Genomic DNA, 72089 nt, shown 5'->3' on the forward strand with positions numbered 1-72089 from the left:
CGGAACCATGCCTAAGTCAAAGGATAGAGAGAGTATGTGTCTGACATATGGGGCTAAGAAGCTCATAGAACTAGCCAATATTCTGGCCGGTGCAGGATCCCTGGGGGGAGCCTGATTTAAGTACTCCCGCTACTGTCATCAGAAGTTCCTCCTCTGGAACATGGAACAGGCTGATGCAGCCTTCCTTCTCTTCCCCCCATCTGACTTCCTCATGGGGGGGAGTCTATTGGAGCCTGTTCTGGCGCCACATGGAAAGGTGGAATAAATGTCCAACACCTTTTTTTGGAAGAACTCAGCAATTTCGTTGCAGGCTTGCGCAGAGGCGCCCGCCTGTTCATCCGTGGAAGCTAGTGTCGAGATCTCTTTGTAGATCGTGAATAGCTCCTTGGTTGAGCAGTTGGCCCTGTCAATGCGATCGGCATAGAACGCTGCCTTGGTTTTCCTGATCAAGGCATGGTAGTTCTTGAGGCTGACTTTGTACAGCGTTCCTGCCTCTGATAGGTAGGCCCTTCTCCAGGCTCGCTCTACCCGTTTGCAGGCAGCCTTGGCTTCTTTTAGTTCCGCATTGAACCAAGGTGCTGATTTAGTTTGTCGCTCCGGGCCCTTATTAGACCAAGGAGCTGCTAAATTCAGTGCATGCGTAATGTGTGCGTCCAGGGTTACGCAAGCCTCGTTGAGAGTGGTGCCCAGCCCAGTGGGGGGACCTTCCTGGATAAAACTATCCCTGAAAGTGTCTTGTGAAAACTTAGCCCATTTCCTTTGGCTTCTTCTGGTGCCAGTGGTTTGGCCCTGGTTATTATGAACCCTCACATGGAACCAAAATGGGACCAGAAAGTGATCCGTCCATATCAGTGGTATGGGGGAGTCCTGCTTAATGTTATCCCAATTGCTGAAAATGGGATCCAGCTGATGCCCTAGACAATGTGTGGGGAGGGTAGAGCACAGTTCAAGCTGCATGGTATGCAGCTCTTGCCGCATTTCTTGTGCTGCTGTATTATTGGCGTCTTCAAAGTGTAGATTGAGGTCGCCCAGCAGGAGGAATTTATTGAAGCGCATGGCTGAGGAGATGGTGTTATGTAAAAAGCTGTCAGTAAAGGCCCTACTGCCACCGGGAGGTCTATACACTAATAGACCCTTCATAACCGTGTTGGTATGAATCATGATGGAGAAGGCTCCTGTTTCGCTGTCCACGACATTAGCGGGCTCTATGGTGCATTTGAGACTCTCCCTTTAAATTATTGCGATGCCCCCCCCTCTCCCGCTGGGTCTGTCCTGCCTACAGATTTTATATCCTTGGGGAAGAGCCTCCCTGAGTTCAGGATCCGAGTCCTCGTCAAGCCAGGTCTCTGTTAAAAACAGCATATCCCATCTGTTATCAGTCAGGAGATCATGTATCTCTAGCCTATGTTTCTTTAAAGACCTGCAGTTGAGGAGGGCGCAGTTAATCTTCCTGCTGTTACCTAGCGGATTGGGAGAACCAGAAAGGCTCCCTGTGGCGTGTCCGCTCAGTATATATCCACAGTGCCTGCAGGGCAGTTTCTGGTCTTGCTTACTAAGATCCATGCCATGCTCACACTCCTTAGAGATCTTCGTACGGAGAATGGTGAGCTCCTCCTTAGTGTATGTGTGAGACTGCCAGGGGGAGTGGCCCCGTGCCCCGGTCGGCCACGGACGGGCGCAGATGGGCTTGCCCTAGGAGCGCCTTCGGCGCGCATCCGGCGCACCCGCTGCGCTCGTCCGCTGCGCGTATGACACATGTGTGGTTAAGTACCTTCCCTTCCGGCGGACGACTAGACCGCGTCCTGCCGGAAGTGGGTACTGGGTGATTGCGGTGTTTTCTCCCGCCGCTCAAACGGCAATGCAGCCGCGGCGGATCGGGCAGGGACACCGAAAGTACGAGCACACAGTCAAAAAGTGATGGCAGGTATTAAAAGCGTAACAGATTAAGATATATACAATGCTAAAAGAATAGAGGACAGCTAAGTCCCCAGGCGCTTAGTGGTGAGGAGTGGCGCCGGAAATCCCTAGAAGTGCTGCTCACCAGCCAGTCTGCAACAACTGGCGCTTTTGATGCTGGTGACACAGAAGACACGACCAGCAGGAGCAGCATAACCCCCCCTGTCCCAGACACACGTCGGAGCAGCAGGCGGCAAGGTGGTGAACTGGTACCCCAGCCAGTGAGGACGCTCACTCAATGCCATCCCGCACTGGTGCGCGTGGGCGCAAACATTAATGCGTCAGGAATAACAATGACACTATTGGGTGAAGTAACCCTTAACTGACATAAGTTTATTTCTCAATGTTGATGGAATAGGTTTCCCTTTGTGTCGTGGCGTAGTGCTGCCTGATTAAACTACGTTATGGCATCCGACTACTGGCTGTGTCCCCTTACTCATTCAGAAATAGTTGCATGTGATCTCTGCCCGTCTCACTCTCCCATCTGTTGCTGTTGGCACTCCTGCTGCGTTGGCCTCTGGCTGTGCAGACTCATCATCATTGTCCTCAATATATGTCATTTCGACCTCTGTACCTCTCTTCGTGGCAAGGTTGTGTAGCATTGCACAAGTGGCAATTATCTTGCAGCAGAGGATGGGTGTGTACTGGCGTGCACCTCCGCTTTTATGGAGGCAGCGGAACCTGCTCTTCAATAGTCCGAACGTGCGCTCCACCACATTGCGTGTAGATTTGTGTGCCACATTATATCGTCTCTCACTCTGGGTTGATGGGTGTAGGTAGGGAGTGAGGATGAATGACCGCACGGCATATGCACTGTCGCCTAGGTGAGTAAAAGGGAAACATCAGTCACATGCCTCAATACACTATGATTTGCACTGAGTACTATGGAGCGTCACTGTTACTTACCTAGCAGGTATCCTTCTCCAAATTCTCCCGCTAGCAGTGGTGTGTAGATCCCACTGTTCTGGAAGATGTAGGAGTCATGGGTGCTCCCAGGGAACTTCGCAACAATATCAGTGATGATGTTCCCTGCATCGCAGATTACCTGCACATTGATGGAGTGGGTGGACTTTCTGTTCCTGTAGATGTGCTCAGTGGCAGCTGGTGGGCAGATTGGGATGTGTGTGCCATCAATACAGCCAATGACATGGGGGAACTGTGCCATGTGATAAAAGTCAGTTTTAGTTTTCTGCAGTTCAGCCTGTGTGTTTGGGAAGCTGATGTAGTGGTGCATTCTCTGCATCATGGCATCCAGGAACTTCCTGAAGAAACGGGACAGGCAACTCTGGGATACACCGCCCACCGCAGCTGTCACCCCCTGGTAACTGCCAGATGCGAGTAGGTGTAGGCTGCAGAGAACCTGCACATGTGGTGGTATGGCATGCGCCCTTCTTGTTGGCTGCTCCAGGAGTGGGTGCAGGTCCCTTATCAGGTCCATGATGGTTTGGGGGTGTAGCCTGTACCTTTCATGTATCTCAGCGTCAGTCAGTTGAAAGAGTGTGATTCGCTGTCTGTAAATGCGTTCCTCCCGTCTCCAAATCCTCAGTCCTGCTGCCTGTAGACGTAGGCGCCTTGCAATGACATGCAGAGCGGCCATGTTGTCCACGCTGTTGCATTTTGGGATTGCTTATATGCACTGTTGATGCTTACCACCTGCTTTCAATCTGTGTTAATTACCGACTCTTAATTAACGAATTTCATGGATTTCTTAATTACCGAATTTACCTACATATCTTTTCCCGTTTTACCACTTCATATTTACCACTTCATATTTACCGATTCATATTTACCGAAAATGGTTTTTGGCCTCCTACATCTCACTTGACAAAATACCGGTCGGTAACGGGATATTTACCGAATTTCGACCGTTACCGACCGGTATTTAGCTACCTACATGAGGCCCACAGTGTGCAAAGTTCATCAAAAAAGCAAATTATAGCAAAGCTACAGAATGTTTAAATTCTGCATAAGTGTTTCTGAGGTTATATGAAATGCTACAGGCACTGTACATCAGTTTTCTTTGTAATACAAGTGTGCTCACATCACATTCCCTCAATGTGAATTATTACCTTAGGTAAAGAGCATCATGATGCAGAAACGAACCCTACATCTACAGATGTACTTCATCCACATATCTGTTAGTAAATAAAGGTTGAGGAATTCTGAATTGCCCAACATTCACAGAATTCAGACTTGGTTGAACCCACTAAGCCTTTTTCAAATGCGGGCTTGAGGTTTGTGGGTGTGTGACATGGGGAGTAGGCAGTCTGGCATTTATTTTAATATTTACTACACTACTCTAACATGTAAGAGAAATTGGTAGTATTCAGAAGAACCACACACTATTGATTGCACTAACTTCCTCTTTCGTAGACTGCCTAATGTCAAATATTCTTACTTCCTGTCATCAAGAATGGTACAACCAGATGAGCAGCGTAACAAGGCCTAAATTATAATCAAATGCATGCTTTAAAAAAAAAGTATTTATCATTCACATGGGAGGTAATAATTTCCATCTCCTCCTACGTTATTTACCAGAAAACTCACGAGAAATAAGTTTAATGAACTTTGGTACTCCTGCAGGGAGTAGCAGAATGTAAATAATGTTAGCCCAGCATAGTGTCTTAGTATCCAGAGGTCAAGTGGATGGTAATGATGGAACACAACACTGCCTGGCTTCCTTAAATTTGGAATACACTACAGGTATTTTTCTCAGCAGTTGCCATTATTGATGACAATCGTTTCCGCAGAGCTGCTGTGACAGTTTCAAATTATTGTCCATCAATTTAAATTCCAATTCAGACCCTAGATAATTGTTCTTTGTTGTTCAGCGATAGGCAGTCCCTGAGACAACAGGACCACTCCGTGGCATTGTTCTAATTGCTGTCTCAGTTAAATAATCTGCTCTTGACAATGTCACAAATGGCGTAGATTTATATGTTAAGAGTGTTTCCCACTTTCTCATTAGAGCTTTGAGCCAGACAATATAGAGGCATTTCATTAAATGTTGGAGGTTTCAATTCAAATATACCAGATTTTTGGGCGGAGGGGGCAAAGTGGTAGGTAGTGGGCCGGGCGGCCAGGGGGGCCCCCTCCATGCACTTTGCAGGGGGGACCCTCAAGTTTCGTTACACCACTGGCAGACACCTTCATGGGCCATGACTTCAGACTTCATCCACTCATAGTTTTCCCTTCTTTGTTGTCAAGAGTCTCAAACCTCCTGCCGGAGTCGAGGCTCACATCAAGGTCCTGCACTTCACCTGGCTGCCATCAACAAGACCATCTTTGGATCCAGCAGGCACTGTGACCTACCGACAACCTTATTGAAGTGGTGCTCCCTCCAGAATAAAAACTAAATCAGAAAGTAAACTTTCCAGAGGGAAAAATCTGGTCCCTATGTCTGGCTCATGCTCCATCGCTTTCTGTTTCAACCTTTGACTTTGACCCAGTGTAGCACGACCAGATGCTCATGGTTGGGGCTTTGTGCTTTTTGGCACCAGAAACATCTAACACCTTGAAAAATCCTATTGCCTGTTCTCTATTTCAGATTTTTGTTGTTTTGGTGTCTATTTGTTAATTAACATTTTCTTTATTTTTTATAAATTAGAGTGGGATTTTTATTGAGCTGTGTTGGTACTGATAAAAGCTTTACAAGCTTCTGCTAAGTTAAGCTTGTGTGCTCTGTGCTACTGCTACCAAGGGTTGAGCTCAGGTTTAAATTATTGAGACCAAAGGGGACCTATTTTGGAACAGGACTGGCTATTTATCACTCAAAGTAGACTATATCCACTTCAACTAATAATCCACTTTCTCACATAGCACTATTATGATATTCTAAAACCAAATAGTGGACTGTCTTCTTATCATTACCTAGGATACTATCCCAACCGATAGAGACTTTTTTGCTGGTGTCATATTTTCTTAAAGTTTCTTGAGCAACTGCTACCCATATACAAAGCTGTTTCTGTCCTTAGGCTCCAGTCCCTATTGGAATTCAAAGTTTCATTCCTTTGTAGTTCAAGACAGCCACAGAGCTTGGCCACATCTTACCATGCAACTGCCATCCCCAGCTGGTTTGAGGTACATCATTCCAGTCTTCCAGTATCGTAAGCGTATCTGGTTTTCTACTGGAATAATGTTTTATTTTTATTAGTCCTCATTCGTAAATAAGTCATTGTCTCTTGGAGGGTACAGGCTCCTTAACGTCTCCTATGGAGGGAGGTCTCATCTTCTGAATGTTGCCTTGCCACCTCCAAGAATCCTGAAGGGCCAACCCCAAGATGCCTAGGCGAAAAGAAGAGAAACGTAGTGATCTTACCAAAGATCGACCCCCTTGCCATAGTTTTACTTATTTCATAATCATAGCACCAGTTTAGGGAATTATATTAACTTATTGGCCCTGTCCTCCCAAGCCGCCCAAAATCTAGTTCTTTTTTTAGAGAGACAACCATGATCCAGCTTATTAACTCTATTAACTTAAGAAACCCACTCCATAAGTACTGGGAGCAGAGGCGATACCCATTTTAAACAAATTTCACTTCTTGCCAGGAGGATTCAAATGAATTATAAATGTAGATTTGTAAATTTACAATTATGACACTCTCCTGGTAAAATTCCAAAAATAACTAGGGCAGACCTTACCTCAATTTCTTTCCCCAGAACATCTGAGATGGTCTTACCAACGTCTTACCAGAAGCTCCAGATCTGGGGACACTGCCCAAACATTTGCAATTCATTTGCATTCACCGAAGCACACTTCAAGCAGGCCTTAGCACTTTCGCCTCCCAACTTTGATAGCCTGTTAGGGGTCCAATATGCTCTGTGCAGTGTAAACAGATGATTCCTTCTGAGAGGAGCAGCTTTAGCAACAACCCATAAAGTGTGCATCAATACTTGCCATAAGAGTGGTATATCGGCCGATGGCAGGTCTCTCCTCCAGGGATCCTCCATAGACATTGGTGATGGGTCCCCTTTTACCAGCATCTAGTACCATTTGGAAACTTCTTTACATTGGTAGAGGGGCCGTGGCAGAATGTTTTTACAGTCTTCATTTCCTTCCCCATTTTTACCGAAACTGGCGGCCCAACTTGATAATTGATCAAATTTAAACCTAGAAAGCCTCTGGTTCATGATATTACTTAAAAATTCCCAAGGGAGAAGCTTGTTATTTTGAAAAAGTTGTCCCCATTTGTCAACCCCTTCTTCCTTCACCGGAACAGTCAGACTGTCCTTAAGGCACATGGGAGCGCCTGGGGAATTCCAATTCTGGGCACCCGAACTGTAACATGGAATCTTCAGAATCCTTTTGACCTGATACCAGAGCTCGCTGGCAGATCTCAAGACCTTCAGTTTGACTATCTTAAAAAATGTAGCGTGGCCAAACTTGAAAAGAAAGCCATCACCAACCAAGGGAAGATTATTCGTCATAGCTTGGAGGAAGGGAGGAAAGCATGATGAGTCAAATAGAAGAGATCTTACATTTATTAACTGGTAGGCCCAGCAAAAAAAACGGAAGTCGGAGTTTCCGATACCATCTTCTAACTTTAGACTTCGCAATTTTTTTCATGCGATCCTCACTCCCTTACAGGACCAGGCAAAACTGGATATTTATCCTTGCAGTGCTTTTATTGTTTTAAGAGTAGAGGACAGAGGGATTGCACTGAAGAAAAATGTAAATTTTGTCAAAATGTGCATTTTTATCAAATTGGAGCAGCCCAAAATAGAAAGAGGAAGACTCCCCCAGGATCTTAATAATTATTTTGACTCTTTCATTTTTAGCTCAAGATTTACCTGAGCTTGCTTGGTAATTTCCTGAGTAACCTGCACCCCTAAATATCTAGGGGCATATCAACAACAACCGGCAAAAATTATCGCTAAGCGCACTTAGCGCTAGGATAATTATCGCCGGCTAGCGTGGATTTTTATCACTGAGATAGCGTGCTATTAGCAACGCTTATCTCAAAAGCGATAAAAATCCTAGCGCTAACTGCCTAACGTGAGATTATCGCTGGAAACCCAGCGATAATCTCACAAAATGTGGCGTTAGCTTGTTGATAGGGACTCACAAACTTAGCCATTATATCCTCCTTCCATAGGATATCATGGCTAAGTCAGTCCTGAAGCAGGCGTAAGGAAAGTAGCGATAACAGGGGTTTTCGCTACTTTCCCTGCCGCTATGCTTCATAGCGTGGGGCTTGATGATAGGAGAAATGTCGCTTAGCGACATTTTCTCCTGTCATGTCGGGTCAGGAACGCCCACTTTGCATCTCATTAGAGATGCAAAGCAGGGCGTTAAGATTTTGTACGCAAAAGAAAGGTTTCACGCGTTAGCGTGACCTTGCTATTTAGGCAATACAATTATTGCCGAAAACGGCCGCAAAAGCGGCAATAATTTTCTATCGCCTCGTTGTTGATATGCCCCCTCATTTTTTGTTTGATTAGTGAATTGTTAGAGTGAGTATTCCAGGACATGATTTCTGTTTTTTTTGGTTAATTTGATAACTGGAGATCTTCCCAAAATATGTTAAGAGTTGCTCCAGCATGGGTAAAATATTGGTGCCCTCCTTTGTGAGGATCATCAAGTCGTCCGCATATAAGGCTACTTTTTTCACCCCCCGATTCAATTTGAACGGTGCAAAATTGTGTCTGGCCCTGATGCTGCATTCTAGGGGCCCGATATATAGGTCAATGAGCAATGGAGAGAGGGGGCGGCACTGTCTTGCTCCTCGCTCATGCTTAATTGAGTTAGTGAGGTTCCCATTACCCACAATCCTCACTGTAGGGGTCTTATAAATAGTGCTATTAGCCCTAACAACTTTTCCCCTAGCCCAAAAGAATAGATTACCCTATCAAAGGCCTTGGCAGTGTCGAACGTAAAGATGGTGAGAGGAAGATTGTTCGCTGATGCTATATCAATTGCGCCTATCAACTCATGTGATAGATCGTGTAGTTAGCGACCTTTGATAAATCCCTTCTGATTGGCATGGACCAATGAGCCCATCACAGGCTCCAATCTCCTAGTTAAAATGTGTGCATAGAGTTTATAATCACAGGTCAGCAAGGAGATTGGTCTGTATGACCCTTTAGGGATTTTTTTTAGGTTTAAAAATTAGACTAACATCTGCTTCATTCCGTGACTTTGGGATAGATAGGTCATCAGAAAGCATGTTGTGAGTACCATCAACCCCCGCAGCACTACCTCTTTTTAAATTCTTCACTACTGCCTTAACTTCCTCTAAGGAGATATTTTAGTTCAATTGTTGGGCTAGGTCTTCGGCAAGTAAGGCAACGCTATACTATTAATATAATCTTTAAGCTGGGACTCGGTGGCTAACTGATCCTCAGTGTACAGATGTTAAAAAAAGGACTCAAATTCTTGTTCTATCTGAGTACTCTCTGTACAGACATTCTCCGACTGAAAGCAGAAAATTTCCTTAGTTATATTTTTTGTTTGGTTAATACGAGATTTCCAAACAAGAAGCTTCCCACACCCTTCTCCATATTCCTAGTTAGCTAATTTACTATCCTCCCACTTTTTCCTTATAACACTATCCAAATAGTCTGCCAGAGCCTGCCTTTTTGTTATTATTTAGTTGTTGACCTTGATCTTCTCCTGACCGTCTTGCTGTATAGTTCTCCCTCTCAGAGCCCTAGAAATGTAATTGTCCAATCTTTTTACCATAACTCTGGTTTCCTTATGCTTTTTTGAGGCAAGACTGATGGCTCTGCCTCTTATAAATGGTTTATAAGCATCCCAGAGTACATGCAATGGGGCGGAGGAGTCATTAATTTCAAAGAAGGTCAGGGTATCTCTCTTCAGTTGTGTTATTACTAATGCACTGGAGAGTAGGGATCAAAGGTTCATCTTCCCTTAGTGAGTCCTCTTTCTATTTGTAGCTACAAAAGTATTGCAGAATGGTCTGAGAGATGCTCGGGGATATGTGCCACCTTTTTAACTCTGTCAACCAGCCTAGTGTCTACCAAAAAGAAATCAATTCTGGAGGCATGCCCATGCTTTTTATTATTAAAGGTAAAACTTTGAGGGCCACTTAGATCTTTATTTTTGATTCTCCAAATATCTATAAGGCCTAAATCTTCCATCAATAATCTAATAAACCTTCTCATTTTTGTGAGGCCTGCACCCACCCCTTTATTGAATTTATTGAGATTGGGATTCAAAAGTATGTTAAAATCCCCTCCCATAATAACAGGGGAATTGAATTATAGCAGATGGTGATAAGGGAGTTTAGAGGAGATTCATCATCTATATTAGGCCCCTAGTACCCCACTAATACATACCATTTATTCTGAATTTTAACATTCACAATGATCCATCGCCCCTTAGCATCAACTTTAAAAGCCCCTAACATAGTTTTCGCAGATTCTTTAATAAGTAGAGCCACTCCTTTCGTACAACAAGATTGGGTTGTGTGGACAAATGCTTCAATCCACTTCTGCTTAGATCAAGTAGCCTCCCACTTGTCGTGTGTTAAATGTGTTTTTTGTAAAATTATAATATCATAGTCAGCTTGGCTCAAGTATTGAAATATTATCCTTCTTCTGCTTGCTACTCTGAATCCATTAACATTTCATGTTAAGATTTCTACTGGAGTGCAAACAGGCATTAAGCTTTTATCCCCTCCATAATATTAGCTCCGACTTGGCGGTAATTCCTCCACCTATACAAAGCCATTTCTGCCCTTAGGCTCCAGTCCATATTGGAATTCAAAGTTTCATTTATTTGTAGTTCAAGACAGCCCCAGAGCTGGGCCACATCTTGCCATGCTACTGCCATCCACGGGTGTGTTGAGGTACATCACTCCAGTCGTCCAGTATCGTAAGCGTATCTTGTTTTCTACTGGAATATTGTGACATTAATATCAACCTGCCTACATTTCATGGCCAAAATATTAACTACTACAATTTTGTAAAGGAGAGTATATAACAATATGTAGAGGTTTACTGCTCATAACTGTGAATGTATGTACATTGTCTTGGCAGTAGGCATAAGAAGATAAGAAGACCTAAAGAAACATTGCAACAAGGTCATCCAGGAGATTTCACATTTAAGCCCTTGGACTTTGGGTCATTCTGAAAAAATACTTCTATGTAGTGTTTCCATTCTGGTTTCTAACCTTAATAGCCTTCTTCAGGCTATATCAGGATATAGTTGTTAAAGCAGATATCAGAGCAACATTAATAAGCATAAACTTGGGGGCCCATTACGATGGCAGGTGTACTTTGTCCGCCCGCCACTGTAACGGTAAACGGGACTGACCGCCATAGGTGCGATGGTCCCGCTATGCTAATTAGGATGCGACCGCCACCCTGGCGGTCGTATCCAGCACATTTTACATTGTGGCGGGCGGTGCTGTCAGCAGCACCCGCCGCAATGCAAAAAATGCATGTTGTGCATTGGCTTGCACAACTTGACAGGCACCGCACAGTGCCTGCCACCTTGTGCATGCCAATGAAGGGGGGTACCATGGGTACCCCCCAAGTGCAGGCATCCACCACCCCACCCCACCGGGGGCCCACAACGGGCCCCTGGAGGCATTCTCCTCATGCCTTTCTCCGCCATGGAAAGGCATGTTACCGCAGGCATGCTAATATGGATGGAGATGCCTGCAAGGCACCGCCACCATGTTATGGGCCTTTTCCGCCCGGCAGGCAATCGTGATGATTGCCTGCTGGTGGAAAAGCAGCAGACGGTTTTTCCATTCACCATGCTAATGTGGCGGGGGGTAAATGGCCATCGGGCGGTGAGTTTTGGTGGGCAGATCGCCATCGCCGGTCGGGTGGTGGCGATCTGCCTGCCATTCTAATAGACCCCTTGGACTTACATAGAAAGTGAAAAAACTAATTAAGACAAATATAACTATTTTAAAGAAAGATGTCTGGTGTCATGAAATTGAATCATCCAGCTAATTAAGCAATACAATACTGTGTTACAACATCATAGTTTGAAGCAAAATCACAATAACCTTATCCAAACTTAAATATTCATTAAATTAGTCAACATGAGATGGCCGTCTCGAGGTGAATTTTGCGAGGAGGGAGGAGAATAGTTAATCAAGAATAAATAGCAAAAAACACAGCTTTGCTTATTATGCATGCAGGTGTTTTAGTTTTTGTAAAATGTGGCCAGAGAATAAAACCCACCAGAAAAATCTATGTTCTCAAATGTATTTATTTAATTACATTTCAAAGGATTTTAAAAGGATACACTGTGTATGGGTGCATATCTCTATTTATACTGATAATATGAAGTAGAGATATGCTACTCATCACAATGGGAAAAAAATCGAAGTTCAACCACTAAAGACAATAAAGATTATTAAAAAGGAAATTAATTATACATTTTCTCTAAACTATGATTACATTCCATAAAAGATATCTTCATGAAAATAAGTAAAAATCACTGAATCCAGATCCTAACACGACTAATCTGGGAAAATGAAGGAATCCAACAGTTATATCTCTCAGTTGTACACATTGTTGGTATCATGAGACAGAAACACAGTTCCTATTGCAAAAATAAATCAGTCCCTTTCCTGGCATAACAGATGAGCCATAGTGCATAATTGTGGGTCGTCAGTTTCTTTTGTAGGAACTCTGCGCCTTTAAGCAGTTGGTCACAGTGGAACAAATGTAACTCAAGCCAAAACTAGCAGAATGAAAGACAGGTTATTAAGATTTAGGAATAATATCTGTCAAAGTGTATAATAGAATTTTAATTATGTGGGATTGGTGTAAAGTTGCACACATCATTGTCCATTATCATATGTTTTCCAAATGTCAGATATTCTGTGCTTTATCTCATGGTCCCATATTTGAAATCTAGCAGGTTTACTAAGTCTTTTATCCAATTGATATTAATAAATACATTGAACAATGATGAGTAGGATAACAATGAGAATCTGTTATTGAGCAACAAGACACTTAAGACATATGCTTTACAAGTACGCAGGTTATGTTGTTTTGAGAATTTTGCTTTTGCTTTTTTTGGAAGGGGGAGCTTTGTTGTTACTGGTTACTAACACTGAAAATAACTGAAATATAATCACAGAAATTGAGACAGTAATGTAGCAATGATTTACCACCAAAATTCACAAACCACCACTTGTAAACCTTTGATGAGTTACTGATCCCTGAGTTAGAATTGTAACTGAATCGCAAAGGGGAAAGTGTCCTCAGAGGTTACCTTCCCCTTTGCGAGTCAGTCACTAGGGGAAGGAGGTAGTTGTCCAGAGAACCACTGCCTGCTTCCCTCTATGTTTTCCGCACCGTTTCTTTAATCCCTTCGGTGCTCATGACGGGATGGTTCCATCATGAGCACCAGTGCTCCTGTGCTCATGACGGAACCATTCCGTCATGAGGACGGGGGCACGAAATCCCTCTGCTGCAAACAGCAGAGGGATTTCAATTTTTTGGGGGGCCTCGGGAGGGCTTCCCCAACCTCCCGAGGCCCTTCACTCATTTTAAATTAATGACGATCACGGGCATGGCGGTGCTGTCGTCATTACATTGAAAACGAAACTGAAACTTGGTTTCAGTTTCAATGTTTCAGTGCTTGTGGGGCTATCTCAGCCCCCCGAGCACCAAAACACTTGGGAGAGGTATCATTGGAAAGGGGAGAATCTCACCTTACCAATGGCACCCTTACCTAGTGGATCCCTGCTTGGGGATCACCCCAGGAGGGCGATCCCCAAGCAGGGATCCACCCAACGGGGGAGCAGCCTCTTGGGCAAGGGTCTTTGCTCCCCTCATTTAATTTTGCCAGACAGCCTTTCTGCCCCCCTGGGGGGCAGAAAGCACCCTAGATGCCAGGGTTTTTTTTATACGCCAGGGATTTTTTTTAATATACCATGGGTGGGGGCTGCCCAGAATGGGCATGCCAAAGCCCCCACCGACACCCCCAGCCATACCACGCTGAACTCCCCCGGGTGTCTAGCTTTCAGAAATATGTGAGTTTGGTAGGTTTCCTAAGCTGGCTGCCGACCCTGGGGCCAAAAACCCAGGTGACTTCCCTTGTAAAACCAGGTTGTTTTGTGATAGGTCATTTTGATGTCTCCTCAATAAGTTTTGGGCCCTTGCCAATTGCGGGTACTTTGGGCACCCACATGAGTGAGGTACCATTTTTATTGGGAGACCTGGGGTAATGCTGGGTGGTAGGAAATGTGTTAATCTATGCAAATTCTAGAACTTTCCACCACACAAATGTTTTTTTACAGAGTTTGAAGTTTGCAAGGGATTATGGGTAACAGAACCTGTTGAGAGCCGAACAAGTTACCCCATCCTAGATTACGCTGACTGTCTAGTTTTCAAAAATGTATAGGTTTGCTAGATTTCTCTATGTGCCAGCTAAGCTAGGGTTCAAAATCTGCAGCTAGGCACTTTGCAAAAAATGGGTCAGTTTTCACTGTGAAAATGTGGTGTGTCCACGTTGCGTTTTGGACCGTTTCCTGTCACGGGCACTAGGCCTACCCACACAAGTGAGGTATCATTTTTCTTAGATGACTTTGGGGAAACCGGCGTGGGTGGAAATTTTGGGATCCACACAGATCCCAGGGCTTTCTACCACAGAAATGTGGGGAAAATGTTTTTTTTTTTCAAAGTTTGAGGTTTGCAAGGTATTCTGGGTAACAGAACCTGGTGAAAGCCAGTCAAGTCACCCCATCCTGGATTTCCCTGGGTGTCTAGTTTTAAAAAATGTATAGGGTTCCTAGGTTTTCCTTAGTGCCGGCAGAGCTAGGGTTCAAAACCTACAGCTAGACACTTTGCAAAAAAATGGTCCATTTTCACTGGAAAAATAAAGGGCCCGATTCACAGAATTAACTTAAGACAAAATCCTAAACTTACTACTTCTGGTATTCACAGAATGCACTTACCACTTTTGTATTCACAGAATGCACTTACTACTTTTGGTATTCACAGAATGGATTTACGACTACTAACTTTACGTCCGCACTCGGGCTGGAAATTCCGGCCCCGGGGTGGAGCTTCCGGCCCGGGGGCGGAGCTTTCGGCCCGGGGGCGGGGCTTCCGGCCCGGAGGTGGAGATTTTGGCCATGGCTAAATCTCCGCCACTGGCCAGAATCCCCACCTCCAGGCCGGAAGCTCCGCCTCCAGGCCGGAAGCTCCCAGCCTGGAAGCTCCGCCTCCGGGCCAGAAGCTCCGCCTTCAGGCTGGTAGCTCCGCCCCCGGTCCGGAAGCTCCGCCTCCGGGCCGGAAGCTCCGGCCCGAGTGCGGACGTAAAGTTAGTAGTCGTAAATCCATTCTGTGAATACCAAAAGTAGTAAGTGCATTTTGTGAATACCAAAAGTAGTAAGTGCATTCTGTGAATACCAAAAGTAGTAAGTTTAGGATTTTGTCTTAAGTTAGTTCTGTGAATCGGGCCCAAAGTGTGTCCACGTTGCGTTTTGAGCCGTTTGCTGTCGTGGGCACTAGGTCTACCCACACAAGTGAGGTACCATTTTTATCGGGAGACTTAGGGAAACCCAGAATTGTAGAGCAACTGTTATTACCTATTGACTTTCGATGCATTTCTACAAATGAAAGACAATGTGTAAAAAAGAAGTCACTTTGAAAAGTGTCCCATCATTTTCATGCTAATATGGGTACTCACAATTTCGGAAATGTGCAAATAGCTGCCGTTTCTAAACTCTATATTTTGTTTCAAATTCAGAAATGCATAGGTGTCTTTCATACCAATTTTCCCCTGTATATATTTTCCCAAATTAATTGCTATATACCAGGTACATAATAAAAAAACATTGCAAGACGCTGCTCAGTTATTGGCTCTGTGTTCTTCGGGTTCTTGGTGATCCTACAGGTCTATATATCCCCACAACCAGAAAGGACCAGCGGATGTAACGGTATATTGCTTTCAAACACCTATCATATTTAGAAGAAGTTACAGGTGAAAACATTGGCACAAATGGCTGTCTTTTTCAAATAATTTCCAATTTTTCCTATATCCAACTGTTAGTTTCTATAAAGATCCTTGAAGGATCTACACAAATGACCCCTTGCTGAATTCAGAATGTTGTCTACTTTTCTAAAATATAAAGCTTTTCCGGGTCCGTTAATGCTTTCATACCCAATTCTACCATTAACTGGAAGAAGTTTGAAAGCACAAAAATAGCAAAAAAAGGGCTATGCCCCAGTAAAATGCCAAAACTGTGTAAAAGAATGTTGGTTTTCGGACAAAAGTCTGTCAGTACCTTAAAGCTGGCAAACTTTTGATTTCAGCCCCACAAACACTTTGTTGATACCATTTGTAGGGAAAAAGCCAGACGCTTTCATTTGCAGCACTTTTTACTTATTTTTCCCCAAAAAAACAAAATGCAGCTGTATTTTGGCTAATTTCTGGGTCCCCTCCAGGGGAATCCACAAATCCTGGGTACCTTTAGAATCCCCATGATGTTGAAAGAAAAGGACGTAAATTTGTCGTGATTATCTTATGTGGTCAACATGTTACAGGGGCCTAAGCACGAACTACCCCAAATAGCCAAAAAAAGGCTTAGCACAGGGGGAAAGGCCTAGCAGCGAAGTGGTTAAAGAAATACAGGTCCCTATATGCACTTGACTGCTAAGCATTTTTCCCCTAGAATGTGAAGCTCCTTGTTGGCTAATTTCTGACTACTAATATTTTTTCCCCATAAGGTTTCTACTCCAAATCTACATCCTTGTTTCCAATATTCTCTTGGGATTTTAATGGTAACCAGGGTTTGTGAAGTCCACCGGAGAGAAACACGACAATAGATTAAAAAAATAGCTACATTTTGGGAGTGGGAAGTTTGCAAAAAAAATAAGAAAAAATTGCAGCACATGAAAATATATTTTATTTGAGAAATTGCATCAACAGAGGTTTTGCTTTGCTTGGACACCATGTTCTCATCTTTCAAGATTAGGCACAGTTGTATCAAAAAGCAATTTGTTACCCCAGTTTTTGCATTGTTCAATGAGGTAGTCCATTTTCTCCTAACTTTTGTGGTTTCAACCTACTTGCAGTTTGTGGTGAAAACAGGTGAAAAAACCATGGGTGATTACAGAAAACTATACATTTTTGAAAAATAAGTAAATTTCTGAATTCAGCAAGAGATCATTTGTGCAGATCCCTCAAGAATTTTCAAAAGAAATTAACTTCTACAAAAAAATATTTAAAATGAGTAAGAAAAAACAGCCAATGTGAAGACATTTTCATCTTTAATTTCTTGTTGCAATTGCACATTTAGAAAAGCAATATACTATTAAATAGAACAGATCCTTCTGGTTATGATGATATATAGGGTTTCAGGTACCCCAAAAACATGCATTACCTAGAGCCATTAAATTAGCTGCACCTTACAATGATTTTTCATTTGTACAGACTATACTGCAATTCATATGGTAGAATATAAAGAACATAAACGATGAATGTAGGAAACCTATGTATGTCTGAAGCATACAAAAGATATTGTGTCTAGGAACAGTGGCTCTTGGTATATCTCTGAATTTGAGGTTACTAATACTATCATGTGATTGAAGAGGCATTTTGCTAAATGTCTTCTTTTTTGCACAGTGGCTTACATTTGGAAGCTACAAATACAGAGACATCCAATAGGTAATAACAAATATTTTACTATTCTGTGTTCCAAAATGTCTACTGATATAAATTGCACCCCGCTTTTGTGGCTGTGCCTAGCTCCTGTGACACAAAATTCTCATAACACTACCTGGAGACCTCGTACTTCACCCGACAGAATCCACACTTTTTTTACAATGTGGACAGCTGTGGATTTTGTGCCCAGCTCAGCTATCACCCAGGAAACCTACCAACCCCACACAAATATGAAAAAAAGAGAACGAGGGAGTCCAGGGTGGCATGCGATTTTCTCAATCAGAAGCCCTTGCAATCCTCAACCTTTTGCTAAAATACATTTTCTTCATATTTATTTGAGGGGAGGTTCTGTAATCTGTGGAAAGCCACCAAAACCACACATTTCGGAAAACTAGAGACCTGGGAAGTCCTGGGTGGCATGCCTTACATGGCTCTCACAAGGTTTTCTTACCCAGAAGCCTTTCCAAACCTCAAACTCTTCCTTAAACACACATTGTCCTCATACTTTTATGACAGGAAAGTTATAGAATAGGTGGGGAGCCACAAGTATCCTACCACCCAGCATTTCCCCATGTCTCTTGATAAAAATGGTAGCTCACTTGTGTAGGTGGGCACAGTACACAGAACAGAAAAGTGCCTAAAATACAACATGAGCAACTTCTATTTTTTCACTGAAAGACGCCATTTTTTACAATTAGGGTAGCTGTAGATTTTGGGCCTTTGCTCAGCCAGCATCCAGGGAAACCTAACAAACCTGCATTTTCTGAAAATAGACAAATGGAAGAGTCCATGTGGCATGACTTGTGTGGTTGTAACTAGGTTTTGTAAACCAGGAGCCCTTGTAAACCTGAAGATTTGGCTAGAAATAAACATTTTCCTCACATTTTGGTGAGGGAAAGTTTATCTGATAAAAATGGTACCTCTCTTGTGAGGGTTGATCTTGTGCCCGTGACAGGAAAGGCTCAAAATGCAACATGGACAAATCATTTTTTTCCACCCAAAAGCAACCCTATTTTGCAATGTGGGAAGCTATGGACTTTGTGCTTCTGCTCAGCTGGCACCCGGGGAATCCTAATAAAAAAATTTAAACTAGACACCCTTCGGCTTCAAAGATGGCATGACTTGTGTGGTTCTCACCAGGTGTTCCTCCTGAGGAGTCTTTGCAAACCTCAAATTTTGGCTAAAAACACACATTTTCCTCTACCACCCAGCGTTCCTCCTCTTTTCCCGATAAATATGCTACCACACTTGTGTGCCTGTGACTCCCATTGACCTTGGTTTAATCCGTTCCTGTCCCAGGTACTAGGCCAAGCCAGATGTATGACTTTCAAGCAAGATTGTAATACTCCAACCCTTGATCTACCCTATCTACACCTTCCACGTGCTTGTTGTACTTTTGCACTACCTTTGTGCTTTTACTACCTGACCCTTGACAGTCACAGGTGATGTGCTTTCATTGTGAATAGCTGTGAGCATGTGAACATCTCTTCTGTCTGAACATTTCAAAGTGGCTGATTGTTGTGCAAGACACTTCGAAGTTTTTTACACATAATCTCTTCAGGTTTATCCTTACATTAGAGGGTATTGTGCCACATGCCAGAGTGCCAAATTTGACCAATTCTTTAAATAGTTGCACTCCTGTCTAGAAATTGTCCATGTATAAATGGTGCCCTTTGTATAAAAAGTGATGTGCCATGTTCCCACACATTTGTTTAACTGACTCCAAAATTAGAAGTACAACCAGTGGAGACAATTAAAGAATTCCTACTGGTGTGCACTCTGAAACTGTATGCCCATCTAGTGGCACGTTCACACAGCATATACAGCTTAATGCCATAACGTACACTCTTGCTGGGTAGTACTGTCTGAAAACCAAATGATCCTTGAGCTGAACCACTGAACCACATATATATCTTGACCTGAGAAATGATCAACTAAATTGTCAAGGACAGGCTGAATCTTGAAGAGGTGGTCACACTCAGAGTGGTCTTGTGGCAATGCTGTAGTATTATCACAAAATGCAGCAACCCCTGCATAAGCAAAAGCAGGTCTCTACTAATGGTTGTTCAAAAAATAGCAGTGCCATCAAGGGACTAATTGAACAATATAAAGACAAAGAAGGCTGTCTTAGCAGTTCCATCACAAAAGATTTTTGGGGGCTCACTGGGTAGCACTAGAGTGGTTCATAATTTTGGTACTGTAATGCTCAAAACATATTATGCATACAAATTGGTCTGCTCAACAATATCATCCAAAACACATCATCAGTAAAGAGCTGGAAGAAACGGATAGGCAAAAATGTCTCTGTATTAAATCTACACCCTGCTACACCTCTAAAGGCAGATAAAACAGGCTCTATCATGTTGGGGGCAACCTGCGGCTCAGCACTTCCAATGCAAAGCCTTCTAGCCTTAGCTTGCATAATGCTGCACAACAGGCATTGCAATGTGCTATTCTGAATGATGCGCTTCAGTTGTGCTCATAGTGGATTCCCCATTAGATGGTTCCTCTTGTACAGGAAATTCATGGCCAGAATCTTGCACAGGACCTTTTGGAGGCTGATTCAAAAAGCAAAGCAACAAACTGCTGGTCAGTCAGCCTGTTGGCCGCCATGATGCTCAGTAATAAAACTGTCCCAAAAACCCAGGATCAATAGAAAAAAATTAAAATGCAACAGACTGTAGCTGTATCATACAGTAAATATGACTATTAGGTAAAGATCTGGAAAGAATCCCACACCATACAATGCACTTTCTAATACAAAAAGATAACTAGATACCTATCAATTGCCACATACAGCTAGACTGAGGATCAACTGCACCTACTATGCAAAGACACAGCAAGCACCAAAGATATCCCACTATAAAGGAAACAAATGCACAAAAGGCGACACATAAACAAATCTTGCACAAATTCAAATAAGGATTTGAAACACAATGAAACATAAGCTAAATATGCTACAATTATTATAACAGAAAAAAGCAGTACAATGATACTGGTTTGAAGTTAGCATTACAAAAAAGGTTTCTTACCAAACACATGCAACTACGCAAACTGCTTATCTACCAGCGTCAAAATTGCAAACAGGATTGCCTATCAAGGAAATCAAAAGCTATGCACTACAATGAAAAGAAAAAAAAAACATTACGTTCATAAATGGAAAGCACAAGAATTAAAACAGTTAACATGATAAAACACAATGAAGTTTGCCTCAGTGGTATTTCGGCATCAAAAACGGACAATCTAACCAGGATGGAGCACAACCCAAAGGCAAGAAAATTGACACCCTAAGGGTAGCGACCCTTCCCTCGGGGGCAACTCTCCCTACATAGAGAATTATATCTCTTGGTGTCTAGTAGTTTACCACTTTCCCCCGTGGAAGAACTCCCTAAAAAACTGTTGATCGGCTCCCAGAGGGATAGAAAACATGCATGGAGATACAATTCCATGGTGTCTAGTGAGTTTCATCCCCAGGGGGGCAAATCGGCCATAAATCAACTGACCTGTCCCCGGGGGCAAAAACAAAACAACAAATTCCCCTTCATGGGGACCAGCCCTTGCCCAAAGGGCCACCCCCCCCCCCCCCACAATCCCTGGTGTCTAGTGGGTTTCTAACCCCCCAGGGGGGCAGATTTGCTGGGAAACATTTGATCAGCCCCTCGGTGGCAAAACTAGAACATCAAAAGCCCCCTTTAGGGGGACAGCCCTGCCTTACATGAGCATCAACAAATCTTACTGGACTCTAATGGGTTTCCATTGCCAGGGGGCAGATCAACCTAAAAAAGACCGATAAGCCCCTGGTGGGGCCATAAATCAAATCATAAATTAGGCAATTTTGGGGATTGACCTTTGTATAAGGGGCCACTCCCTCCAACAACACAACATACCTGGTAAATGCACAAGCGGGGCTCACCAGCTACCCCGCAGCACAAATGAAACAAATAGAGGCACAAGGAAAAAGGAGAAACTTTTTCCTTTTCCCCAATGTGCCTCTTCCAACCCTAATTTCAAGCGCACCTACCTTTTTATGGTCCTTGCTCAAGACCCACAGGAAGTAAAATGGCTTCAAGCACATCCCCAAGCATTACCAGGATGTTGACACTAGGGGTGGGCACAACTTGTGTGATTCTGTGTAGCTGAATCATGAGTATTTGCTCAAAGATTTTGCAAGATTCAGGGAATTACGTAAAAGAGTTATTCTGCATTTAGTGGTATTTTCTTAGTGCAAACATCCCCCCTCACCTCCAAAATGGATGCAAGGATACTGTAGTGCTCTATAGCTATGTAATGGAGTGTTGAGCATGGACTCCAGTTACACTGGATTCCAGGTTCAAGGAAGGAATCTTGGGGGACGACAGTTGGAGTTGGCTCTTGCCTGAGACAGTCTCTGGGGGCTCGTCCTACACAGTAACCGATGAATAAACAACACATACATGGAAACTTACCTTGTCTATGACCATCAGTTACGACTTATTTTGGGCGATGATTGAGTGAGCCACCAACACAAACCCTACCACAGAGGCCATTGGTTTCAAGAACATTGTCTACATGTTGAGACAGACATGGCTATATCACGTAGCTTTCAGTGAGTCTCTTTTCACTGGTATTCTTGCCTCACTCCAAATCGGAGACAGGGCAGAAGATTTGGGCAGAAGATTTTGTTGTGCCATTTCTGTAGTGTGACGTCGGAGAAGACCTTAGTCTGTTGGGTGGTGGCCGAAATGAATGGTCTATGTTGTATTCCAGTGGCAGGGCCTGATGTAATCATGCAGCAGCAAGTGGAATCTCTTCACGGAGCTCCGGGGAGTGTGAAAGCCATCAATTATGTAGCGACAGCATTCCAGCTTCTGATCTGTGCAATACACCCAGCAGGAAGTCGAGTGACCGTGTCTTGCTGAGTTAACAGTCTAGATGTCTGCGTTGTCTGTGTTCTGACGTTGGAGGGGAAGATACGGAGTTTGCTGTTCCTGAGGGAGACAAAGTGGCAGGTCATTTCTATGCTGATCTACACAGTGTGAGTCTTCTTCATTGTTCTGGTGGCAGGTTCATTTAGCACTGATCTGCACAGCGTGAAGGCACCAGAGTGCAGTGGCAGGTCAGCAGTATTAGCAGATCATCTCAATGCTGATCTGCACAGCATGTGTTTCAGCACTGATCTGCACAGCGCTGATATTTTTGGTTCTCTTGATACAGTTCTGCAAAGATACTCATGCGCTGTCTATCTTGGCAAGTGGAATCATTTTCATTTGAGGGCATTATTAGTTGTGTGTTCATTTGTGGTCTTGTTTGACAAGTGTTCTCATTTTCCAATCCTTACCTGTTATATTTTTTTGGGGGAGGGGGAGTACGTTGCCAGTGTTTTTTACAGTGCAGAATATAGGGAAATAACACTATTGTCACCATTTGGTCACTCCAAGCTTTGTAAGTAGAGATATGCAGGTGGTAACTCCAACGCCACCATTTTTGGAAACACAAGGAGACAATCCCATACAATGGAGGCAGTGGTTTGATGCATTTGAAAGTTATTTGGGAGCCATTGGGGTGCTTCGTTTCCAACCAGAGAGATGAAAACATATCTTCTTCTTCATGCTTTAAGGTTTGAAGGTAGAGCTATACTAAAACATTTGCCTAAACCTGTTCTTGATGGGGTGGAGGAATTGGATGAGTAACAAGAAACTATAAAAGAAATTCAGTGCTAGATTTGATACCCAACCAAGTCTGGTAGTGTTGCGTCATAAAAAAGTTGTACAAACTCAGAATCCAAGAGAAGATGTCAACACATACATTACAGCATTACGAAGGTTGGTTGCTGAGTGTCAAGTTGAGAACTTTGCTGATCAGTTAGTAAGGGGTCAAATTGTTTGCCATTGTAATGATAAGATTATTTAACAAAAGTTGCAGTGAATGGGAAATCCAACATTGGCAGAAATGATTATGGTGGCCAAGAGTGTGAAAACTTCACAAGTGGCAGCTAAGGAACTGGAGGGGAAAGGTAATGAACCGGTAGCCGTAGTTAAAGTATAAGGTGGAAAGGATGTAAGAGACACCAAGTAAAGGGAAAAAATCATGGCCGGTATTTACTGACAAATCCAACTCATTTTTTTTGCAGCAGAATATTTGCTTCCGTTGTGGATACAGTAAACATGTGAAAGGGAGCGGACAATGTCCAGCAAAATTTGTCACCTGTAGGTTGTGCAAAATGCAGGGGCATTTTGCTAAGGTATGTCAATCGTTCAAGACAAAACAATAGTCATCTGTCAAATATGTGTTGGACAGTGAGATTACAGGAGAAGATGAAATGAGAATAGCAAGAGATCTAAGGGATATGGTCATTGTGGTACAAAACGAAGAGGTAAAAATGAGTAATCCAGAGTTGTGTGTTGATCCGTATGTGGAGATCATGGTAGGTGATTAAAAAATTGAAGCTTTTGGTGGATTCGGTATCACGGATCACCATGATCAGCCAAAAGGTGTTTGACAATATGCAGCCTGCTAGGCAGCTTTTACCACCAGATCGGAGAGCAGTATCTTATGAGGGTCGTGATATTAATTTGTGTGGCTACATTAAAGATATACTGCAGTTCAAGGGGTGGAAAATAGCCAGGAAGGTGTATGTGACTCATAAAGGATTAAATATTTTTGGGTGGTTTCCCCAGGGCTTGTTTGGGATGATTCTCAGACCAGGGGAAAGAGAGCAGGTGTTGACTGTGAGGGGTAGCCTTGAATTAGAGGAAGTCAACAATAAGTATCCCCATGTGTTCTCGGGCGAACTAGGATAAGTTTAAGATTACAAACAAACAATAATAGTGAAGGTGCACAGCCAGTGAAACCTAAACTCAGAAATTAGCCTTTCAGTCTATGGAAAAATCTAGAGAAAGAATTGGACACTTTGGTGAAAAATGGGATAATTGAGGCCATTGACTCAGTCATCTATTGTGGTTGTCACCCTTGGTGGTGGCCCTCAAACAGAGTGGGGAACTGAGGATTTGTGTGGATTTGCACTGCATTAATAAAGAAAATTGGGTAGATTCTCATCCCTTACCCACCATAAGCGAGCAGTTGGCCAGCCTAAAGAGGGATAGGCTGTTCACCAAGCTTGACATGGCCTCCGTCTACCACCAAATTGAGCTGGAGCCAGAATCAAGACATTTAACTGCTTTTGTCCCCCCTTTTGGTCACATTCAGTACTACCACATCCTTTTTGGGCTTGCTTCTGTGACCTCAGTTTTTTAGCGAATAATGGCTGACATGCTGAAATATGTCAAAGGGTTATCTGTTTTCCAGGATGATGTGTTGAATTTTGCACCAGATAGGCAGACACATGATTATATATTTGAAGAGGTGTTGGAAAGATTCAAGAAGAAGGGTGTATTGCTAAGGAGAGATAAGTGCTTTTTTCTAATTGATAAGGTTGAGTATCTGGTGCATTTGTTTTCCAGCCATGGCATCACCCCAAAATCTAGTCTGTTTGACAATATTATCCAGACTAAGCCACCTGTGGACAAGGCTGGCCTTAAATCATGTTTAGGATTGGGTGAATTTTATTCAAGGTTTATTAAGAACTTTGCCACTAAGTTGAGACCATTGTAACTTATGCTCATGAAGGGAGTTACCATTGTTTGGGAAGCGGAATGCCAAGAAGTGTTTGATTGGATGAAGTGCCAACTTGCTTCACCTCATGTTTTGATGCATTATGATCCTGATGTGCAGTGTGTCCTTACGTTTGATGCCAGCAATAATGGAGGGGGCGGTGCTGTCGCAACCGTGTTCAGGAGCACACGGCGGGGTGCCACTAACCTGGCTAGAAGGCAGCAGGAACGACGGTTGATGCAGAGTCCCTCTCTCCCGAAAGCGCGTCGTGCCCTAGAGAGAACCACCCTTCTCTATGGACAGACGTCCCCCCGGGAAAGGAGGGTGGAACAAGGAATCCTGTGGGGTAGTGTCGAGGTAGATAGGAGTTAGGTATTGGCAGGTCCAGCACACGAGCGTTGGTAGACCAACTGAAAGGACAAAACAAATGGTGAGTAGGTTTCCCAACGTTTCTCCGGCAGACACACACCCGTATGGTATCAGTGAAATGAGTCCCCCTTCCTACCTGATGGAAGGTGGAGGAACTCCGAGAATCCTCTCGTAGAGGCGGGTCCCACGAGATAACAGTCTCTAGCGAGAATGTGTGTTAGCGCTAGCCTTTCACTGTTGACTTCACAGTGAAAACGCGCTGCCCAAGATCACCGCTATCGGTGCTTCCATCTAATTACCTAACAAAACAAGAATCCCCTAGTAAGTTTTAGGGGAAGGAAAGGACGAGGGTTGCGTTGAAGACACCCGACCTCCGGCGGGGACAACCTTCCGCCTGGCGTCTTACCTTCGCGCGGCGAAGCTGGGACCGGGAACCGAACCAAACGCTCGGGAACAGCTGGGAGTGAAGCACGCCCGACCTCCGGCGGGGACAACCTTCCGCCTGGCGTCTTACCTTCGCGCGGCGAAGCAGTGACCGGGAATCGAACCAAAGGCTAGGAACAGCTGGGATTGAAGCACGCCCGACCTCCGGCGGGGAACACCGTCCGCCTGGCGTGTTCGGAGCTTGAAGAACGGGAATGATTGTCAAGCCCCGTTTCTCGGCATGGGCGGGGCTATATAGCCTCCCAATCAGGATGCTGGCTGGTCCTAGTGCTCCGTGACGGCCGAGAAAGGTGTTCTGGGAGGTGTAGTTTTAGCTGTGGTCGTTGTGCGATGCAGGTCATGACAGAACCCCCCCTTGAGGACCGCCGTCTCGGCGGTTGGCCAGGTTTCCCTGGATGCTTCGTATGGAATTTCCGGATTAGTCTTGGGCAGTTCAAGTTCGAAAGAGGCTCCCAGGTTCGATCTTCCGCCCCATATCCCTTCCAATCCACTAGATACTGTACCCTTCCCTTCACTGTTCTAGAGTCCAGGAGTTCTCGGACTTCATATTCCGCTCGTCCTTCGATTTCCACAGGTGGGGGATGTACGGGTAGTCGCACGTCGTCTGGACATGGCTTTAGTAAGGATACATGGAAAACCGGGTGGATGTTCCAGGAAGGGGGAAGGGTCAGACGTATGGCCACTGGATTGATCACACGTTCAATGCAATACGGGCCTATGTATTTTGGGCCTAGCTTACCCACCCCCTTGAGGCGTAGGTGTTTTGTTGCTAGCCATACCTTATCTCCGATCTGATAGCTAGGTTCTTGGTTTCTATGTTGATCGGCATATAGCTTGTGCGTAGTTTGAGCGTCTTTCAGTTGGCGTTTCGCTTCCTTAAGGATTTGTCGGAGATGAGCGTGGTGTTCTTGTATGGTGGGGTGCTTGGTCTCTGCAGGCCAGTCGAACGGAAGCATGTTAGGATGGTACCCATGTAAGCAATAAAACGGGGAACAACCGAGGGTAGAATGATCAGCGTTGTTGTAAGAAAACTCAGCTATCCAGAGTAACGGGAACCAATCCATGGCGTTTTGTAAGGAAAAGCAGCGTAGATACTGTTCAAGGGTTTGGTTGAGACGTTCAGTCTTCCCGTCTGTTTGGGGATGATAGCTGGTTGAGAGCCTTGTGTCCACTCCCATGGTGGTGCATAAGGCCTTCCAAAATCGGGATGTAAATTGCGAGCCCCTGTCGGTGATGAGTACCTTGGGTAGTCCATGTGCCCTCACTACATGTTGAAGAAAGGCGAGTGCTAGTTCGGCAGAGGTAGGTAAGCGTTTTAGGGGTATGAAGTGCCCCATCTTGGTGAGATGATCAACTACCACTAATATGGTGGTGTAGCCTTGGCATGAGGGCATCTCCACTATAAAATCCATTGATACCGTGTGCCATGGATGTGCTGGGATTGGGATGGGACGAAGCAATCCTGTCGGTTTCTTATGGCTGGTCTTGCTTTGGGCGCAAATTGAGCATTTCCTGATGTAGTCCTTGATGTCGTTTTTCATGGTGGGCCACCAAAATGATCTCTCTATGTATGCGATGGTTTTATTTTCTCCGAGGTGTCCTCCTATGGTGGTGTCGTGGGTCCAGGACAGTATTTGTTCTTGATGGGCTTTTTCTGGAAGGAATAATCTCTGGTCATGGTATAGAAGGCCGTTGATGTCGGTTCGAATCTCTGGGTGTTCGGCGATCCATTCTTGCTGATCAAGATGTATGTGGGTTTCCTGTAGTTCTTTCAGAAAGGATTCTGAGAAGGTAGTGGCTAGAGACTGTGGTTGAAAAACTTCCACCGAAAGGATAGGAGGACTGTCACTGACTCCTTCAGGGGAGTCTTCCTGTGGACATGGTAGGCGTGACAGGGCATCAGCTTTTCCGTTTTGGGCTCCTGGCCTGTATTTTATCACAAAGTCATAATCCGAAAAAAACAAGGACCATCGGAGCTGTCTGGGTGTAAGTGCTTTAGCCGACTTTAGGAACAGCAGGTTCCGATGATCAGTGTAGATTTCCACGGTGTGCCTGGCCCCTTGAAGATAGTGTCGCCATTCTTCAAATGCTCGTTTGATGGCTAGGAGTTCTTTGTCGGTGATGGAATAATTAATCTCACTGGGACTCAGTTTTTTAGAATAATAGGCCACCGGATGTATTTGGCCCGTGTCGGGGTGTCTTTGAGAGAGGATGCCTCCTAGGGCATATTGTGATGCATCCGTCTCTAGTTGATACGGCAAACTGGGATCGGGGTGCCGTAAGATGGGTGCGTGGGTGAAACGGTTCTTTAGTTCCTGAAACGCTTGTTCTGCTTCGGAATCCCACACAAAGGAGATGTTCTTTCGGAGTAGACGCGTGATGGGATGGATTATTCGTGAAAAGTCCTTGATAAAGCGTCTATAATAGTTGGCAAATCCAAGGAAGCTTTGAATGGTCTTGACATTACTGGGAGCTTTCCAAAGCGTGATGGCTTCTACTTTTCCTGCGTCCATCTGAAATCCCTGGGCATTAATGATATATCCCAGAAACGCTATTTCGGTCACATGGAAAAGACACTTCTCCAATTTAGCGTATAGGGAATGTACTCGGAGTCTGTCTAGTACGGTTTTAACATGTACCTCATGTTCCTGGAGGTTTTCTGAGTATATGAGGATATCGTCTATATAGACTATGCAGATGGTATCTAACAACCCCCGCAGCACTTCGTCCATGAAGAATTGGAAAGCGGCGGGGGCGTTGCATAGTCCAAAAGGCATAACCTGGTACTCATATAGCCCAAATTTGGTCCTGAAAGCTGTCTTCCACTCGTCCCCAGTTCGTACTCTAACCAGGTGGTATGCCCCTCGTAGGTCTAATTTCGTGAAAACACGAGCTCCTTTCAACTGGTCCAAGAGGACGGGAATGAGGGGCAGAGGATAGCGATTTTTTATTGTTATTTTGTTTAATGCTCTGTAGTCAATGCAAGTCCGTAATTCGTCACAGTCCTTCTTCGATATAAAAAAAAGGGGTGACGACGCAGGAGAGGAGGAATGCCGGATAAATCCAGAGGCAAGGTTTTCGTCCAGATAAGTTTTCAAGTATCGGGTTTCTGGCTCTGTTAGGGCATACACCCTACTACATGGTATGTTGGCTCCGGGAAGCAGGTCTATCCGGCAATCGTACGACCGATGGGGGGGTAAACGTGTGGCTTTTTCCTTGTCAAAGACGGAGAGGTATTCCTGGTATGGTATCGGCAATACTGTAGTGCAACAGTAGATTTCCTCCTCACATCCTTCTGCCAACATCCCAGCCAACGTACTATTCTCCTCTCCCATGGGTTGAGATTCCACAAGGCAGTGTTCCCTGCAGTACTCGGACGTAAGGGAAACGGATCTTTCAGCCCATCGGATAATGGGGTCATGCAGGGTAAGCCAAGGCATCCCCAGGATTAGGCGGAAGTGAGGGGCATCAATGAGATCAAATTGCAAGGTTTCGTGGTGATTCCTTCCCACTTGCATGGGGAGAGGAACCGTGCGATATCGGATGGGTCCGGAAGTAAGGGGTTTCCCATCCACTGCCTTGACCACTTCGGAAGTTTCTTTTCTGACGTACGACACGCCGATGGAACGTGCGTATTGTTGGTCAATAAAATTCCCGGTGGCTCCTGAATCCAGGAGTGCAGCCACCTCCACGGTAGCAGTGGGTCCCGTCCACAGCTTAACGCACACGTTCATGTGTGCTACAGAAGGTTGGATGGTGTTAGCAAGGGAAGCTGAGACCTGTTCTAGCTCCTTACCCAAGGCAGTGGTCTCCTGCGGTCTTGGGCGCTCTAGTTTTCCGGAACTGGGAGGAGAGCTGCAGCTTGTTTCAGAGACGGGTTGGGTCTCTCTGCAGCGTTAGCTCTGGCCCGGCACTCTCGAATGAAGTGCCCGTTCTTCCCACAGTATAAACAGAGCTTTTGCTGCCGACGTTTTTCTTTTTCTTCTGGCGTCAGTGGACCTCGCAGTCCTCCAAGTTGCATTGGTTCCGTTCCGTCGGTGGTTTTCACCGGAAGATCCAACAAGGCCTTTGTGCGGATGGGAGGTAAACGGACTTCGTTTCTCCCTTTCTCGTTTTTTCGTTCTAACAAACGATGGTCCAATTGGACCGTGAGTTCGATCAGTTCCTCACAGGTGTTGGGTAACTGGACAACTTGAGCCAGGACATCTTTTAATTCGCTCCTTAATCCTTGAAAGAACAGCGTCGTTCTTTTTTCTGGAGGCCAGTCTGTTTCTACGACGAGGCGATTAAAGGACGTGATATACGTCAGTAAGTCTTGGGATCCCTGCCGGAGAGTCAAGAGCTCACGGTCGAGGGACATCATGTGGGATTTTCGGTCGAACAACTTTCTCATTTCTGTGCAAAAGTCTTGAAAGTTGTGAAGTACGGGGTCGTTGCGTGCCATCAGGGGGATGGTCCAACTAGCGGCATTCCCTCCCATGTATGACATCATAAATGAGGTTTTTGCCTCGTCGTCACGGAAGATTGCGGGTTTGCACAAAAAGTGGAGTCTGCTGTGATTCAGAAATACTTCAAATTTCTTCGGATCCCCGAAGAATCTCTCGGGAGGGGCAAGAGGGATGCTTTGCGTTTGTAAGACGTGGACGGTGGGGACGGAGGCGTCTTGTGGAGTGGTTGACGAAAAGGACCCTGGCCCTGGTGCTCCCGCTGTGGGTGTGGTAGCCGAGAGAGGAGGAGGAAGCGTCCAGTCTTTAATATAGGACCTTTGTCCTTTTTCCTGGCGTGAAATGCAGGCAACCTCCCTTCGGAGCGTTCCCAGCTCCTTTCTTAACTCCTGGTTTTCCATTCTTGATGTGTGTACCTCTTGCTGTAGTGCCGCCAGGCCCTCGAGCAAGGAGGTCATAGCCATATTGGGGTCCATCGTCCGGGCTGCCTATTCAACTTGGGCTTGACAATCTGTCGCAACCGTGTTCAGGAGCACACGGCGGGGTGCCACTAACCTGGCTAGAAGGCAGCAGGAACGACGGTTGATGCAGAGTCCCTCTCTCCCGAAAGCGCGTCGTGCCCTAGAGAGAACCACCCTTCTCTATGGACAGACGTCCCCCCGGGAAAGGAGGGTGGAACAAGGAATCCTGTGGGGTAGTGTCGAGGTAGATAGGAGTTAGGTATTGGCAGGTCCAGCACACGAGCGTTGGTAGACCAACTGAAAGGACAAAACAAATGGTGAGTAGGTTTCCCAACGTTTCTCCGGCAGACACACACCCGTATGGTATCAGTGAAATGAGTCCCCCTTCCTACCTGATGGAAGGTGGAGGAACTCCGAGAATCCTCTCGTAGAGGCGGGTCCCACGAGATAACAGTCTCTAGCGAGAATGTGTGTTAGCGCTAGCCTTTCACTGTTGACTTCACAGTGAAAACGCGCTGCCCAAGATCACCGCTATCGGTGCTTCCATCTAATTACCTAACAAAACAAGAATCCCCTAGTAAGTTTTAGGGGAAGGAAAGGACGAGGGTTGCGTTGAAGACACCCGACCTCCGGCGGGGACAACCTTCCGCCTGGCGTCTTACCTTCGCGCGGCGAAGCTGGGACCGGGAACCGAACCAAACGCTCGGGAACAGCTGGGAGTGAAGCACGCCCGACCTCCGGCGGGGACAACCTTCCGCCTGGCGTCTTACCTTCGCGCGGCGAAGCAGTGACCGGGAATCGAACCAAAGGCTAGGAACAGCTGGGATTGAAGCACGCCCGACCTCCGGCGGGGAACACCGTCCGCCTGGCGTGTTCGGAGCTTGAAGAACGGGAATGATTGTCAAGCCCCGTTTCTCGGCATGGGCGGGGCTATATAGCCTCCCAATCAGGATGCTGGCTGGTCCTAGTGCTCCGTGACGGCCGAGAAAGGTGTTCTGGGAGGTGTAGTTTTAGCTGTGGTCGTTGTGCGATGCAGGTCATGACAGGTGCACAGTCAAGAGGAAGATGGTGAGATAAGAACAGTTGGTTATGCTTCACATGTGTTAACAGGGGCTGAGAAGCAATATTCAGTGATTGAGAAAGAATTGTTAGCCTGTTGTTGAGCAGTTATGAAGTTTAGCAATTGTGTGTGGGGCAGGAAGTTCAGAATACAAACAGATCATAAACCTTTGATGAGTTTTATCCTGATTGGAAGGAATGCTAGAGGGTTTACCCCATGAATTGCATGGTTGTCATCTAAGTTGTTGCAATTTATTTCCATACCGAAGTACATCCCTGGTTATAAGAACAGCTGTGCAGACTATTAGTCGCAGACTTCGGAGTGTGTTGAGGAAGAAGATGGTGGAGTGGATGAAGACAAGGTAGACTGTTTGATAGCTGCTGTTGATCTACCAGAGATGTGTGCCATTTCTGAAGGTGAATGGCGGAAGATGGTGAAGCAGATTCTTCTATGAAGATGGCCATGAAATATGTGGAGTCAGGGTGGCCTTGTGAAAGGAATTTTGATTTTGATCTCAAGACCTTTGTAAAAGTAGCAGAAGATCTGTCAGTAGAGGATGGATTGTTGCTAAGAGCAACAAGGTTGGTACCACCTTTTGTTTTGAGGAATGCTGTTATAATCCGTACCCATGAGGGTCATCTAGGGCCTAAATGATGAAAAAACTGGTGAGGTTATCCTTTTGGGGCCATTCCATGGACAGGGAGATTGATGAGGTGGTCAAGGAATGTGTGATATGTGCTGGTAGAAACAAAAGCATGAAGTAGCATACTCTTCCTTTAAGTCCCATTGATTTACCTGCTGCACCATGGGAAAATATAGGAATTGACATTGTAGGACCATTTAATGAATTGGCGCCTTCATCCAAGCTTGCATTGGAGATGATGGACTATTGCAATAAACGGATGGAAGTAAAGTTTGTGAAAGAAGTCACGTCAGGAGTTGTTCTTGAATTCTTGAAAGACGTATTCCTAAAAGACGGTTTCCCCGCTATGCTTGTTTCTGACAATGGTATCAGGTGAGGTGGAATGTTTCTTGCAAACTAGCGGTGTAAAGCTTCTGAAAAGGTAGCTGTATCACCCTCAAACCAATGGTCTGGTTGGAAGGGTGGATCGGGTGTTAGGAGAGTGTATACAGTGAGCTGTGTCGAATAAGTGTGTAGTGGTTAATGCGGTTGGGGCAATGGTGTGGTTTAACTGCACGAATCCACAAGCTTCTACTGGGGTGTCACCATTTGAGTTGTTGCATAGTCTCAGAGCTATCAAAAGCTTTTGCCCGGTTTGGCTGAATAAATGGGTCAAGCAGGGAAAGTGGAAAGATGAAAGTGCACGGAAGCGTGTACAGCTGGTTCAGGAAAGACAAAAGGAGTATGTTGATGTAAGAAATAAAGTAAAAGATCTCAAAATTAAAGTTGGAGATACAGGACGTGTGAAAAAACCTGTTCGCATTAGAAAAGGTAGGTCCAAGTTTGGACCACCTGTAAAGGTGTTGGAAGTGAAAGGAAATAGTGTGCAGATAGAGGGTGGTCAATGGTGGAGTAGCTGTAGGTCGACTAGAGTGTTTGGTGGAAAATGAGAAGGGCGTTCTGATGGAGTTGAGTGTGCTGAAAGTAGGGAAGAAGACAATGGAGGTGGTAGTGTGAAGCATAGTGGCAAAGCAAGCAATGTTCCCTTACACTTCCTATAATGATGCTGGGAATGTTATTCTGTACATTATAATTTCTTGACGGAGTTAGTGTCTGTTAGTATATATTCTGTATTATGTTTATCGTTTATTATTATCCTTTTCTTCTTCTTCTCATTTACATTATTGTTAGAGTTATCCCTTGTATATTTAATAGGTCTCATGGAGGAATCTTTTCTTGTAGTTATTTTCCTTTTCTTGTTCATTATTGGGATTTTGGAGGTTGTCAGAAAAAGAAAAATAATGTGGTTATTTTCTGTGTGCTACGTTTTGAGATTTTACCCTTTCTGTATTGTGTTGATTTTGTCGCTGTTTTCTTTTATAAATGGAAAACCCATGTAGTGCTTTATATCTATGTGATGGAGTGCTGACCATGGAATCCAGTTACACTGGATTCCAGGGTAAAAGGGTGGAATCTTGGGGAACGACAGTTGGAGTTGGCTCCTGCCTGGGACAGTCTCTGGTGGCTCGTCCTACGATGTAACTGATGAATAAATGACATGCACATGGAAACTTACCTTGTCTATGACCATCAGTTACGACAGATACATTTTGCACTAAGAAATAATGCTAAATGCAAGAGAACATGTATATTGAGCCTGAACAGCCGCTTGCTCTCCCTAAATGTGAACTTGGGAGATTTCCCCAACAAAGTACTTCCAGCATTTAGTGCTATTTTCACAAAATGGACATGAGGATGCATTTTCTACTAAGAAAAAGAGCTCAATGCACAAACCATGAATGGTAAGTGTGAGCAGTCGCTCACGCACACTAAATGTGCTCTCGCTGTAGGATTCTTTCCTCAAAATGACTCTTATATACGTGATCAGGTGTAATCATGTTATAATTGGTGATTACAGTTCAAACAGAGTTACCAAAATTTCTCAGATTACCCAGGCATGATTACAATCTCTTCCAGGCCTAGCTGACACCTGAGAAGTGGTGCTACGTACCTGTCCTGCAAGTCCTTTGCACTTAGGAATGTAAATGCAGCGACAGAGCTCTGCTGTCTCTTGAAAGCCTCCATCACTACATTTGCAGCCGATCACAGAGGGTTATAAACTGTGACCTGCCCATTTAATATTCAGGCAGATTGTTTGGTGACTCTCTGTGAGTGGACAAATTGTAGTGTTACCTGCTAGTACATAGCTTGCATCGCAAATTGAACTCCCATTCCAAACGCAGTTGGTGTGCAAATTGCCCATCCTTGATTTGTGTACGGGAATACTACATCAGGCCCATGTTGCTGGGGTATCTGAGCTTCGGTGTACACATATTAAAAAGAAAAGTAAAAAAGTAACTTTTTTCAAAAACCAAATGACATTGCTCCTTACTAATCTGGGCAGCTTTAGCGTGTTTGTGATGTGTCATGTGCATACAAAATATCTGAAGTATATAAGTTGGTTACCTACTAGGCAGGCAATTTGAAGCACCTTCCACGCTAGGTTGACCATCATATATATTCAAACCATAAATAATTACTATAATTCTAAAATGTTGCGTATGGAAAATCTAACTTATACTTAACTTTAGTAGTTCAGTGAGGATGGTGAAGAAAATTTCATGTGAACTCAGAAAATATTGTGTGTCACCATTAGCGATTCAAATTGCTGAAAAGTGTAGTGTGCCACCTGTGCAATACGGCCTGCCATCAATCACCTGACGGAGCTGGAGGTTGATTAGCAAGCTCTTATCACCTAGATAAGGACAAACACATGTGTTTGAATCTACCAGAGTATGCAAAATGAAAAGAATAGATTATTCCCCGTTCTGCTTTTGCTGACTTGATCCTCTATTATGGTAAACAGCCTGATGGAACAGAGTTATCTTACAGTATGTGCAAGCATGCAGTGCACCTGCTGGAAGCGGCACGCTGCAAATAAAAACATGGAACAGACCTAAAGGCAATCAAGGGAAGCCAGCAAAACCACGATCACCATTCATTTCCTTTTACTTCATTAAACCGAATTTAATGTTCACCTGTGAATCGTGATGTGGCTTGATTATTTATTTACTTGTTTGGAAGCGTCCTCAAAAGTTGCATGAACTTCAGAAGGCTAGATAGAGCCTAAGAACCTAATCGATTCAAATTTCGAATACACTGGCAGTAAATTACAACAATTTCATTCTATTTCATACAATGCTTCCTCCTCCCAAAAAATAATTTTAAAAAGCTTCACCTTTCCTCTCCTACTGCACCCAAATGATTTACTACCTGCTCGGAGCCAACAAGACCTCAAGATCGCTGACTATCCCAACAGGTGCAGGGCACCAGCAGTGGCGGTGCGTCCATTAGGGTGCTTGAGCGTTGCGCCACTTATTAATTTGAGGCACTCGAGTAACAAGTGTTCACATTGCCGTCACTCACTCACATTTGCAATCCCAGGCTACCCGCGGCCCGAGGCAGTCAGCTCAGAAGGGGGCGGGTCAGCAGGAGTTCAGTGCAAGTGTCTGATGACATTGATAACATGTATCAGGTGGTCAGCGGAGCGCACAGCAAGAGTGCGCATGTTCTGTTTACGGCTTAAAAATTTTGCGACCATCCGAACATGCGCACAAGGCTGCTCATTAGAAGAGCGAGGGTTGTTCAATGCCGCAGCCCCCGGTTTCCTAATGAGCGGCAAGTATCACTGATCAAGCCAATCCTAGTGCTGCTGGAGCAGCGTCTGGATTGGCTGAGATGCACGTGGTACTTGCCAGCCCGCCAGGAGAGAGCGTGACATCATAGCCTCCTCCAGACGGACACACCTCGTGTGTTCACTGCTACCACAGGAACGGCTGAACCTGCAGCAGTGGCCAGGAAGGCACCAGCGGGGACCCCCGGTCTGATTGGTAATGTTTTATTTGTTTATTCTTATCCCCCCTCTCCACCCCCCCCCATGCTCCCCCCTCCCTCCAGCGAGCATGCCGGCCGTGGCTGGGCTCAGTCAAATTATGGCCTTCGCTCATGCTTCAGCTTGGAAATGTGTTTGGGCGTTTTATTCAACAGTAGAAGAAGTGCATTTTTGGCTGCAATCGGAAAGGATGCAGGCGACTTGTTCTCCTTCTCCACTCACATGTTGGTTGGCCCGCCTGCCCCTTTAGGTTACCACCCCCGGTCCACCTCCCTCGGCCCCAGTACAAAAGGTGCCTCAGGTAACAGGCTGACAGTTAGTGTGGGGCCGGCGGGGAGGTGCGCCCAGGAGAGTGCTCTGCTAGAACCAGCAGAAAGGCAGCGGCGAAGACGGGCCATAGAGGGAAGAACGAGAGTGTCTGAGAGCTGCACCCCTCTTGCAGCGTCCGGCACCGATCATTGCACGAGGATCAAACAGCGAGCAGAGGCGACCAGGGAGCAGGTGAGGAGCTTTGTAGACAGGCCTTTCTCCTCAACACCCCTTTCTGGGTAGCTGGCACCCTGTGCTCAGTGGCAGATTCTCCCACAACACTTATAGGGTCATATATATATATGGGCGGGTCGAAGGTAAGGGGGTCTCAGCTGTCTTTGTGAGTGTCCATCAGCATATTTGCGCCCAGTGCGGCCAGCCTACTCGTGCGGCGTGACTGTGTCTTGCGTTGCAAAGGTACGGAGGTCATTAATAGGTTTAGGGCTGTTTGCTGCACTAGGATTTTGTAGCTGTGTTCAGTTGTGTGCTTCCTGCAGCGTTACCCGTTTTTAGCTGCAAAACAAAACACTTTCTCCTTTCTCAGTGTCAATGTCTGGTTTGATATTTAAGTGGCAGCGCCTTGTTAAAAGACAGGGTAATGGAGGGTTCGTGAGCTAGTATGTATGTGCATGTGCAGCATCATATAGAATAAAATAAGCATTGTTCTTTATGTGTGCTGTGCAGAAAGATTCAGTGTTATCTGGACTGGTGCTGTGCATGTGTGGATTTAGTTGCAGTGGAGCTACAGGAATATTGTATCTCTGTGTTGTATGATAGAAGATAACAGATCTAGTATCATCCAGATTCTTGGTACAGCGTACAGTAAATAAACGCACCTGGGGTGTAATGTAGGCCCCCTTGGGCCATGTGCTGCATTAGGGCCAGCTCACTGCGGGTTCTTGGAAAGCTGCTCGCTGTAGGAGTACTAGGGCAACCCTCATTTACTCGCCATATTTTGTAGAGAGGTCCCTTCCAGGGGAGTGAATTGTGTTACACATTCCAATAACGATGCAAAGATTTCAAAGGCAAACTTGCATTTTGCCAATGGAGCCTTCCGTGTATCACTCAACATTTTCCGGGCTTTTGTTGTAATTTGATTTGAAGTAGGGAAAGCTGGTCAGAATTGTAGACAGTGACATTCACATTTGACGTAATTGAATTTGCCTTCTGTGTTTTTTTATTTGTTAATTGACAGTTATGTCCACTGTTGATAGTGATGTTCACATGTGAAGCAATTGAATTTGCCTTCTGTGGGTTTTCGGATTGCTTATGTGCGACATTTCCATAGTTTCAAGGTACTGTACAATTTGCACACTACAGTAACTGTTGAACATATTAAATGCAGTAACATTTGGGACATTTTTTAATGTGTTTAAAAAGTTCAAGACTACATGTTCACAATTGCTTTATAAACCTCATTCCTTTCTCAAATTTTCTTTGGAATGCACCATTTGCCTCTGTATTCTTTAAAATTTTATCTGGGGGAGAAACCCCAAACACCCTTTCTGTTGGTCATTCTTACACGCTTCGCAAGCTCACGATGTAAGACTCATACCCAACTTTTACGCGTCACCACTTTCAAATGTCACCAGCCGCCACTAGGCACGGGTCAGGATAATCAGAAGTCAGTCCAAATGAAGGTGGAAACTTCTGGATGCAAACGTCCTGTCATATTCGACTTATATTTCAGGCAAGTTGTTGCCATCCAGTCAGCCACAGCTATTAGTCCGTCAAAGAAACTGATAAGAGCCTGTTCATTCTGACCATCCAGTCAGCAAATAATTTGTTGTCATCCATAAACACATACCGGAAAAATGAAAGGCCTGAATTACTTTAGCTACTGGAGCCACATAAAGATTGAGCAACTGATGCACCTTGAGGTGTGCCAATCTATAGAGATGTGAATGAAGATCTGAACAGTTGCATGATGAATAATTGACTCTGCCTGAGAAAAAAGGAACATCAGTATTTAAACAACGAGGGAGTGAGAAGTAAACAGGTTTGCTTCACTGCCGACTGTGTCAAATACAATCACCACACGAGAGAGAGCTCATTATAAAAACATCTCTTGTCTCCCCAGTGAAAATAGCACTATGGGGGATTCCTATTTGTTTAAAAGAAACCTCACCCACTAGTCATACTAGGGGCATGCTTCAGCTAGGGATCTAATTTTTAAATTGCCTACAGATGAATCTTCTCTTGTGAATTTTATTAAGGGGAAACCTTGGCAAGATTAAAAACCTAAACAAGAAGGCCTACATAATTAAGCCATAAATGTATTTACTCCCTCCCAGAGGGAGCAGATGTTTATGCTTGCACCCGCCAAATGGAAGCTATATCTGTTTCCCACCCCATATTCATCAGTGAAGACAGGGAAACAGAAGTCCTATCCCACCTGATGGGAGCATTTTTAAATCGCCTGTCAGGTGGGAGCAGACATGCCTTACCTGAATGCGCTGCTGCAGGCAGGGAAGGCATGTTTGCTCCTAACTGGGGTAGATTTTATAATGCTCCTGCCAGGCATGACCAAACACGTGTTTCCCTGCCCGCATTGGTTTGAGCAGGGAAACTACTCTGTCCCAGGGGTTGGATCCCAAGGACAGAGTATTTCAACTGGCTCCAGGTGACGTGGCCTCTGGGGCTTTGAAAGGCTCAGGGAGGTGGGCCACATATCCCATCTCCATTTTTAAGTTATTTTATGGCCCTGGGATTGGGTCCTCTGGGCCTTTTAAGGTTCAGGGAAAAGGGCTGCCCGCTCCCTTTTGTTTTACATTTTGGCCCTCGGAGATGGGGTTCCCTGGGGCCTAATCAGGTTCCGGGAGGGGAAACACGTGCCTTCTTCCCTTCATATTTACCTCGCCCCTTGGGATGGGGTCCATGGGGCTTGACAAGACCTGTAAAGAGGGCCACATGCCCCCTAAAAAATCACACACACCCAGGCCCTGGCCCATCTGGGAGGGAGAGGTTTCAAAAATTCAATGCAGCTTCTTCGAATTTGCAGGAAAATGTAAAAAAACGTTTTTGACTACCAGGCATAGGGGGTCAGAGTATCCCTACCCTGCCTTCATGACTTTTTTGATGATTTTGTAGGACTAGGGACTGAGACCTGAGTCCTGAGATGGCTGCGGCCACATTGTTCTTGATGTGGTCACCACCAATCAGATGTCTTCAAGAGATCTGTTGGGTCTGCAGATTTCTGCGGTCTGAAAAATTACTCTTTATAGACCAAGGTCTAGCTTTCTGCCAGATTTGGTGTAAATCTGATCAGCAGTTTGGGCTGTAGCAGTGTCTAAAGTTCCTATGGAAAAATGAATGGGGAAAATGGGTTTTGGTAGCCCCCATTTTCTCAGCCCCCAATCAACAGAAAATGCGGGAAAGTTTTGTGAAGATTCGTCAAATGGTACAAAAGATAGAAGCAAACCAAAAAATGCATTCGCTATGGAAACCTGATCCTAACTGTGACTGCTGGGTAATACATATATATCTCAGGATGAAACGAAATTGCAGTGAGAGGCAGGCAGTAGAGGATGCTCAGAATGGCCTCACCAGGAGATTCAAAGAAATGGGTTACAAAGATCAGGTTCTCAAACAAACATTACAGAAGGTCAGTAATATCAAAAGAAAAGTCTTGTTAAAACCAAAAGAAAGGAAGGAAGAAATAAAAAAAACAGGACAAAAGGAAATAAGGTTGATCACTGGGTACAGTGCCTACCACACAAAAGTGAGAGATTGTGTGAGTAGGTACTGGTACCTAATTAGAAGTGATCCAATGCTCAGTACAGTGGCAAAATGGAGGTCGCAGGCGACTTTTAAAAAAGCTAAATCCATGAGACAAGAGCTGGTAGACAGTAGTCCAGAAATAACAAAACCGGAGAGTTGGCTGGGTGCGAACCCAGGTTTTTATAAATGTCAAAAGTGTAGGGCTTGCACAATTGCCCAAAATGCCAAATCGGTCATGTCCCCACTAATGGAGAAACCATGACAATTAAAAAAAATATATATTTTATTTATATTTTCAAAAGAAAAAACAACAACTGACAATTGCAACACAGAAAGCCAGCATGATGTTACATCAGCACAAATAATATATCAGTCAAGGACGGAATATCACAATACACAATAAATGTCAGTGGGCGTCCCACGTAGACACCGCACCGAACCCAGCATGGATACCACTACGTCAACATTTTTAAATTAGTAAGAGGCAGATTTTGAAATAAAAACCTGGGGAAATGATTTTCACTTTTGACTTACATTGAAAAAGAGGAGATTTTAGGCAGAAGACAGATAAAACAAACCCCTTTTGGGTTTAAAATCGTTAAGAGTCTCCTGCCTGACTTGGGTCTGTTGGCATGTATGGTTTTACTGCCACTGCCTCTTCCTTCTGCCCACAATGGTCTTATATATTGCCACATATTGCCACAGCCTCCCTTGCCTGTACTGCATTGTTTGTTTGTTGCCCCTGCCCTCCTTTCCCCTGCTCTACATCACATCGTAGTCAACTTGTTGCCTCTGCACCCTCCTCCATGAGAGGATCTTATTTCAATAGAAATTATGGTTAGTGCTCTAAACACCTAAAATAAGGACATATTATCTGATTTCTCTAACAGAGACAAAGCACTTTTAAATAATTTGCTATCTTTATATTTTTTGTATCCAGTTGAGCACTTGATTATATGTTACACTTAAGGGAGAGGATGTTGTGTTATGGCCAGAGTTGCAGACTTTGCAGGTGGGGAACCAGGTTCAAGTTTCAGCATCTGCTCAACATCCTGTGATTCTGGGCAAATCACTTAATATTCAAACACCTAAAACCAAAATGAATATTTCTTTCTGTTAACAATAGATTATCTAACACATAAAAGTTGGTGGGGGAATGGTTGCAATAAGTCTAACCACTGGCAATTGCTCATGGTATCATTCAAACCCATTGTTCTTTTGCCCACTAAGCCAACTCAGTTTGGACACAGCCATATGCAAATCAGTCTTGTGGCTCAAGCAATTCAAGACTGTTTTCACCCTGATTAGGTCTCATCCATCAGGTTCTAGTGGCACAGTGAGCAGTGGACCGATGTCTGGGAATACCCTTCACCACTTAGGGCATGATATTAGACACACAAAAGGGCCAAAAAATCAATGGGTCACAATGCTAGTAGTTAGACATGTTGCAAGCATCCCCCCAATACCTTTTGTGTGTCTGCTGCCAGACTAGCACAAAAAGGTAACCTCCAGTGTAAACATCCTGGGAAATTTTCTGTTTTTGTTCCGGGGAGTTTTAGCTGAGGTCCAGACAAACATAACTTACTGATTCATAGTATTCATTTAAAACTGAATGCAATGGGGGAAGCCAGGACAAAATCTCAAATTAATTACAGTCAGCCAAAGTGTAGATTATTTTTGCAGTTTTTGTCCTAGATTTCAGCAGAAGTGGAAGGGAAAGTACCACATTTTCAAGGGAAGGTGGAATCTCATGGAGGCAGTGCAGAATCTGTGAGTGATGGCCACAGAATGTAGTCTGAGCATCACTCCACTACATTCAGGCACATTATGCAGAGAAGAGTAAATGCCAGCATGGTACACACAGAACTACCGTCTTGTAGTACATGTGTAAAGACTTTGCAGAGGACACCTCTCATAATGGTCAAGGCTCCATTTATACAATTTCTAAGACTGAACTTAACACATTACATGAATGTGGTGAAAGTGACTTCAGTTGCAAGAGTCTGAATAGAATGGCACTTGTAAAAAATACCCATTCCAGCCCATATGATCTCAGTTGCTACCAGCTTTCAGTCTTTGTGTAGTTTTGTTTGAGGTTGAATTGGACAGCTCTGTTTGACTTGACAATGTTAAGTACACTGGTAAATTATTGGTTAAGTAAGTAAAATGCAAAAATGTGAAGAATAGCAAAGCTTTTCATAGTTTGAGGTGCTTTTTCCCTGCAGACTCTATAAAACAATTCGCTGAAATCTAGAAAAATTAATACAGCTATTTGAAATGCATCCTCTGGGCATTGACTCATCACAATACGGAAACTTCCCCTAGGAACGGCAACTCAAAGCAGATTTTTGCTTGAACATGAAATACCTTTGTAAAACAAGAGACAAGTGACATATGGCAAAACAGGAACAGCTTGTTTAATTAACATTGTGGCCAGGAGATCGGTTACAGGCATAGGGTCTGAGGACTGTCTCATTTTGCAATCAATCTGAGATGCTCTTTTATGGAGTTCATTGTATGGTATAAATGGTTCCACCAATTCTTGTATGCTAAGGAATGTAAGTTGCTGCCTTTGGAGTCATGAAATTATATGTTTGATGGATAATCCAGGAGGGCCTTGACCTTGTGTAGACACAATGTGGCCAGTGGGTAATGGGTCCAGATGTCCAGCATGGGGAGCACGTGATCGCTGTTTGTGCTGTGTCCTGATTGGATACATGTTCCCAAATTCATGTGGTTACCGGGGCAAACAGACTTGACTGGCAGAACCTTGACTCCTGTATCCTTGAATGCCATCAAGATAATAGTGCTACTAGTCTTGAAAAAATGTTCCTGTCTCGTGGATTCAAGATGAAGGTATAGACTTCTCTCTTAACAGGTCACTGACAGATAGAAATTTGTTGGTCCAGCATTTATGCGAGGACTGCTATCCCTGGAGTGGGCCAAGAAGACCACTTAAAAGGGTAAAAACGTTGCTATTGACACTCTATTGACACTCTACAGACACTCTAGGGGACTGCCCATCCCCAGTGAACAAAGTTAGAAACCTAGGAGTGATACTGAATAACAAACTATCCTTTAATGCTCAGACAAGCAAATTGTCTTATACGATATGGTATATTCTCAAAGTGATAAAAAAACTACTGCCGTTTATTTCCCAAGATTCTTTTTTTTAAATTTTTTTTTATTGAAAACCATATACAATTACAATATAATAAATCCAAATATACATCCTTTAAAATCCAGCCATAGTGTTCAAAAGGGTAATAGATAACATCAATTGACCAATACATAGCAGATCTAAACGATAATAATTGGTAGCTAAGCAGGGAGATCTTAATAAAAACACCTAGAGTCTCTAGACTCTCTAAACATGTCTCCATTGCCAGCAACAAAGAGGATCCAGTGACCAAACATGTAGCATCCATGTTAAAGTGCCATATCATAAAGGAGAGGACAGATTAAAGGAGAAGGACAAATTATAAGATGACTTTAGAGAGCAGAATCAAAATTAGGCATGGGCCAGAATTTCGTTCCGTTTGCGGAAATTGCGATAATTTGGCATTTTCGCGTTCCGCGGAAAGCGCGAAAATGTCAAAATTTCCGCATTCCGCAGCTTAGCGATAATTTGTTTCTTGCTCGCGCTGTAAAATAATACATTCTCGCGTGCGCGCGATCGCCTTACCTGAATCCCCGCGTTCGCCGACAAGTTTTCCCGATCCGGTCGCGTTCTCCACGAGATGTTGGATTGTTGGTAGCCATTTGCGCTGTCTCGCGACAGTTCGCGCCCGCAGTAACGTCATGCGTCGCGCGATCTCGTCTTTCTTCTCGCGATCATGCACCGCGAGACAAGTGAAAACAAGATGGCCGCGCCCGCGAGCAACCGCATGGGTAAGTTGGCGAGCTGCGACCACGCAGAAAATAGCGCGAACGTGCGGAAAAAAAACTTCCGCATCTTCGCGATATTTACGCGTGTTTGCGGAGATTTTTAACATTTTCGCGATAATTTGCGAAAGTGAATTTCGCAAATTCTGCCCACCCCTAATCAAAATACATTGCCCAGATATTCTCAAATTTCTTAAGTCCCCCTATTCGCAAAGCATAGGTTCATTCACTTCTCTTAACCTGACCCATTTTCTGAACACATTCAATTTTAGACGGAATTAAATCTGTTCGCCATCTTTGAATTAAAAGTAATCTGGCGACAGCCATGCCAATATATATATAAAAATGTAATCAGCTTCTCAGATACCTGCAAATCTGGTAATACCCCCACAATATCAGTCGATCATTAAAACTAATTGGTATCGAACATTCTATTCTCAAATACTCAAAAATATTGTTCCAGAACTTCTGGATCAGAGGGCACTGTAATATTATATGAGTCCAGTTGGCAGCCGTATGAGTGTGGCATCGGAAACACAGCCCTGATTGATTGGGAAAGGCCTTAGCTACAAAAGACGGGGTTCTATACTATAGCCACTTGCTAAAATATAGCATCCTCCTCCAATTAGCCCCTCTGACTGAACTGAAATTTAAATTATTAATTCTAGACCACATAGGTGCTGTAAATTCCTGGTCTTCATATTTACCCCATTTTTTATAGCCTTAATTTCCAAATTTACCCCTTTAATTATGGCTAGCTTTTTTTCCACTCCCCTGGCTTTCTCATTACCCTGTCTCCCAGCAAGTCATAAACTAACTGTTTCTGGGCTATGATCTGGAACAGATCCAGATTACTAAAGAATTTACTAAGAGTGTTAAAAGACCCCAGGAGAAGAAAATTGCCGGGGATTAATTTCTCTGACACTAATCCATTTATTATTCCGAAAAAAATCGTAGAGCCTATGAAAACCAGCCTTAGACCAGTTTTGTGAAATTACAAATTAATCTTTAATGCCTTCTGAAACAAAGAGGTCAGCTGTAGGGATTATGGAATTAGTAATTGGAATAGAATACCGTCTAAAAAAAGCCTGCGTTTATGAAAGAACCAATGTAGACACTTATATCTAACTCATTTTGGGGATCGAAATATTGACATTGGGCAATGGATCTGATTATCTTTAAATATTAAATTCATAAAAAAGTTAATAGAAAGACTCGACTGTAAACCCTGCTTGAATGTAGACATGTATTGTGCAAAGTACGCAAAATAATATTCCTTACGATTAGGGAGGGCTAAGCCGCCATCTTCCACATTCTCATATAAGGTGCTAAGTGCGATTCCGGGAATGTTCTTATCCCACAGGAACGATGTAAACATTGACTCTATTCTCGTAAAAAAAGAATTCACTAACACACAGGGAATTGTGGAGAAAAGGAAATTGAACAGTGGAAGCACTGACATTTTAATCAAAGCAACCCTTCGTAGGATAGATAAAGGAAGAGAGTTCCATTGTGTAAATAAATCCTGGACTTTTTGCAGCATTGGGGCAAAATTCAGATCATAAAGATCCGCAACTTGTGGTGAGAAATAGACACCTAAATACTGTTTAGGATTCAAATTAAAACATGGAAGAATATCAGGGTGTAAAATCCCAGAGGTAAACCCACTCAAAATTATTTCGGTTTTTCTTTTATTAATTTTATAGCCGCCGAACGACTCATAAAGCTAAAAAATCTGGAAGACTGGAAGACTTTTGCCTGGACTTCCTCCTCCGGCTTTATTATGAGCATAATGTCGTTGGCATATAATTTAATTTTAGCCATAGAAGGTAGCGGTGGACAAATATGCCCGCTATTCCTAATAGCTATCGCAAGAGGCTCAATAAAAAAAGCCAATAACACCGGGGATAACGGGCAACCCTGTCTAGTTCCCCTTTTAACTTTAACTTGGCCCACCTGAGAAGAATTAATGATATTGGCCTCTGCATTCATGTATAATTTCGCCACCAAGCCTATAATTTTAGAAGGAATGCCAAATTTTGTTAAAATACAGAATAAAGTTTCCCATATAACCAAATCAAAAGCCTTTTCGGTGTCTGAAAAGAATACTAATGCTGGAATCTTCCGGGTATCAAAATAGTCCAGTGCTTCCACTAAAAAATGTGTATTGGTTCCAAGTTGCCTTCCGGCTATAAAACCATTCTGATCGGGGTGAATTAAATGCGAGGCGCTCCCGTTAAACCGATTGGCTAAGAGTTTAGTAATCAATTTATAATACGAATTTAAAAGAGTAATCGGGCGATATGAGTTAGGGTCCTCACTATTTTTACCTTTTTTTAAAAAAAAACTACATTCCCTTTTCTAAAAGACAGAGGTATAGGTCCTCCTTCCAAGATTGAATTTGCCAATAGAAGAAGAAAATCCATAATTACACAAGCAAATGTTTTAAAAACTCAGAAGACCGTCTAGCCAGCAGGCTTTACCATTCGGAAGGTTCTTGATCACCTCCCCTAGCTCTTCTTTTGTGAATGGTCTCGCCATAATTCTTTTTTCTGAGTCTGTTAAAACAGATAATTCAATTTCCTGAAGGAAAGCTCCCAAAGATGACATATTGATAGATTGTTGATGGCCATATATCTTATTCTAGTGTTGTAGCATCATATCCCCTATTGCTTCCCTATCCTCGGAGCAGAGCCCTGAAGTAGGACATCTCAATGCGACTATTTGATTACTTACAGCCCGCTCCATAGCCTGCCATGCTAGAAATGTGCCAGTATGATTGCTTTCCTCATAAATCTTTTGCCTAACCTGCTGATATAAGAATTCACTTTTTGCATAGTATTTCTCGGCCAGGTTCTGTTTAGCCCGATCCAACTGTCGGTGGTTCGTCGCAGTGGGGATAGAAAGGAATCTATCTAGGGATCTTTGCATATTCTGCTCAAGTATTTGTTTCTCCTCCTTCCTATGCCTTGAAATCTCTGCGTCTTTAGCCATGGCAAGCCCGCGGAAAAAGGCTTTAAACGAGTCCCAGACCATGTGCATTGGGGCTGAGCCATAGTTTCAAAGAACTCTCTAATTTCTGATTAATGAAAGAGATCCAATTTTCCTCAGATAGGAGCTGTCGATTCAGCTGCCATCTTCTTATGGTTTTCTTACATTCACCCAATTCTAACTCTAAAATAACCAGTGCATGGTCCGAGAGCCCACTCTGTAGGATTTTTTGTGATTTAAAAACCAAACTCCGGGAAGTAAGAAAAAAATAAATCCCTGAAAATGTGTGGAATCTCCCTGAGAAGTAAGTATAGGCGATATCAGTAGGGAAAGCAGCCCGCCAAGGGTCAACAATATCAAGGATTGCGCTATAGCTTTGAACCAATTTGAGAGATTTATGCTTTAGCTGAGTTTTCCCTTTTGTTGGAGAATCAATTTTTGGATTCATCAACAAATTAAAATCTCCCCCCACAATTATCTCCCCTGAAAACTGGATTAGGGATTGAAAAAATTCCTCATATGGAGTAGGGTTATCCTCCACCGGGGCATAGAGTCTAACGAGTGTCAGGGATCTATGTCCTAAATTACAGGTGACCCAACACCATCTTCCACATATGTCGCTCGCTGCATTAACTACCTTTGCCTGAAGTTTCTTACTAAGAAAAATAGCTGTCCCCCTATGAGTTGCAGATGATGAGGAGAAGCCCCTATACGCCGCCCAGGATTTAAACATTGGGAAGTCTGCTATTTTGCCCGCTGGTATATGGGTTTCTTGTATCAGAATAGCCGAAGGATTCTCTGTCTTTACCCAGGCCTCAATGGCCCTCATCTTCCTCTTATCATTAAGGCCATTCACATTAAAAGAGACCACCTTCAGTAATTTCCTATTTCCCATCGATCTTCTTTCCAATTTGCCATTTTACGGAAAAAAAAAAAGACATGCTTTTATGTCCCCGGATAAGTTAAAAATATTCAACAAAACTCCCAGTTTCAGCACACAGTATGCACTTAGAGGTAAGTGGGATAACTGTCCCCCCTTTTCCCTATCTAAATTGTGATGGACATATGTATTGAAATCTTGAATATGGTTTTTATTTTCTCCCACATGCTCCCTGTCTTGACCCAATGTCGCCCGAGCAGATGACCGCCCCTGCTCAGAGCAAACAACCTGCCCCCCCACCCTTCTACTGGCACAATGACTTGGTGCCTAGTGCTGTAGAGCAGCCCTACCCCCCCTTCCCTCCCTTTCCTTGCCAAAGATTCTTGAGAAACATTAGTAACAGCACTGGCCTTATCTAGGCTAGATTACGGGAATGCCTTATATGCTGGGATACAAATCCAATATGTAGCAAAACTGCAGCGCCTACAAAACGCTGCAGCTAGGCTGGTGCTGGTTATTCTCAGATTTGAGTCAGACGCACACAGATTAGGAGCCCTCCACTGGCTACCTATTGAAAAAAGGATAAAGATCAAGTCAGTCTGCCGGGCCTACAAAGCCCTCCATGGGGTAGGATCCCATTTTCTAAAAAAACACATTTGAAACAGTATGAGCCGTCCAGAAGCCTGAGATCAAGCCAAGCAAAGTTGATTCAGGTTCCAAAATTCAAGCAACTTAGGTGGTGGGGGAGAAATTTCCTGCTACAGGCTGCCAAAACCTGGAACCTTCTCACAATTCCAATGAAAAACAGCCCATCTCTGCTTTCATTCAGGAAAGAGGTAAAAACCTGGCTGTTCACCTCCTGTTAGAACATCACTCTTCGGCAGAATATTGCTCTTTACATCGACTCAGCGCCAAGACGCCCATGGGCATTCGTGCGCTTTATAAATTCACAAATCAAATCAATCAAATTTAAAACGTCACGCTTCGCCATTCCCTTGTGAATATGCCCCACAGTTCATTGTCCGTGTGCCTTTCCCTACCCAGACTGCCCAACTCATACTGTAATACGTGATTTCAATAATAATCACTTGTTTACTGTCAAAAACGATGATGCGCTAAAACTCATAACATGTCTTGACGAAATTCTCGAGTGTGGAGACTCCCCCACGACTGCGGGGCTAATGTGAGAATCAGTCGCTAAATATTGAAAGTGTCAACTTTTAGACATATTAATTTAAAAATGTGAAATCATGAACAGCATGAGAAAGAAGTCAGCTCAGAAGCCCGACCCTTCGTAATTTCTCATTCTGACAAGGATTTCCATTATATGAAATGTGCACTGCTTAGGTGTAGCTAAACTACCAATAATTACTCACTTTGATGGAGATTTGGGAACTTTCGAAAAAACAAACTCATTATCTTATTTTGTCTGTTCTAATTGCTAATAAATAATTCCACCTGCTGTTTATGCTCCAAAGGGCATACTAAGCATTTGTCTTGCATAGATTGGCACACCCAGCATGTGAGTATCAACAGGACTTCTTTTATAGAGAGAAGCTTAGTGCTTGCTTTTCTGTTCATGCAGCAATTTAACAACAAGCAAAGCCACTGGGATGCGGGTGTGTATCAGCTGTCAGTGTTGGAATTTTTGGTTTCAGTAACTAACTTTCTCTCTCGTTACCAAAACGTTCAGCAAAAGATATTTATTCAATGGCTGCGATAAACGATATTAAAACAAATCCATGTAGAAGAAACTGTGGAAAGCTTGAAAGTCAATGTGGACTTCCATTAAATGCCAGAAATTAAGCTGGAGTTGATACCGAGTCCCCAAAAGGGGGGGTAGAACGAACAATTAGATGCCACTTAGGAAAGAGACAAAGAGTAAGCCAGAGACTAAAATTGCATGAGATATTATAGCCCCATGACAAATAAATAAAAGAAGATTTAGAGCTGTAGAATTTCTTGCAGTGAAATTAAATTTAGCAGCCTCAGCAGCCCTTTTAAAAATGGATAGAAAAAGAATCCCCAGGTTCATTTTGCTTTAGAATATTTATTAGCAATTTCACAGTTTCCCGTTTTCACATATTTACCTTTCCAAGTTACTTTTAAACATATTTAAAATTGAGCTTTTGTTCACCTGAGAAAAGAATACTTCCTCCCTGCATAATTCTTAAATACATTGCTCAGCAAACGTACTTGTTTTAGAACTAGTTACAGAAGTCTTAGCTCTCTGCCAGAGTTAATGTCAGCACAACACACAACATTCAACATGTCGATAGTCTCCTTAAGCCATTGGCTTGATAGTTGTCAGTCACGTTTTCATCCGATGACATTTCGCAGATATTTGCATTTTCCTGTTGAGATTTTGCATTGGTGATGAGGGAGGAAACATTCTGTCTCTGTGATCACGTTTGCTTCTCAGAGCTTCGCTCATCTCACTTTTAACAATGATGCTTATGCCATCAGTTCAGAGGCATGGTACTTTAATGTACACTCTTTTTCGAGCAGACTCATTGCAAAAGTGAGCGCATACCACGTCCTGTGGCAGAACTTCTTCTTGTTGTCTTTGTGGAACACTGTTTTGATGTACCTTCAAAATGACTCCTGAGATACTTCTGAGGTTTAAAATGCACAGCCATCTTTGTGATGTTTCTCAAAAATTGCCACTGCACCCAAACAGTGCCATACATGTTGTGAGTCATCTCTGTTCAGACGAAGCAGCAGCGCAGGGCGGATAGAGTGTGATGCAGATTAGGCAGCCCCCCCACCCCGGATAAGATTACACACTTCTTGCAACCCTGTAGATCGCATCATAGTTGTCACTACCCACCCAGCACTCGTTAATGCAGAGCTGCAAAGTTCTTTGAAGAAACAGTGGATCTGCTAAGGTTGCTACTCTGTTCTCTGATGCTATTTGCAGCTACATCTTTTTTCCCCATGCCTCACCACCCAGAAACCCAAAAGTCCCACCATCTGCCAACCCAACATCTTTGTGGTCTGTTTTTGCATTCATTTATACCAGCCGGTAAATAGACATAATATCGAAAAAATAATATCGAACAACAAGAATATCGAAGTGAAAATATCGAGATAACATTAATATCGAAGTGTAGAATATCGAGGTAAGTAATATCGTTTTGTTTGTGTTTAGTAAAATATCGAAGTATGAAATATCGATGTAGTAATATCGTTTGAAGATAATATCGATTGAATAGTTATGTTAGAAATATCGAAATATAATATATATATTGTTTAAAATGTGTATTTAGTGTATATTGAATAAGTAAATTGTTTAATTATATGTATAAATACTTAATTAATGTTTAAAATATAATTAATAGTGTCAAGTAATTTATTGTATGATATGTTTTAGGAGCGGGATGTTGGGTTATTAGGGGATAAGGGTGGGGAGTGTTTTAAAAATATTAGTGTAAAATCAGATAATAATTTAAAAATATTAAAGAATAAATAATTATGAATAGTAAATTGAAATGAAATTTCTAAATTAAATATTTATAATTTAGAAAATAAAAAAGAAATTATATATATTTTTTAGGAGCGGGATGTTGGGTTATTAGGGGATAAGGGTGGGGAGTGTTTTAAAAATATTAGTGTAAAATTAGATAATAATTTAAAAATATTAAATAATAAATAATTATGAATAGTAAATTGTAATGAAATTTCTAAATTAAATATTTATAATTTAGAAAATAAAAAAGAAATTATATATATTTTTTAGGAGCGGGATGTTGGGTTATTAGGGGAGAAGGGTGGGGAGTGTTTTAAAAATGTTATAGTAAAATCAGATAATAATGTAAAAATATTTAATATTCAAGATTTCGAAATTTCAAAATTTCAAAATAAATTCGAAATTATATAATTAGAAATTATAATGAAATTTTAATTTTGTTTTATGAGTGGGATATAGTGTTATTAGTGTATAAGGGCGGGGAGTGTATTAAAAAGATTACTGTAAAATTCAGTGGCGGCTGGTGACATTTGAAAGTGGTAGGGCGTAAAATTATTTTCATACTGCACCCCAGCGAGCGGTGTTCGCGGGGAGAAAATTTTGAAAAAAGAGTGAACAAATGGTGCATTTTCAAGCAAATTTGAGAAAGCAGGAAGGTTAATAAAGCAATGGTGAAAGTGCAGTTATTACAATAATAAAGATCCCTCCCAAAGACATGTCCAGTACAGAGCCACAGGTGGGCAGGCTGCTCGGTATAAACTTCAGAGGAACCCCCAAGACTTAGTGAGGAATTTCTACTACTGTAACTTAGAATGACAGGACCACCTACGCTTGTTAGCATCACCGACTGCGCTTGCTTAACTTGTGACACTGCATTTGAGCACAGAAAGCAATTTTCTTACTTTGCTTTCTCGCTGGTGCGATAAGAAACATCAGATCAAGTGCATTCATTTAAAGTTTGATGCATTTCCAGTACCCGCTGCCGAGCATTCCCCTAATGGCCCGCCGCCTCTCTCTGGAGAAGCAAGCAGCCGTCTGAGTCAGAAGACTGACTGTCATGTGAACAGTATACAGCTGCAACACCGCTCAGTGTCTCCATTGAAAAACGATGCATGCCACAATTCAGAAATGCCATACCCATGCGCAGAAAAAGTTGAATGGCACCAGATCTCCAGGTACATGGTGTTTACCCCTTTACAGAGCCAGCCAGAAGAAAGAAAATGTCACTTGATAATACAGTAAGCAATAATTAAGCATTCTTGTCATGTGACCATTCATATATACACCCAGTAAAAGAAGGCAGCAGGGTCTTAATGTACAGCACCTCCCACCTCCTTTCAAAAAAAGGCTCTGAGCACGCCTTAAGCTCAAACAGAGGTGGAAAATCTTCGACTCGAAGATGCAAAACCAAATGGCTCTTTATCGAGACTACTCATTCTTCCACGGACACACATTTTATCTGCATGTTGCAATGACAGCTGGCAAACCAATGCTCGCCGGTTTCTGAGAACCACCTGTAAATACCCTTTTCATTCATTCTCTCCCTGCACCAATTTATGGCATATGTGAGAGAACACTGACAGATACATTAATTTACAAAATGTAATGGAAGGGTGGGGGAGAGAGAAAATAGTTTGCTTTAGAGTATAATATGCCTAAAAAAGTATTTTCAACTAAACTTTGTCTGTGTGAACCGAAGTGCATGACTGCAGGCTCCCACTGAACCTGTTCTCTCCTGCAGTCCCATAAGGGTATAAGTTATACCCTGTATAAGTTCTGTGTATAAGAGAGGAGGGGGAATCCCGCTGCCGCTGCTTTCAAATATTGCTTTAGCTTGTGTCATCTTTATGCTAATTGTGTGCCATTATACAATGGTCATATGTTGACATTAAAAAAATGCGCTCTGACATGGTCTGCAGGTTTAAACCTTCAAATACATGTATAACAAGGTTTGGCTTTATGCCCTCTATAAGCTTCAAACTTGGTAGTGATTTTTTTTTTTGCCAGGCGTAAGGCACTGCTGCCTGCATGCTAAATCATCACACTCATGGTTTCACCTCATTTTTTCACTTCTACATATCATGTCACAGAAATCGCTGTACCAGATGATTGTAGTTAATAAACCATAAATGGCCAGTCTAGTCCTTGGGGAAAGCAGTTTATGTGATCGTCAGTGTCCACCATGCACCCCCATAAATTGTCTTATTTTCTTCAGCAATTTTGCCCGGTTAGTAGAAAAACAATATTCCCAACAAGGAGAGTCTTAGTAAAACTTTACTATACCTTTACATCCAAAAACAACCCAAGTGCCCCTACATACATGATGGAACCCCAAAATCGGACAAAAAGGCAGCCAGAGTAATAAAGTGCTTTGTTGCCATACAAAAGATAGAAGGCGCTATACAAGCGTTGATGAGATAGTACAGCTTGAAATGCAGGCTAGAAGCAGGGAGTCTGTAAGAAACAGTGAAGAAATCTAGCCGACTACCTGCTCATTTCGAAGGGGAACGGATGGACGGAGCGGCACTTGGACAGAGCCATTGGAGTTCTTTCACTTGAGAAAGGATCTGTGCCTCAAACAGCATTACAGCTTTTCAGTGACCCACAACAAGATTCCATCCAGAAACTGAAACTGAGCTGGTTCATCCTGGAGGCCAGTGCGAGATGTTCATGGCAAGCACAACCGAGCTCCCCTCGATCCCTCACACATGACACTCAAGGAATCTTCCATCAGTCTGGGTATAAGCACACACTCTCCTGACCAGACACAGAGGACGAGATGCGCCCTGTGAATTCAATGCTTGGTGCATCTTTCTGTTTCACCAACATATACAAGTGCAGCGCCAAGCTCGCAGTGACATGACTGGTGCCCACCCCAGCCCTCACGACACCCAATGCTTCCCACATAGGTCATGCTATAAACATAGACTCGGCAAAACATACATACCATGCTTGTTAGAATCTCACCACCAGTGCCGGATAGCGCTTTGAGGCTACACTAGTGGTAGAAAACACTGCGCAATTGTTACAGTAAACTACACAATCACCGAGCTGTAGAACTAGGATGTCCTGCACAACTCATGAACTGCGTGACCAGTAGACATAACTCTACAACTGAACCACTGACACACCATTAAACCACTGTTAGCCTCCCTAAAAACTACAAGTGAGCCATGGCGACGGCACTGCAACTGAGACACCAGACGGAAAACAGAATACTACGAGCACTGGGCCACAGAGAGACGGTCATAGTACTGCCCTGCAGTTCCCCTGGCTCAACACGGCAAATGACTGCGGTCCTGCTGCGTCCTGGCTTCAGCAGATGACAGTCCTGCCGCCAGGCACGAGGCCGAGGCCCTAGCGCTGCCGTCAGAGGACGCTGTCGGCAGAGCGCCACAATAACGTCAAAAGCAAACAATAAGTGCACAGAAGACCCGGGTGTCTGAAGATCTGTCTCATAATGTGGGCCCAGCTGTTTATACACGCTTTGTATCTAATCGAGTAGACATGACAAATACTGTATTTAACAGTGGATTGTTGGATGGTGGGGCCGATAATCAGGGAGGATGGTAATAGAGGCTTTTGTCTGTTTAATAGGATAACATTATTAGTGGTTTGGTGTTTGGAGAGGTTATGATATCATTGGAAGTAGAGCTCTAATACTCGAGCAGTGCACGAGGAAAATGTCTGGAACAGCAGAACAAAAATACTATGATCTGTACGATGGCATTATCTTTCCATTCCACTGAGAGTAATTTAACCGATTTAGCCTTGAGCCATTTTGGAAATTACATACTGAAAAAATAGCATTCAAATCACTAATCTATGGGGCCCAGGCTTTCTTTTCAGAGCCCTTGACGGTCATGCTCATTGCTCATGTTACAGCTTAGCTCGAGTTTCGAAAGTCAGAATTGTCGACTCCTTAACGGAAGTCTGTTCCTGTTAACTTAGCAGGAACAGACTTCCTTCCTAAATAAAGATCTTGCTCCCTGAGGAGCTCCCCAGGGAGGCTTCGTGAACATATTTATTTAACTTAGATAAATACAATACAAAAGTGCCCCAGCGCGCTTACCTAACATTTGTCACCTACGCTGGACGCTGAACGATTATCTCGAGCTGGGCTCCTCGTGACTGCAGGACTGGAAAATTCTGGATTTAGACTCCTCCCACAGACCCCAGCACACCAATCACTTTATATTAAGCAACTGTTGCTCGGTCTCGTCGTGGAAGAGGCAGAGGCACTGCCACACCCCCCTTCTACATTCTCAAGCCGGACTGCCCTGCCCCCTGCCATTGGAATGAATGGGGAGCTTCCGACTCCTCCCTGGGCTTTACGAAGAACGCCCAAAATCAAATGCTATCCTGGCAGTGAGACACAAATCCTGCCCACCTGTGTGTCGTCACTGCCCTGCTTCCTGGCTCCAGGTTGAAGAAATCGTCGCCCAGCCAAAAAAGCATGCGCAGCAGAGCTAAGGGCCATCCTCCCCCACCCCCTAAAAAAAAAAAAAAACGTATTTGCACATGTTTATTCACTGAGCAGCCAGCAAACTTTATTGCTGGCTGTTCAATGTTCCAACTCACATTTGATGAATCCCCCAGGGTGGTAGGGCGACGCCCATCTTGCCCCTGTGCACCAGCCGCCCCTGGTAAAATTGGATAATAAGTTATAAATATTAATACTAAAGAATTATAAATGTTAAAATTTGAATGTAATTTTGACAATGTTTAAAACAAAATTTCAAAATAATTACGAAATTATTTTTTTGTTTCATGTTTGGGAATTTGGGTTATTAGGGTGTAAGGGTGTGGATAGTATTTTAATAATTATTACAAAATTATAGATTAATAAATAAATTTATAATTGGGAATAATTTAAATTTGTGAACATTTTATGTCAAAATCTAATTATATAATTTACATTGGAAATTATAATTTCAATATTTATGTTGTATTTATGGGTGGGATGTGGGTATATTAGGGGAGAAGGGTGGGTATTAATTTTTAAAAATAATAGTGTAAACATAGATCATAAAACAAATCAATTTATTAGTAAATATTGTGAAATCTAAAATTTTAAAAAAATAATAATAATAATAATTGTATATTTGCAATTTATATGGAAAACATATTGTACATATTTTTTTTTGAATTAGGGTTAATATGGGATAGGGGTGGGTATTGTAACTATAGTATTGTTAAATTTAAGAGTTTTTAAATGATATCTCATAGTTAATAAATGTAGATTATTAATATTTTAAGTGATGTTATAACCAGTACCTTGTCTCAGTTTGATCTTTCTGGAGTGGGAATATTAAATTAAATTGGGTTAGTGTCCAGCACCTTCCCTGAGTTTATGTTAACTGGAGTGGGAATAGTAAATTAGATAGGGTTACTGTCCAGCACCTTCTCAGAATTTATGTTAACTGGAGTGGGAATAGTAAATTATTTAGGGTTAGTGTCCAGCACCTTTCCTGACTTTATGTTAACTGGAGTGGGAATAGTAAATTATATAGGGTTACTGTCCAGCACCTTTCTTGAGTTTATGTTAACTGGAGTTGGAATAGTAAATTATATAGGGTTACTGTCCAGCACCTTTCCTGACTTAATGTTAACTGGAGTGGGAATATTAAATTATATAGGGTTACTATATAGCACCTTCCTTGACTTTATGTTAACTGGAGTGGGAATAGTAAATTATATAGGGTTACTGGCCAGCACCTTTCCTGAGTTTATGTTAACTGGAGTGGGAATAGTAAATTATATAGGTTTACTGCCCAGCACCTTCCTTGACTTTATGTTAACTGGAGTGGGAATAATAAATTATATAGGGTTACTGTCCAGCACATTCTCTGAATTTATGTTAATTGGAGTGGGAATAGTAAATTATATAGGGTTACTGTCCACCACCTTCCATGACTTTATCTTAACTGGAGTGGGAATAGTAAATTATATACAGTTAGGTGCCGATTACGATCCGTTAAAAACCGCGTACGAACCGTCGGTCGGAGCGAATTCCCCGTCCGACTCGTACCCGGTTGTAAAACTTTACAAACATGGAATTACGATTCGCACGGAAACACCATTTCCGTACGAATCGTAAAAAACACCGACCGACGAAAATATACATACGAATGTGATCCGGGAATGCTGCGACGTGACGTCGGGACGCTTTCAGGCAGCGTTTCTCGAACCAGGAATTACGATTTGAACCGACAGCAGTCCGGACGGCAATATTTTCACGGCACCCAAAAAGTGCCGCAAAAGCGAAGTACGGCGCGAATCGACCAGAGTAGGTGGCCCGGTACGCGCCGACCCCCCCCCCAGCCCCCGTAGGTACGCGCCGACCCCCCCCCAGCCCCCGTAGGTACGCGCCGACCCCCCCCCAGCCCCCGTAGGTACGCGCCGACCCCCCCCCAGCCCCCGTAGGTACGCGCCGACCCCCCCCCCAGCCCCCGTAGGTACGCGCCGACCCCCCCCCCAGCCCCCGTAGGTACGCGCCGACCCCCCCCCCAGCCCCGTAGGTACGCGCCGACCCCACCCCAGCCCCCGTAGGTACGCGCCGACCCCCCCCAGTCCCCGTAGGTACGCGCCGACCCCCCCCCCCAGCCCCCGTAGGTACGCGCCGACCCCCCCCCCAGCCCCCGTAGGTACGCGCCGACCCCCCCCAGCCCCCGTAGGTACGCGCCGACCCCCCCCCCAGCCCCCGTAGGTACGCGCCGACCCCCCCCCCAGCCCCCGTAGGTACGCGCCGCCCCCCCCTGTGTGTACACCCATGTACGGTGCGTACCCCCCGTGTACGCTCGAGTCGTACCCCCCCGTGTACGCTCGAGTCGTACCCCCCCGTGTACGCTCGAGTCGTACCCCCCCGTGTACGCTCGAGTCGGACCCCCCCGTGTATGTACGGTGCGTACCCCCCCGTGTACGGTGCGTACACGGGGGGGTACGCACCGTACATACACGGGTGGGGGTACGACTCGAGCGTACACGGGGGGGTACGCACCGTACATACACGGGGGGTCCGACTCGAGCGTACACGGGGGGGTTCGACTCGAGCGTACACGGGGGGGTACGCACCGTACATACACGGGTGGGGGTGTGACTCGAGCGTACACGGGGGGGTTCGACTCGAACGTACACGGGGGGGTACGCACCGTACACGGGTGTACACACAGGGGAGTCGGCACGTACCTACGGGGGCTGGGGGGGGGGTCGGCACGTACCTACGGGGGCTGGGGGGGGTCGGCGCGTACCTACGGGGGCGGGGGGGGGGTCGGCGCGTACCTACGGGGGCTGGGGGGGGGTCGGCGCGTACCTACGGGGGCGGGGGGGGGTCGGCGCGTACCTACGGGGGCTGGGGAGGGCGTCGGCGCGTACCTACGGGGGCGGGGGGGGGTCAGCGCGTACCTACGGGGGCTGGGGGGGGGTCGGCGCGTACCTACGGGGGCTGGGGGGGGTACGGCACGTACCGGGCACCTGTTTGGACGTCTCCATGGTTGTTATGGGAGTTCGGTGCGGACGGTCTTTTCACCATACGGTTGTACATTCGGACGCCCGGGATGGATCGTGATTCCCCGGTCGGAGTTCACCTTTCACGTTTGTACGGTGAATCGTACGAGGACGTGTCGGACACATTTTCCGACCCGAGGACGTGTGGGGAAATATTCCCAGTGCGGTTCGTATGGACTTTTTACCATGCGAATCGTGATTGCCAGTTCGTACGGCACTTGTACGATTCGTACGGTAAAAAGACCCGATACGAGTCGTACGGGGACATTTTTTACCGGATCGTGATCGGCACCAAAGTGTCCAGCATCTTCCCTGAGTTTATGATAACTGGAGTGGGAATAGTAAATTATTTGGGGTTAGTGTCCAGCACCTTTTCTGACTTTATGTTAACTGGAGTGGGAATAGTAAATTATATAGGGTTACTGTCCAGCACCTTTCTTGGGTTTATGTTAACTGGAGTGGGAATAGTAAATTATATAGGGTTACTGTCCAGCACCTTTCCTGACTTAATGTTAACTGGAGTGGGAATATTAAATTATATAGGGTTACTATATAGCACCTTCCTTGATTTTATGTTAACTGGAGTGGGAATAGTAAATTATATAGCTTTACTGTCCAGCACCTTCCTTGACTTTATGTTAACTGGAGTGGGAATAGTAAATTAGATAGGGTTACTGGCCAGCACCTTTCCTGAGTTTATGTTAACTGGAGTGGGAATAGTAAATTATATAGGGTTAGTGTCCAGCATCTTCTCTGACTTTATGTTAATTGGAGTGGGAATAGTAAATTATATAGGGTTACTGTCCACCACCTTCTCAGAATTTATGTTAACTGGAGTGGGAATAGTAAATTATATAGGGTTACTGTCCAGCATTTTCCCTGAATTTATGTTAAGTAGAGTGGGAATAGTAAATTATATAGGGTTACTGTCCAGCACCTTCCTTGACTTTATGTTAACTGGAGTGGGAATAGTAAATTATATAGGGTTACTGTCCAGCACCTTCCTTGACTTTATGTTAACTGGAGTGGGAATAGTAAATTATATAGGGTTACTGTCCAGCACCTTCCTTGACTTTATGTTAACTGGAGTGGGAATAGTAAATTATATAGGGTTACTGTCCAGCACCTTCCTTGACTTTATGTTAACTGGAGTGGGAATAGTAAATTATATAGGGTTACTGTCCAGCACCTTTCTTGACTTTATGTTAACTGGAGTGGGAATAGTAAATTATATAGGGTTACTGTCCAGCACCTTTCTTGACTTTATGTTAACTGGAGTGGGAATAGTAAATGATATAGGGTTACTGTCCAGCACCTTTCATGACTTTATGTTAACTGGAGTGGGAATAGTAAATTATATAGGGTTAGTGTCCAGCAGTTTTCCTAACTTTAATGTAGGTGAAATGGGAATAGTAATTTGTATAGGGTTAGTGTGCTGAATGTATATGTATTGTGTTATTGAAGTATGTTTTTGGATTTAAGGTTGGAAAAAAATGTGATTATTTACATTTTTAAACAATTAAATGAGCTACTTTATATATGTAAGAGTTATAAATTATGAAATCCAATGACACATTTTATATTTTTATATAAGCTTTATTTTTGTTGAACAAAGTAGACAGATTATTTTTTTTTATTTACAGAATGGAGTATACATTAGTAGACATACTGCAAATATGCATTCATTTGTGTCTTTTTGCAATGTTTTAAGGAAAATAAAATGTATTGAGATTATCACATTTTATAACAGAAGTATTGATAATTACAAAAATACATACATAACATTTATTACTTTTTAACATTGTTTGCAAATAAACATATTCTTACAGTATTCATATAATAATGTTTTTGTTGCCTATATACATAAAAAAAATCAGTGCATATTTAATTTCTGAAAAATATTGTTTCATTTTTATTTTGTTGTTGTACATAATTAGTACATGACAAAAAGTATATTTTTATGCTATGTATTTTTAATGATGATTAATAATATTATTGTAGGAAATGTTAATATTATTAATTTTTATATTTGATAATTATATGAAAACAATTGTTTTTCAACATGTACATTTTGAAAATAAATTTTAAATAATATAAACATTTTATTATAGTTTGTACAGTTGTGAAAAAAAATTACTGTATTATAATCATAATAATAATGTATTTATAATTATTATGAATATAATTTTTAAAGGTATTGTTTATTATAAAATAATTTTCAAAATGTTTTGATACATTTATGTTATATTTATATATGATTATAATGTTTTAATTTATTTACACTGATTTAAGTAGGGATTTTCATTTGAATGGGATTATTTTGTAACCGCTTCATGTTATTTTGGGTCATTTTGGACTGAGGAAGCTCGCGGTTGGAAGCTGCGTCGCGTTGAGCAAGGTAAGGGGTGTTTTAAGTATTAAGTGTTATTAAATACTTATGTTTAGGGTAGTTAGGATGTTTATAGTGTATTGATAGATAATTTAAAATGTTTTGGGTGTTTTTGACGTGTCAGTAATGATTTAGTTACGTCTGGTTGTTTACTGGTTGTGACGTAGTTTTCGAAGTAAATATTGTGATTAAATATGTGTTGTTTTGAAATGATGTAATTGTATTTATTAAATGTATTTGGGTGTGATTGTGTGGGTGGGTATGTTTTGTTCTGTTTTTCAGGTAAATGTTGATCGATGTTTTTTCGAAGACCAAGACGCGTTTTTTTTTTTTAAAGTGTGTGTTACTTGATTTAAGTAATATTGTTAACACACTTTTTAACTTTTTACGGGATTTCATGGAGCGTTTCTTTTGATTTTTAACTTCTTTTCGGGTTTTTGAGGGTTTGGATATTATGATGGAAAGAGAGACGTTATTTGTTTTTTTTTTTTACAGTGTGTTTTAGTTAATGAAACTAATAAAGTTATCACACTGTTTTTTTCACCTGGATTTCCAGGAGCGTTTGTTACTATTTTGACCTATTTTTCGGGTTTTTGAGGGTTTCACGTTTTGGGATTTGTCGAGGATGGATTTACATTGGATGTGTAGATTTTTTCATTTTTGGTGGCGCAAATTTTATATTATTACTATGGATCGACATAGAAATGGAAAGAGTTTTACTTGGTGGAATTCATCTTGTATGGCTACATCAATGGTAAGTTATATTTTGTTATAATTTGGGTGGGAAATGTTATTATAGTTTATTGTTATATATATTATATTTACAGAAATAATATTTAATTGTACATATATATTTCCTATATGAAAATGAAATGTATCTGACAATTATATATTATTTTGGAAAATATAGTATTAATATATGATTGCAATTGTTCATTGTATTGACCTATTTCATTTATTAGCTGTGTGTATGTTAATTATAAAATGCTTTTGGCTATTAGTGATAGGTAGTCTAGGCCACTTGTTGATGGGTATAGGTTTACTTGACTTTGTAGTAGATCAAACATTTGTTTGGTTTGTTTAGTTAATTTAGGACCTATTTGAGTAACAGATTGTTGCATCCGTAATTCTTGGTAGCTTTGTTCTTTTTGTAGAGATTCCAGGAGCTTTTGTAGGGTAGGTTTCCCTCTGCTTGTAGTTGCTTGGAAGGCATTATGCCATCCTTCAACACTATTGTTTGTTTTGGATTGTTTATTTAAGGTACTCAGGTATACATTCCACCAAGGAATGTGGAACTTTGGTTGTCTTCTATGTCCTGATCGATGTAATCTTCCCACCCAGGTGTCCTCAAAGTAGTCTAGGAGTTGGCTTAATTTGTCTTCGTTCTTCTTGTAATAGGGACTTTCAATTAGAATATTATAGTGTTCTGCTACATCTGTTACAGGTACGTATGCTAGTGCTATTAGTTTTTTAACCTGGTAGGCAAAAGTACTATCTGTAGCATATTGTACACTTAGGGTGGACTTTTGCAGATGTCTCCATAGACTCTGGTTAAAATGATAATAGCAACCTTGGATTGCTGTGTGTGGATAATTTTTTAGTATTGAATTTATCATGGCTAATTCGAAATCAATAATTATTTTTTGTGGGAAATAATTATTGGTTTCTTCTTTAATTTTGGTTAATATTTCTATGTATGTTGTTTGCTGTTTATTTGGTAAGAGGGCATAGATGAATGGAATGTTAGAATGTTGGTACAATCCATGCACTGTGTACAGCTGGTAAAATGGTTTTGGACAAACTTTAAAAGTTCCATCCATCATCCAAGTGTCACATTGTTGTAATTTCACTAAATTGTTTGCAGTAGCAAACATAATTATTCTTTTCTCAGGAGATTTGTTGTCAAAAAAAATAAATGGTTCATTACTGTGAGTTATGCTTAATTCTGGGGGAATGATTACTGTTTCAAATGTTTTAGGGGTAGGTAAAGTTTTGGTAGTTAGTTTTTTTTGTCTAGCTATAGTTCTTTTTAAACTATCAATTGGGGGTAATTGTGCTGATGCATGGTGTGGTATTTTTATTAATTGTTCTTTGAGTATTTGGGTGGTGGGTTTATCAGTGCTAGTACTTGCTTCTTTAATGTTTTCAAGAGCATTTCTAACTTCTATCTCTGTAATATTGGGGGGGTGATTATGTTCTTTTACAGAAAGAACAGTGGTTTCTTTTGTAATAGCTCTACCATAGCATTTGTTTGAGTAGTATTTGCTACATTTCCAAAACATTTTCAGACCACTTTGTTTTTCTTGTGTATATACATAACCCATATAACATAACAACATTTTATTTTTTTGAGACGTTATAAATTCAGCACCTTCAGTCATGTTGTTCTGTATTATGCTAAGGGAGATGAAAAAATATGTTGTAAATATAAACAATGTTATAGATATTTTAAATATATTTACTTTTTAGTGAATATACTTACATAGTATAATTTGATGTGTTGAAAGATGTTAATTAGCTGACTTCAAGCTTTCAGTTTAATCTTGGAGATAGATTTTCTGTTGATAATAGAAAGAAATGTGTTAATAGTTGGATACATTTTTTGGAATGTGCTACTGTTTTAAGGGGAAAGTAACATTCTGGCTGCGTATTTTAGGCTGTTTAATGATTGAGGTTTATATACTTACTTATTTCTTTGGTGCAGTAGGTGATTGCGTAGAAGGTAGTTTTGGATGGTTCAGTGGTTTTCTGTAGAGGAGACAAATAAGGAATAAATATTTTTTAGAATTATTTTTTTAATTAATAGTTGTAGGTGGGTAGGAAAAAGTAAAACAATACTTACATTGATTAATATTAGAGTTGTGGGGATGTCCAAAATATTTCTGTCTTTTTAGAAGGTATCTAGAGAGGCGAAATGAATGTAATTAAATGAAGTGTGGTACATTCATTTATAGAAATAGTTTCAGCTGTAGCATTCTAGATTAGTTGCTTTATAAATAGAGTTTAACTTACTTTCTGTAGTTGTTAAGTTTTCTTTAGGATTGTAATTCTTCTTTCAGGAAACAGTTGAGTAGAGTTTCGTCTTATTTCTTCTTTTCAGTTTGTAGTGTGAAAGAGATGTTGAAATGTAGTGTTTTTATAGTGTGCAATTAATTAGTAGCTTCATTTCATTGGTTTAATTTGAAATGTGAGCATGTCATTGGTCCACCTTAATTGTTTTTTTCTTTTCCGGCTGTTTGTTTCCTTGTAAGGGAAACGCTAATTTGCAACTTATTAGTAGTAAGTCATTGTTTATTTGTAGTATTAAATGCTTTAAAGATATTTTTAAATGTGGTTTAATGCATGTATAATAATTATAAAATTATTTATGTAGTGAAATGTATTCATATTGTTTATGGAATGTTTATTTTTAAATGTATGTGTTTGAACGAAAATTTTAATGTTATTTACGTGTTTTATTATGTATTACAATGTTAATGTATGTGTTGTGCTTAAAGTATATTTTCTTTATAGTTTTTTACATAGTCGATATTGTGAAATATTCTATATTTTGGTTGTCTATATTTCTGGTTTCGATAATTTTGTCATTTACATAGTAATTTAAGAGTAGACGATAATTTTGTTAACGATATTTTTAAATTCGATATAATGATATACGATATCTTGTTAAGACGATATTGTGTACTCGATATTTTTGTACTTTCTTTAATAAGTATGGTGAGTCGATAATATTGTAGTCGATAATTTTGCAACGATATTTTAAGTAGTCGATATTTTGGTAATCGATATTATGTCAGTGATCCATACCAGCCATCTTTACAGATTAGATGAACGCGCACACTGGTGCAAAGGGAACCCCCTCTACTCCTCTTGTGCGGTTCCAGCTGCCCTATTCCTCTTCTCCTAGTGATACACTGCTGTCTCTTCCACACCCATCTACCTTTGGCTATTCTTCTTTCCCCCCTCTCTGATTTTGCCCTCACAAATACACACACTCGTGAAAGAGACAGAGTGCACGCTATCTCCCCCACGGTCCTCCTGCCTCCTTCTCCAGAGCAAAGCCGAGGAAATGTTTGTTCGGGAGAACTATAGCCTGTCAGTCACTTCCTTTACCATATTTGGGCCATATGAAAAACAGCTTGTAATGCAACATATGCCATAAATACAAACATCACGCCTTCACAACCTGTTTTGGCTAAATAAATTCCCCCATAAAAAACGAATCTGACCTTTGTATCCAGTTTTAGGAGCTGAGAACTAATCGCATGTCTGTGATCTGCTTAAAGGAGATAATGTAAGGTTAGACATATGTAACGCACAGTATATGCAAATGGGAGCAGTGCAGACGCATTCCAGATAGTAGTTCTTGTATAAGACTTTTCCACTATAATATGTAATGTCTCGCACCTTGTGCAGGGATTTCTGGATTAGTCTGCTTTATTTATCTTGCTTTAATAGCAGGCCCTCCTTTTCAAGCATAATGTATTGATTAATCAATCTGATGGTTGGCCTTTGATATTTCCAATTCAGGACAAGGCTTTCAACCTATACATTTACACTGTCACCTTTGATATACTCATTGGTACTAGTGGTTCGCCAGGCTGATACCAACTAGGACAGGATATGATCACCATAAAGCATATGTTCTTCTACGGTTGGTGTGTGTTCTGCATACACTAAAATGTCATGTTGCCTATAATAGACTGAAATAATTGCCTACCTATGCATTAAATATGTGCAGAGACAACTCCCTGCATTGTGGCATTATGCTAGATGACTCTAATTTATCATCACAGCAATGTCTAGAACTCCTACGAGTGCATGATGATGTTGCAGGCCCATTGTTCGCAATCTGCAAGTGGGGGTGGCTGTTCATCCATACCTTCCTCCACCCTCGAACTATGTATTTCCAAGCTTTAGCCCTCACCCATGTGTGCATTGTGATTTTATAGCGTGATGTGTTCCATTCCAAATCTCCATCTGCCACAGAATCTGAAATAACATTTCATGTTTTTGCCGGCTCACTTCATATCTGGAGTTCCATTGTGATAATAGTAAGAACACAATTTACTTAAGGATAATATTTTTATGTGCATTATTGGAACACAGTTTATTAATTTGTACCATAACTTTACAAAATTCTCCAATTTGATGCTTATAAAGGAAAATGTGTGCTAAATATAAATGAAGTTAATGGAGTACTTTAACTTCCAGTATCTTTGGCTAAATGCAGACTTTCTGCAGGCAGAGAGCTTCCTCTCTGGGTAATGCCTTGCTTCACAGCTACCAAGGGTGAGGACTATTACTTCTTGTCCAATGCATGATAAGAGTGTTCCTCAATAAGCAGACCAGAGAGTGGCGAGAAGTATCAGGCTTGTTCCATACACCTCCCCACAGCATACCTCCCAGCTGCAGAGCTCTCTCCATCAGATAACCCTGGCTCCTGCTGCCAGGCCACTGAGCACCTAATCAAAGCAGCCTGGCTAAACCTTTTAAGGCTGACCAATCAGCAGAGATCACTAGAAAGCTGGATTTTGACTTACAGAAGGGAACATTCCACAGCTTCTCTACTGTACTAGTTATGATAAATTTCACAGCGGCAAGTTGTTGCATTTATCAACACCAATATTTTAAGTCTGTGAACAACATTTTTCTCCTTTCCTAGCAACGTCTATAGCTAAATAAAATATGGCAATGTTAGCATATGGAGCTAAGTATCATTAATGGGGATAAATGAAATAGGCAGTTTTCCACTAACCAGGGCATATAAAACATCTGTTATAAGGCCCCTGCTTATAAATATATGACCCCTACCCCCGGGGACACCTGGGGGCGACCCTGGGAATACCTAATATGTAGTAATAAGGTAGATTGCCACTTTAAAAGTGCCCATATCACCAAAGTTGAGTTTGCACACAATTTTACATTTAGAGACAGCCTGCAAGGCCAGGCTGCCTTTCAAAATGACAGCAGGCCCTCAGCAGTGCACACATTCAAGTGCAGGAAATCTGCTGGCCTCTAAACTTCCATGCCCTATTACAAATTAGGAACCTGTAGGTGGTTTGAACCTCCTAGCCCTACCATATACTAGGGAATTATAGGGTCTGTCAATACCAATTGTGGAAGTTTTATTTTAAAGACAGGCTGCAAGACAGGACTGGCTTTAAAATGACAGCATACACACAGCAGCACACTCAAGCAAGTGCAGAAAACCGCTGGGCTTTTAAACTTCCATGTCCTATTAAATACCAGGGACTTATAGGTAGATTGCACCCCTTGCCCTGTTATCTATTGGGGCCTTATAGGGTCTGTTATTGTCAATTGTAAGTGTACCCTATTACATATAGCTTTTTACACATAGCACTGTGTAGTGGCTTGACCTGCCTCGCGCTGCCTGTGCGCGAGGCGTACATTTAGCGTCTCGCGCTGCCTGCGATGACGTAGTGGTTAATGACAGTTAGAGATAACGGTGTTGTGGTTAGCCACAGGCAATGATCGGTGCCCGTGGGAGTTCGTGAATAAAGTCTTGCTGTTCTACACTTCTGACTCCGTCCAGTCATTACATGAGAAAGTGGCGACGAGTACGACTCCCACAGAACCCACAGAAGACTACGGTCAAAGGTACCTGAGGAATCGGACGCCCTGCGCATTCCTCACGTGATGGTCGGTATCGATCCACTGCCACAGCCTTACACGGAAAAGCGAGCGTCTGTTTCATGATGTCTCCTGGTGATCGATTCGGATAAGCCTGAGGTGAGGAAACTTGTGACGACAGGCGTTAGGCGCGCAGACTCCGCTGTTTGTCCCTCCCTTTCTGCCTTCTGACACACGATCTTCCCCGCCCAGCTCTTAAAGAGGCAGCCTCGTTTATGTCACTTTCAGTGCATATGGTCTGCTGCGCAAGGCTTATCATCGAATATTGCTGGGGCTTGGGAAAATTGGACTGGTGTGTTCTTGGCAGTATCTACAAGTGTGAAGAAAAACGCATTAAGACAAAAAGGGTTACTCACTCTGCACTTGGCAAATAGGACATGACGTGGGCACGATCTTGAGAAAAAAAAAGGATAAAACACATAATTCTTCTCGCAGTCTCTCTTGTTGGAGTAATAGAGGCTGTTTCAAACGTTGTGGCTCATCAAGAATACTGGCTTTGATGTAATTTCGTACACTCTTGGGATTGCCACCGTTAACCACTTATAAGTAGGAACAATAAATATATATATATTTCCTCATTCGCACTTTTGAAGAAAACTTTACATGATGCAGTCTATTCTTCCTCCACCTCCTTTCCTGGACACACCTGGCGAACCTCCTGTGCCTTGGAGAAAGTGGTTCGATGCGTTTGAAAATTACCTGGGTGCAATAGGAGCACATAGGTTCAGGGCAGAAAGGAAAAAGTTTTTACTACTTCATTCTCTGGGATTTGAAGGGAGAGAAACCCTTAAACATTTACCTGATGTAGTGGGTGAAGAAGAAGAAGATACGGATGAATACAAAGACACAGTGAAGAAATTAAAAGTCAGATTTGATAAGCAACCCAGTGTGGTGGTGTCTAGGCATAAATTCTTTAAAAGAGTGCAGAAAACCGAGAAAGATGTAGACACATACATTACTGCTTTGAGGAAGTTGGTGGCAGAATGTGATTTTGAAAATTTCAGTGAACAATTGATTCGTGACCAGTTCATAGGAAAATGTCTGGACAAAACCATAAGACAAAAGCTCTTATCTTTGGAAAATCCCTCCCTGGATGAATCTATTCGCATAGCGAAAAGTATTGAAACGTCACAATCTTCTATAAAGGAACTGGAAAGTAAAAGTGTTGAAGTTGTTACCCCTGTCCGTTTTAAAAAGTATGAGAGGAAAAAAGATTATCAGCCAAGTAATTTTTTCAAAAGGACTGATATCTGTTACAGATGTGGATATCCCTCCCATGTGAAAAGTGGTAGACCGTGTCCTGCGAGAAATGCAACCTGTCGCAAATGTGGGAAATTGGGACATTTTGACAAAGTATGCCAAAGCCAAAAATATAAGAAAGAACAGGTAGCATGTGCCATGGATGCAAGTGGTAGTGACAGCGACGAAACTCTTTGTGAACTCAAGGACATGGTTGTAGTTGTCAGCGAAGGGAACATAAGAAGTGGTAACCCTGATGACTGTATAGATCCCTATGCCATCATTGGAGTAGGTGAAGAAAGTTTGAGACTGCTTGTAGACTCTGGTGCAAGGATCACAATGATCAGTGAATCTTTGTTCAGGAAAAAATGGGGTAACAGACCTCTGCAACCGCCTGACCGTGAACCTGTATCCTATGAAGGGAGAAGTATAGAACTGATGGGGTACTTTGAGGACATCTTGATTTTCAAGAACAGACACATTTATGGAAAAGTATACGTCGCTGTCAATGGATTAGACATATTGGGATGGTTCCACCAAGGTTTGTTCAGTATGATGCTGTGCCCTGGAGCAAAGGAACAGATTCTGGTTGTTCGGGACCAAACACATGTTGAGGAACTACTCAATAAATATCCTAGAGTGTTTTCAGGCGAATTGGGGAAAATCAAAGGATTCAAACACAAGATCAAGATAAAGAGTGATGCGGAACCGGTAAAACACAAAGGTGCCGATCACAATCCGGTAAAAACCGGGTACGAACCGTCGGACGGAGCATATTCTCCGTCCGACGCGTACCCGGTCGTCAAAATATACAAACATGGAATTACGATTCGCACGGGTACACCATTACCGTACGAATCGTAAAAAAGACCGACCGAACAAAAAACACCTACCAATGCGATCCGGGAAAGCGCCGACCTGACGTCGGGACGCACGCAGCCAGCCATTCACGACCCAGGAATCACGATTCGCACCGACGTCACCCCGCACGGTGAATATTTTGCGGCACCCAAAAACTGCCGGGAAATCAGGACGACGCGAACAAGGACCACCAGTACGCGACGGACAGACGGCGACGCGAACAAGGAGGACCAGTACGTGACGGACACACAGGACGACGCCACCAAGGAGGACCCGTACGCGACAGGACGACGCGATCAAGGAGGACCCGTACGCGACAGGACGACGCGAGCAAGGAGTACCAGTACGCGACGGACAGACATGGACCCGAACCTACGAGTCATCCCTGCCCTCATAGCAGTACACCTCCTCTACAGGTTACGACGCAGACGCCGCAGAAGGTCAGAATAACTAAGGGAGGGGGGAAAGTGGGGTGGGGTGGGGGTGGCACTACCAGGGCAGGCCACAAAACAACCACATGAGTGACACACTACACATGGCCTGGACATACCTGACTCCCATGCCCTGGTCACCACGAGGGGGTGGGGGCGTGTCCTGATAATCCAGCGACCGCCACAACGGAAGTCCGTCACCACGCGAACCGGCAACACAACCAGACAGGTACGTCCCGTACCCACGCCTGAAGAGCGTGGGTACGAGTCGGACCACGCCCACACACGTCACCCCAACAATGGCGGGACGGATCGCACCCACGTGGCAAAGGCCTGGGTACGGGCCGCACAAACATCACATAGCGTGGGGACGGATATGTACGGACCCTACCCCCACCCCGTATGCAAGGAGCGTACCCCCCTGCCCAACAGTGTAAGTACGACCCGTACCCCCACCCGCGTATGCATGGAGCGTACCCCCCATGCCAACAGTGTAAGTACGACTCGAACCCCCACCCACGAATGCAAGGAGCGTACCCCCCTGCCCAACAGTGTAAGTACGACCCGTACCCACACCCGCGGACGTACGGAGCGTACCCCCAGCCCAACAGTGTAAGTACGACCCGTACCCCCACCCGCGGACGTACGGAGCGTACCCCCAGCCCAACAGTGTAAGTACGACCCGTACCCCCACCCGCGGACGTACGGAGCGTACCCCCAGCCCAACAGTGTAAGTACGACCCGTACCCCCACCCGCGAATGCAAGGAGCGGACCCCCCTGCCCAACAGTGTAAGTACGACCCGTACCCCCACCCGCGTATGCATGGAGCGTACCCCCCATGCCAACAGTGTAAGTACGACTCGAACCCCCACCCACGAATGCAAGGAGCGTACCCCCCTGCCCAACAGTGTAAGTACGACCCGTACCCACACCCGCGGACGTACGGAGCGTACCCCCAGCCCAACAGTGTAAGTACGACCCGTACCCCCACCCGCGGACGTACGGAGCGTACCCCCAGCCCAACAGTGTAAGTACGACCCGTACCCCCACCCGCGGACGTACGGAGCGTACCCCCAGCCCAACAGTGTAAGTACGACCCGTACCCCCACCCGCGGACGTATGGAGCGTACCCCCAGCCCAACAGTGTAAGTACGACCCGTACCCCCACCCGCGGACGTACGGAGCGTACCCCCAGCCCAACAGTGTAAGTACGACCCGTACCCCCACCCGCGGACGTACGGAGCGTACCCCCAGCCCAACAGTGTAAGTACGACCCGTACCCCCACCCGCGGACGTACGGAGCGTACCCCC

Source organism: Triturus cristatus, chromosome 2_1 (genome assembly GCF_964204655.1).
Source record: "Triturus cristatus chromosome 2_1, aTriCri1.1, whole genome shotgun sequence".
Lineage (NCBI taxonomy): Eukaryota > Metazoa > Chordata > Amphibia > Caudata > Salamandridae > Triturus > Triturus cristatus.